Here is a 72089-nt window from a genome sequence, read left to right as displayed (position 1 = left end):
AATTTAAATTAAAATGATTCTATTAAATGTATCATTTATTGGGTCAGATGAAAAAAAATGTTATTTAAATGATACCATTACATGATACTCCCTCCGGTCCTATTTATATGAGAAAGTTTGGTCAACAAAAGTTAATGTATATGGTTAAAAATTTAGTCCAAATCCATCAACTTTTATTGACCCAACTTTTTCTTATAAATAGGACCGGAAGGAGTATCATGTTTTAAATCACTATTTTTTCTATCAATACTAATAATTGCATTCCTAATCAAGGTTGCCTCGGCTAATAGTGAGTTGACTCAACCTCAAGGGTGTGGATTCAATCCCCATTATTAGCGTGATGATCTCTTTGTTAGGGAGTAACTTGGTATGTGTTCATTGAGTCATGAGACATATCTTGATCTTGATGTGTCCTCCAGAGTCTAACTCGCCTAAATTTTTTATAATAAAAAAAACAAATTTTTGTAAAATTGTAAATTGTAGATTATGATAGTAGTCTTTGAAAAGCTTCAATTTATTTTATGAAAAATTAAGGGTGTGTTTGTTTCAAGGCAAGAAATTACATTTCTTGAAACGACATTTTTACCTAATTGTTTGGTAACAATTTAGATTTCCTGGAATATTTTAGAAATTAATTAATTAAAAAACTAAAAATGGAAATAAATGTTAATGGTAGTGAGAATTTATGGCAAGTTCAGATTTATTACCATGGAAATTTTAGATTCTCATCTTTAAGCATGAGAATAACAATAGAATAAAACTAAATAACATTCCTCTTAATATAATATTCATGGGAACAAATTTTCAAAACTTGAAACAAACATGAGAATGTTGCATATTTCTAATCTCACGTTCCTAAGAATCATATTACAAACCTTGAAATAAACATACCCTAAGGCCTAAAGTCTCTTTGACATATTCTAAAGGAACTTTTTTTTAAAGAAATAATAATAACAAACACAATTTAAAAGGAAATTTGAATGATATCCAAAATGAAATGTTAGCAATAACTCAGTGATTTTGTTAATTTCAATTTTACGAATTTTCAACAATTTTTTTATACAATTTATTTAGGGGTCCCTCACAAAATTGAAGAGAGATAGGGTGCTTCTATAGCCACCCTTCTCTACAAGCACCTTATTTATTTGCTCCACAATGGGGGTGTGATAAGTGCTCAAAAGTAATATATTTCATGTGTTAAAAGAGGCATTTTTAGTGACTTGTTATGCAAGTTATCTACGGAAAAGCAACCAATTGTTGTAATTATACCATTTATGCTTTATATGCCTAATTCTACCCAATTTATGCAGGAAATGACAAGCAAGGACCAAAACTCAAGTTGTGTGAACCAAGCAAATCTCGCTTAAGCGAGATTCCTCCAGGGAGAAGCTCAACCTTCGCTTGCATCTCGCTTCCAGGGTCGCTTGTGGATTTTGGCATCTCGCTTACGCGAGATCATCTCGCTTACGCGAGATTTCTCCAGGGAACAATTGTAAATCTCGCTCCCATCTCGCTTCCAAGTCGCTCAAGCAGGATTCCAAGGCGGTTTAAGTTTCAAGCAACCTCGCTTACGCGAGGTCTAACTCGCTTGAGCGAGATGCAACTTCATCAAGGAGCAGGGCTACGTGGCAGGATCTCATTGGCCATGGTTGGATATTTAGGATTCTCGCTTGAGCGAGATGTATCTCGCTTAAGCGAGATTACACGTTTTCAGCCCATTTAAATACAAGTTTTCCCTCTCTCTAGCACTATTCACTATTCCATTGAAACATTTTATACATTTCTAGAGAGAGGTTAGAGCTATTTCAAAGAGAGAAACACAAAGCAAGTGATTAAGGAGTAGATTCAACCCTAGATTCATTGAGACATCAAGGATCTTGGCATGGAATCTTCATCTTTCCTTCCTTCCTTGCATTAGTTTACATGTCTATATGTAACTATCACCTTCTATGTAGTATTGAGGTAACAATCAAGCTATTATGTAATCTTTTGATCTTTTAATATATAAGGTTCTAGCTTAATGATTCAATATTGTTGTTATTCTTGCTTTTAATGCTTTCAAAGAGATTCATGATGATTTGGGCACAAACCCTTGAATCTAGAACTAGAATAACAATCTATCTTATGTTATATCACTCTTGACAAGTTTGTAAACCTTTGATAATTACTTTTAATCAAGCTTTTAATGCTTTCGGATACTTAATCAGGCTGGACACGGTCGATTAAGTCATCCGATCGACTTTGTTATCGTTTAAGGAATTTGGACACGAATGTTTAAACGCTAACTTAGAAATAACGATGTCGCTTTGGACACGAAGGATGTTGTAGAAATGATTGTAATAATATTGGTTATAAAGCTAGAGTCTGTTAATCGATCGAGAGATTGCTGCTGTTATGCTTGTTCGTTATCTTATACCGCAAGCGAAATAGTTCAATCTCCTCTCGTTTTTACTTTTGTAATCTATGGATATAGTGTTACAAACAAACAAATTATATCCAAACCCTTAATGTGAACTATTGCGAAAATGCTTATAAATAAACGTAACTCCCTGTGGAAACGATCCTATATATACTCACGTGTACATAGTTATATGACATGTAGGAAAAATACTACATCAAAATGGCGCCGTTGCCGGGGAGTAACGGAAATTTTATTATAAGTATGGAAACAATTTTGTCATGTTAAGTCAATTTTGCACAAAATTCTTTCATGCATATACTTATACACATATATCATTCATTATTTTTTTTATGCTAACCACTTGGTATAGTCTTGGTGAACTTTGTTTATGCGAGGTACCGTTGCTCACGAAGACCTACAATTTGATCCAGAGATTGAGAAAACTGCTAGGTTACTTAGAAAGCAAGCAAAGGAAGCTAGGAGATTAGCCAGGCTGGCTCAGCCGGAATCTTTACTTTTTATTCCTTCTCCGTCAGGTTCGGTGCATACTATTTCACTTAGTGATTCTCCACATTCTTCACCACATTCATCTCCGAAGAGTGAACCAGAAGTAGTCATGGCTCAAGAAAATGATAATGATGCTCTACCTATGTGGATTAGTCCGAGGAGGCTAGCTAATCTTGGCAATCGTAATGCCAAATCAATTGAGCTGAAGTCGGGGTTGATAAACTTGATAACTCATAACCAGTTTACCGGTATGGATCATGAGGATCCATATAAACACCTTACCAACTTCTATGTTACCGCCGGTACACTTGGTATGAAGGAAGATGAGGAAGAGGGTGTGTTTGTGCAATTGTTTCCTCATTCTTTGATCGGGAAGGCTAAGGAGTGGTATCTTGATCAACCAACTTCTTTGATGGAAAATTGGGGTGAGCTAGAGAAAGCATTTCAAGAAAGGTTCTTTCCGGAGGATAGGCATCTTGAGGCTAAAACTTCAATTACAACTTTTGCTCAAGGCCAAAGTGAGACTCTTTGTGAAGCTTGGGAGCGTTATAAATCATTGCTAAGGAATTGTCCAAAGCATGGTTTTGATAGCCAAATGCAACTATATCTTTTTCGTCAAGGGCTTCAAGACATGTCCAAGACGATGCTAGATGCAAGTGCTGGAGGTTCTATTGCTTTGAAAAACCCAGCTGAAGCTGTCAAAATCATTAATCAAATGGCTCTCAACACAAGAAAATCCTCTCACAACCGGAATCCTAATCAAAGGAAAGTCGGTATTCTGAAACTAGAAGCAAATGATGCGGTCTTAGCTCAAAATAAGCTCCTCACTCAACAAATAGAAGCTATGCAAAAGGAGATGAGAGCTATGCCTAAACAAATTCTTGAATCTCTCAAGCAAGAAGGAGGAACCGCTCAAGTCAATACTTGTGGACTTTGTACGGGGGATCATCCAACCGGCTATTGTCCCGAACCCGGTTCTTTTGAAGAGGAAGAGGTCAACTATGTGGGAAACCAACAAAGGCCTAACCAACCACAACAAGCCGGAACCTCACAACAAAATCCGGGTACTTCCAACTTCCAAGGAAGGTATCCGGCCAACCAAAACCAACAAAGACCGTGGAGAGCACCTTACAACAATAACTACCAATATCCTCAATCAAATTTCTACCAACAACCTTTCCCCCAATTCCAACAACCCTTCAATAATCAATACCAATTCCCACCACCAAATAACCCCCAACAACCTAACAATTCCCAAAGCACCGAGGAGGTCTTGAAACAATTCATGCAAGTGTCCATGGCTAACCAGAAAAACACCGACGCGTCGATCAAAGGCCTTGAGACACAAGTTGGTCAGTTAGCACAACAAATGGCTCAAGGTCCTCCGCAATTGGGAGCTTTCACCACTAACACTCAACCAAATCCTAAGGAGCACCACAAGGCATAGCAGTCAAAAGCTATAGCTACAAGGAGTGGGAGAGTAGTAGGTAAAGGGGTAGGTGATGATATTGTTGTTGAAGAGAAGGATGATGAAGTTGTTAACGTGGAGGAAAAAGAGGAGTTCGAGGAGGATAGTGTAGAGATAGAGGAGGAAGTGTATATAAAGAATAAAGAAGCATTAGTTGAAAAAGAAAAAAATCAAAAAAGAGATCTTGAGGTTCAAGTGGAGATGGAGAGGAAGAATAAAGATGTGGGGAAAGATAAAGGGAAGAAACAAGTGGTTGAGAAGCAAGTGGTGGCTCAACACTTACCATACCCACATGCTCCATCGAAGAAAGACAAAGAGCGGCAATACGCAAGGTTTCTTGAACTCTTCAAGAAGTTGCAAATTGATATACCATTCTCAGAAGCCTTGGAGCAAATGCCGGTCTATGCGAAGTTCATGAAAGATATCCTTTCCAAGAAAAGAAGAATCAATGATGAAGAGACGATCCAAATCGATGCCAATTGTAGTGCTATTATTCAAAGAACAATGCCAAAGAAAGAGCAAGATCCGGGAAGAGTCACTCTACCGGTAGCTATTGGCACAACACATGTAGGTAAAGCACTACTTGATCTTGGATCAAGCATCAATCTCATGCCTTTGTCCGTTGCCAAAAGAGTTGGTGACCTTTGTATAAAGCGGACTAGGATGATGTTGCAATTGGCCGACAAATCCTTTGCAAAACCATTAGGTATGGCCGAAGATGTTCTTGTAAAAGTGGACAAATTTATTTTTCCGGCTGATTTTGTGGTTATGGATGTCGAAGAAGATGAGGATGTGCCTATCTTAATGGGAAGGAATTTCATGCAAACGGCTCGGATGATGATTGATCTTGATGATAATATCATGAAGGTCAAGGTAAATGATGAAGAGGTTACTTTCAACATCCGAGAAGCTTTGAAGTACTCGAAAGACAAGGGTGCATGTTTCAAAATGGATGCAACCGAAGAAGTCATCTTGACTACTCGGAAGCAAGTGCACAATAGAACACCCCTTGAGAGTGCTTTGGTGGACGCACTCAATGCTACTGATGAAGACGAAGCAAGTGCCATTGAAGAGTGTTTGAAGGAGCTAGATTCCTTGAAGGAGGTTCTTCCTAATCAAGCCATTCTTGAAGATTTGAAAGAAGAATCCAAGGAAGAAGCGAAAGTTGATGACACCAAGGTAGAATTAAATGTTTTACCATCTAATTTGAAGTATGTTTTTCTTGAGAAAGATGGTACAAAACCGGTGATCATTAGTAGCTCCTTGTCCATCAATGATGAAACCAAGTTGGTAGAGGTTCTCAAGGCCAACAAAGAAGCAATAGGGTGGAAGTTATCCGACTTGAAAGGGATAAGTCCATCTTATTGTATGCACAAGATTATGATGGAAGAAAACTTCAAGCCGGTAGCACAACCGCAACGCCGCTTAAATCCAAATATGAAAGAGGTGGTGCGAAAGGAAGTAGTGAAGTTGCTTGAAGCCGGCATGATCTATCCTATCTCGGATAGTGCTTGGGTAAGCCCGGTTCAAGTAGTTCCTAAGAAAGGAGGAATGACGGTGATCACTAATGATAAAGATGAGTTGATCCCAACTAGAACCGTCACCGGATGGAGGATGTGTATAGATTATAGAAGACTCAATCAAGCAACAAGGAAGGATCACTTTCCCTTGCCCTTCATGGATCAAATGCTTGAAAGACTCTCCGGTCAATCCTTTTATTGCTTCCTAGATGGTTACTCCGGTTACAATCAAATCGCCATGAATCCAGATGATCACGAGAAGACGGCTTTCACTTGCCCCTTTGGTATTTTTGCTTATCGAAGAATGCCATTTGGCTTGTGTAATGCACCCGCAACTTTTCAACGGTGTGTTCAAGCAATCTTCTCCAAACTTATTGGAAAATGCATGGAGGTGTTCATGGATGATTTCTCAGTTTTCGGTTCGTCATTTGATACGTGTTTGAATAGCTTGGATACCGTGCTGAAGCGGTGTATTGAAACTAGCTTGGTGCTCAATTGGGAGAAATGTCACTTCATGGTTACCGAGGGTATTGTCCTTGGTCATAAGATTTCTGCTAAGGGTATTGAGGTAGACCAAGCAAAGGTCGATGTCATAGGAAAGCTTCCTCCACCAGTAAATGTCAAAGGTGTGCGGAGTTTTCTTGGTCATGCCGGTTTCTACCGGAGATTCATCAAAGACTTCTCAAAGATTGGAAAGCCTATGAGCAACTTGCTCAACAAAGATAAGTCTTTTGTTTTTGATAATGAATGTCTTGATGCATTTGAATCTTTAAAAGAAAAGTTGACCACCGCACCAATAATCATTGCTCCTAATTGGGATTTAAATTTTGAATTAATGTGTGATGCAAGTGATTATGTTGTTGGTGCGGTCTTGGGTCAACGTAAGGATAAAATTTTTCATGCTATTCACTATGCAAGTAAGGTTTTGAATGAGGCACAAATCAATTATGCCACAACTGAAAAAGAGTTACTTGCAATAGTTTATGCAATGGAGAAATTTCGTTCTTACTTTGTAGGTTCCAAAATTGTTGTTTACACTGACCATGCAGCTATCAAGTATCTCCTTACTAAGTCCGACTCAAAGCCAAGGCTCATCCGTTGGATGTTGTTGCTTCAAGAGTTTGACTTAGAGATCAAGGATAAGAAAGGCACGGAGAATCTTGTAGCTGATCACCTTTCAAGGTTGACAAACAATGAGGTAACCAAGAATGAACCGGAGGTTCGTGAAGAATTTCCAGATGAACGGTTGCTAGCAATCAATGTGAGACCGTGGTTTGCTGACATGGTGAACTACAAAGCAACCGGGTTCATTCCGGAAGATTTTGAATGGCAACAACGCAAGAAGTTCCTTCATGATGCTAACCACTTTGTGTGGGATGAGCCTTATTTGTTCAAAATTGGAGCGGACAATCTCTTGCGTAGGTGTGTGGATGATGAAGAGGCAAAGAAGATCCTATGGCAATGTCATAATTCGCCCTATGGAGGTCACTTCAACGGGGAGAGAACAGCCGCAAAGGTACTTCAATCCGGGTTCTATTGGCCAACTTTATTCAAAGATGCCAATTTACATTGCAAGTATTGTGATGAATGCCAAAGAACCGGATCAATGTCAAAAAGAAATGAGATGCCTCTACAACTCATCCTTGAAGTGGAAGTGTTTGATTGTTGGGGTATAGATTTTGTTGGCCCTTTTCCTTCATCATATTCAAATGAGTACATCTTGGTAGCTGTTGATTATGTTTCAAAGTGGGTGGAAGCCGTAGCATCGCCTAAAGCCGATAGCAAGACGGTAGTGAAGTTCCTAAAAAAGAATATTTTCACCCGGTTTGGTACACCAAGAGTTCTCATTAGTGATGGAGGGTCACACTTTTGCAACACACAACTTGCCAAAGCCCTAGATCATTATGGAGTCAAGCACAAAGTAGCATCACCGTATCATCCGCAAACGAATGGACAAGCCGAAGTTTCTAACCGGGAGGTCAAACGCATACTTGAGAAGACGGTCTCTACATCTCGGAAGGATTGGTCGGCTAAACTTGATGAAGCTTTGTGGGCATATAGGACTGCATACAAGTCTCCTATAGGCCTCACTCCTTTCCAAATGGTTTATGGCAAATCTTGTCACTTACCGGTCGAGCTCGAACATAAAGCATTTTGGGCATTGAAGTTCCTCAACTTTGATCAAGAGAAAGCCGGTGAAAGAAGAAAAGTTCAAATGCATGAGCTTGAAGAATTGAGAAATCAAGCTTATGAATCTTCAAAGCTCTACAAAGAAAGGACCAAGAAGTATCATGACAAGAGGATCATTCTGAGACAATTCATGCCGGGGCAAATGGTATTACTTTTTAATTCAAGACTGAGATTGTTTCCGGGCAAATTGAAGTCTAAGTGGTCCGGACCTTTCATGGTTAAAGAGGTCAAACCGTATGGAGCTGTTGAACTTGAGGACCCAGTCACCAAAGCCAACTGGACTGTTAATGGGCAAAGGCTTAAGCCCTACTTCGGTGGTGAAATTGATCGGTGTTTGACGACGATTTCACTAATCGAGCCATGATTTCTTCAAAATGCGTCAAGCTAAGGACGTAAAACAAGCTCTTGCTGGGAGTCACACCCAGTTTTATGGCACCCAAAAATCAACCAACCAAGAAACGAAAAACCACTGCTTCCTCATCCGGTGTTGTAGACCGTCCTGCACCCTTACCCAGAAACCCGGACCGTACCATTTACACGTCAAACAAAACCTATGCCAAGTTTCTCGAGCTGAAAAAAGAGAAAACTTGGCATGACAAAATTTTCCGGATTAACCCTGAGGGTGAGTATGCGGACATTGCCGCTGTGTTCACTGAGAGAAAGTGGGAGAAACTCATTAACCCCTACCCAAAAATCAACCTGGACCTTTTAAGGGAGTTCTATGCAAATTCTTTACCAGATTGTGATGCTAAGGAAATGCATGCTGCGTTTTCTTACACCACCATGGTTAGAGGAAAGACCATCCGCTTCGATAGGGATGCCATTAATGAATACTTAGGCAACCCTTACACCTTACCTGAGTCTGATGACCCTGACACACCTGCCTTGTGTCCTTATGGGGAAAGAGAGAGTGCTGCTGATTGGAACCTTGGTAAGATTGAGAGGGAGATTTTGCTACCGGGTAGGACATATATGGAGTCCAAAGCGGGTAACCGAAATTTGGCGGCCTTTACTGATATGAGGCCAAAAGCTGGGATTCTGTTTAAGTTCTTAGTTCATAATGTCTGGCCGAAGAGTCATGTCACCACAACTCCCAAGAAAATAATGCCTCCTCTGATTTGGCATATTTGCAAAGGAAGGCCGGTGGATCTGGCTTCGATTATTTCAAGAGAGCTGAAGCATGTAGCTCTCGGTGGTGTAGCGGGACCAGAGACTAGACTTGCTTTCCCCGGTTTTATTATGGGATTGCTGAAGCATCATGAGGTGCCAGTCACCGAACCTTTTTTAGAAGAGCTGGTTTCTCCTATTGATGATCGATACATTAGGGGCTACATCAAGAAAGCCGCCATTAAGCCATTACCCTCCTCCTCTACTGTTCCTCCACCTATACCTCCACCTGAGGATGATCCTCACCAGGACGATCCAGAGCAGGATGATCCTTATCAGAGCATGCCACAACAGGATGCACCTCAGCAGTTTGGTACTTTTGATTTTTCATCTTTTCAGGCATATATGGCTCAGTATGAGCAGCGAGCAGTTGAGAGAGCTCAGGCACAGCAGCAGCAAGCCTTTCAGTTAGCTCAAGCACAGGAGCAGAGAGATATGCACATGATGAGCCAGATGGCAGCTGTTTTTCGCAGCAACCAGGGGATCTACTCGCATCTCTACGATGCTCATATGGACCCGAGATGTTTTGCATTCACACCTACACAGTTCACTGACTCTTGCATGTGGCCTGGGGACAGACCAATTTATCCAGGAGGGGGCAGTGGAGCAGGTGCTGATCATGGTGTTGATGATGATACAGAGAGGACAGCCACTTTCCATCCATCTGATGACATGGGTGATGATGATGCGGCACACTGACCGCATCTTTTGGATTTTTAGAGATGTTTAGTTTGCTTTGACTCTTGTTTTGACTCTTTAGATTATGTTTTTATTTTTATGTTGGAACAATTTATTGCTTTTGAACTTTTACTTTTTGAGCACGGTTTTGGGTGTTCAATACTTTGGTTTAATTTTAATTTCGTTTTGGGTTAAATAGCTTAGCTTGTTGTTTGGTTCTTAACTTATTGCTTTGGATGAAATTTTTGATTAATCTTGCTTGTGTTTAGTCAAAAGAAAAATTGCTCATGAACATCAAAGTTTAAAGTGCTCTAAGGAGCCAATTATTGAGCAAAAGCAGGTGAGTGATAATGATATGAATTGTGAGAAAGCGCAATGCCAAGGTATTGGTTTCCTGTTATTCTAGGTGTTACTATGAATTTGAAATTTGTACTGTGCACAAAATATATATCATTTAAGTCTTTTCATAAACATGAATATCTTTGAACCACTTAGTACTTAACCTAAATGTGAGGTAGCTTCAATCTGTTGTATATATGCTGGAGACCGATAATCATCGTCTAACTTGTTTTAGTTATGTTAAATCTGATAATTATTTTGAACTGTTTGAAAGCATGGAAAGGATCAAGGCACTTTTTGAATCGAGAGTAACCTACTTGACCACATAAAGCCTACCTGTGAGAAGAGTGAGTATCTGATATCCCAATCTGAGCCAAATGAATCAAGTCCTCAAACATGAACTGTCAATATTCATAAGCACAATGCTTGTTGAATTTGCCTGAAATTTTTCAAAAATCCAGTTCATGGTTGAATCTTATAGGACTTTGATAATTTTACTTTGTTGAACCCCTAACCTCTTTGTACTTTGTCCCTTGCCTTAGGATAGGGGAACATTCAATTAGAGTTTTGTTGTATTCAAGTTGGGGAGGAAAAGGAGGCATTATAGGTTAAGTTATGGTGAAGTTGTAAAATAACCTGACAACATTGAATCAAAGAAAAAAAAAATTGTACATTTGAAAAAGAAAAGAAAAGAAAAAGAAAGAGAAAAAAAAAATAGAATAAGTTGTCAAGGTTATAAGTTTGATTGTTAATCACCAAAGGTTTTAATTCTTGGTAGGGAAGTATATGGATTTCAAGTTGTGATACAAAAAAATGTTCCTCTTTGATAGGCTTTCTGATCAATTGCCCCACATATGACATTTCTTTTGTAGCCCGGCCAAGTTATAACCCTTGCAAGACCTTTTGATCCATGCTTTTATGCTTTTTGAGACGATATTTGGATGGACACCTAACTTAAATAGGATGTTAGCATGATTGTTGGATGTGTGTTCATTACCTCAGTCATTGTTATCATTATATTGCATTTACTTTCAAAGAAGTGTGTTAGGTGTGGATCATAGATAGATATGTTTATACTTTGAAGTTTATGATGTGTATTTTGTGCTTAGGACTTGTTTCACATTTATAGCTGTGCTAGGAATAATGGAGAACTTCATGCTTGCTGGTGCTTTCACATTTGAATCACCACTTGAAAATTTTTATTTGATTTGAATTGTTTGGTATTGTGCTAGAAAGCTTGTCCAAAGCCTTGTTAGTTTCCTTTTGATTCTTTTGTTTGAGGACAAACAAAAAGCTAAGTTGGGGAGAGTTTGATAAGTGCTCAAAAGTAATATATTTCATGTGTTAAAAGAGGCATTTTTAGTGACTTGTTATGCAAGTTATCTACGGAAAAGCAACCAATTGTTGTAATTATACCATTTATGCTTTATATGCCTAATTCTACCCAATTTATGCAGGAAATGACAAGCAAGGACCAAAACTCAAGTTGTGTGAACCAAGCAAATCTCGCTTAAGCGAGATTCCTCCAGGGAGAAGCTCAACCTTCGCTTGCATCTCGCTTCCAGGGTCGCTTGTGGATTTTGGCATCTCGCTTACGCGAGATCATCTCGCTTACGCGAGATTTCTCCAGGGAACAATTGTAAATCTCGCTCCCATCTCGCTTCCAAGTCGCTCAAGCAGGATTCCAAGGCGGTTTAAGTTTCAAGCAACCTCGCTTACGCGAGGTCTAACTCGCTTGAGCGAGATGCAACTTCATCAAGGAGCAGGGCTACGTGGCAGGATCTCATTGGCCATGGTTGGATATTTAGGATTCTCGCTTGAGCGAGATGTATCTCGCTTAAGCGAGATTACACGTTTTCAGCCCATTTAAATACAAGTTTTCCCTCTCTCTAGCACTATTCACTATTCCATTGAAACATTTTATACATTTCTAGAGAGAGGTTAGAGCTATTTCAAAGAGAGAAACACAAAGCAAGTGATTAAGGAGTAGATTCAACCCTAGATTCATTGAGACATCAAGGATCTTGGCATGGAATCTTCATCTTTCCTTCCTTCCTTGCATTAGTTTACATGTCTATATGTAACTATCACCTTCTATGTAGTATTGAGGTAACAATCAAGCTATTATGTAATCTTTTGATCTTTTAATATATAAGGTTCTAGCTTAATGATTCAATATTGTTGTTATTCTTGCTTTTAATGCTTTCAAAGAGATTCATGATGATTTGGACACAAACCCTTGAATCTAGAACTAGAATAACAATCTATCTTTATGTTATATCACTCTTGACAAGTTTGTAAACCTTTGATAATTACTTTTAATCAAGCTTTTAATGCTTTCGGATACTTAATCAGGCTGGACACGGTCGATTAAGTCATCCGATCGACTTTGTTATCGTTTAAGGAATTTGGACACGAATGTTTAAACGCTAACTTAGAAATAACGATGTCGCTTTGGACACGAAGGATGTTGTAGAAATGATTGTAATAATATTGGTTATAAAGCTAGAGTCTGTTAATCGATCGAGAGATTGCTGCTGTTATGCTTGTTCGTTATCTTATACCGCAAGCGAAATAGTTCAATCTCCTCTCGTTTTTACTTTTGTAATCTATGGATATAGTGTTACAAACAAACAAATTATATCCAAACCCTTAATGTGAACTATTGCGAAAATGCTTATAAATAAACGTAACTCCCTGTGGAAACGATCCTATATATACTCACGTGTACATAGTTATATGACATGTAGGAAAAATACTACATCAGGGTGCTTATTTATTGTGGTGCTGAATAGGTGAAGCACTCACCATTGTGGATAGCCTTAGAGATAAAAGAGCACTCACAAATATTTTTATGTTTAATTATCTCCAAGGATACTAGCTGAGTTTGAAACTCAAAATCTCGAAATTCAAAGTTTGTCCTTCTACTACTAGATTAAACCCTTAAGTTGGAAAATTGCATTGAACAAGAAAATGAATTTTTTTTTTCAAATTTTTTTTTGTGGATTTTTTAAAAATTTTGAAAAAATGCCACCACAAAATGAACCAAAACCTTAAGTCATCATGTATATTGGTCATCTAACTTATATGTAACATCTACTTTAGCATCCAATATTATAGAACTTTAACTCACACTTGACACATTCGTCTCTCCGTTAAGTTTGAGACTCTTTGTGACTGGGATATAGAGACATAATAAAATAAAGTTAGACGGATGCGCAACATGCTAAAAAAGGTGGGTTGGTGGTGGCTTTATACAAAGAGTTTTTATCCCTTTCTTTCATGATAAATAAAGAATTAAGCAAATGAAATCCAAAATAGAAGAAAACAGTTGATCATAATGCTAGGACTTTCGTGGGAGCGTAAACTGGGTTGGATAATCACATTAGACTAAGAGCAATTACTCAATTGAGATTAACATCACATCTTCATCCAAATCCTAAAGACATTGGATTTAGGGGTCATCTCACTTATATGTTTGTCATTGTATTCTCTTGCATCCAATCTGAAACTTTAACTCATATAAGACATGTTGACATCTCTCCCATTAAGTGTGAGACAGACATATGTCATTTGGTAACAAAGCCAAATAAAATTAGATGAAGACATATCATGGTAAAAAATTTAAGTTGGTGATGATCTCATGGAGGGAGGTTTATGTTCCTTTCTTTCATGAGAAGTTACGAAATAAATTAGAAAAGGATGGAAAATAAAAAAAAATTGAACATGAGAGAAATGATAAGGAAAAAAAAAGGAGCATGTGCTTTTATGGGAGCATATAAGGAATAGAGTGATAATTTTACTGGTTTGATGCAGGAGTTGGACATTTTTTAGTAAATATTTAACCAAAATATTAGACTAATTAAAAAAACGCCATGTTGTTCTAAAATTTCTTATAAGTATTGTCAAATTTCACCAAAGAATAAAAGTGAAGGAGTTTGAAGTAGTTGAGGTTGAATAACAAAAAAAAATAGTATGAAAGAGAATGACATCCAATAACTAAAGTTTAAGATAAAAAAAATAAAAAATAAACAATTGACAACTGAAAACTAACAATATAAATTATCATAATGTTGGGATTTTCGGGTGATCTTCACCGGGTTGGATGATTGTATTACGTCACTATCAACCATACAAGTGAGATTGACACCACATCTTTACATAAAACCTTAAGACATTATGTATTTTGGTCATCTCACTTATATGTTGTTCAAAATCTATTTTTCCATCCAATGTATAATGTTAACTCACATTTGACACATTAACATATCCTAATCAATAATGTGATTGTCTGTGTCCATAATTATGTAACGTAGTCAAATAAGTCAAAATTAGGCACAACATGTTCAAAAAGGTTGATTGGTGGTGATTTCATGAAGGGAGGTTTATATTCCTTCCATCCATGAGAATAGATAAAGGAAACTAGATAGAAAAATAAAATAAATATGAAGATGAAAAAAATTGAACATGGGAGAAACATTAAGGTGAAAAATATGCAGTGTGTGTTTTGTCCGCGAGAGTATAAAAAATAGATTGAATTATCGGTAATTATGTGGTTTTGTTGAAGGAGTTGAAGATTTTTGGGTAATTATTACAAAAAAAAAAAAAATAGACTTAATTATAAAAACGTTGTATCATTTTAAAATGTCTAAATAAACATGTATTTTGTAAATTCATCATGACACATGTACATTTTCCATTGTCACATCCCATCATAGATCATATGCGAAGGAGTTTGAAAAAATAGAGTTTGAATAAGAAAATAGAATGAAAGTGAATGACATCCAAAAACTAATTAAGTAAATGTTTCCCATAATATTAAGATTTTTTCCAGTCCCTTGATTTTTTTTTGTATATCCGGATTTTTTGCAAAACATTTCATATCTTGGATTTTTTTTAAGAGCGGGGGATACTTTCTCCCACATTGGACACAGTTGAGCACGTAAACGAATTCCTTCTATCATTGGTTCCAGGAGACGAAAAGGAATATATCAGTTCTGATTCGGTTTGCAAATCAGACGAGAATAATGAGGTACAAAGCGTCAAGTTGTAGATTTGATAAAGAGATCGACAAAACTACTATGTTCAAAATTAATAATATGGGATGAGGCATCGATAATGCATCATTATTGTTTTGATGCATTTAACTGAACCATGCGCGATATAATGTCTTATGATGGTGTTGATAATACACACAAACCTTAGGGGGTGTTTCTGTGGTTTTGGGCGGTGATTTCAGACAAATTTTTCCAGTGATAAGAAAAGGATACAAACAAGACATATTTGCTTCATCCATCAACTCATCAAAGTTGTGGAGTCACCGTAAGGTTTTCACCCTTACAACAAATATGTGTTTACGTGCTTCAATCGTACGTGCCGAGCAAGATGAGATAAGAAAGTTTGTTGATTGGATACTTTCAATTGGAGATGGAATAGGATCCGCCAACGTGAGTGGAGAAATTAACGTACTCATTCATGATGAGTTGCTGATAAAGAATTCCTCTAATCCGTTGCGTTCTTTGGTTGATTTTGTATATCCGGATTTTTTGCAAAACATGAAATTGGATTTTTTCCAAGAGCGGGGGATACTTGCTCCCACACTGGACGCAATTAAGCACATAAACAAATTCTTCCTATCATTGGTTCCAGGAGACGAAAAGTTTTGATTTGGTTTGCAAATCAGACGAGAATAGTGAGGTATAAAACGAATGGTTTACCACCGAATTCTTAAACAATATCAAGTTTTCTGATATTCTAAACCACAAGTTTAGATTTAAAGTTGGATGTCCAGTTATGTTGATTAGGAACATTAACCAAGCAACTGGATTGTGAAATGGGACTAGGTTGATTGTAGACAATCTTTGGAAGAGCTTTATCGGTGCAACTGTGATTACCCAAAAAAATACTGGTGAAAAAGTAATTATTCCAGGAATGAACTTAGTTCTGAGTGATCCTAAACTGCCTTTCAAATTTACTACTATATAGTTCCTGTTGGCTTTGTGTTTTGCAATGACAATAAATAAAAGTCAGTGTCAGTCGTTGTCTCATGTTGGAATCTATCTTTCCGAACCGGTTTTTACTCATGGACAGTTGTATGTCGCTGTGTCGAGAGTCACTTCCAAAAAGGGTTTGAAAATGCTTATACTGGATGAAGAAAATCGAGTGTGTACTGAGACCACTAATGTTGTGTACCGTGATGTTTTTCAGAATGTTTAACCAGTCGTTCTTGATGACGCAGATGAGTATGAGTTTTTTTCTCTTTTAAACATCGTTGTAATATATATTTTATTTGGATATGAATTGGTTGTTTCTACTTGCAACCATTCTAATAGTTGTGTAAAGAAAGAGTAATGGATTGGTCATGTAGATAAACTACAATTCTGCAACTAACAATTAAGATCACACTTCTTATTTCATTGTATAAAATCCAATGACATTTATTGTTGTGCAAAGAACAGGCTAAGTGATAAATTTGTTATAGGGACTAATATGTTATGTGGAGTAATATTTTTGATCCCTTTTTTACAATATTTTTGGTCTCATGCACCTTCAGGTGCTGGTTTTGTGCTTCAGGTGACATGATATCATTCAGTTGTACACAGGCTGATGTTAATGGAATTTCTATGGCATTGAAATATCATTGACTAATTGCAATAGGTGGAATGTCTTCTCTTCGGCTCCGAAATAACACTATCTGATACATTAATGTGTTTATCTACCCAAACTTCGGTTTTTCTATTATATGATAGAGCAACTCCAATATTCTCATACTCAGTTTAATTTTATTTATAATGTCAGTATCCTTCTGATCTTTCTCATTTTTCCTAATGTAAGCCGTACTCTTTCAGTGACCATATTATCAACTATATATGTTCTGCTTTCATTTTTTTAATACAATCAGCTATATATCCGTCTTTTTTTTTTCTTTGTTCTTTGGAGCACCTATGTCTATGTGCATGCACAAGACAATTTTGTAGTCCCTTTTTCAAGCCTTTTTTGTTGTGTTTTTGTTGATGGGTTATTTTATAATATGCTTAGTTAAAAAATGTGATAGATAGTTGATGTCTTTGTCGTTGTTTGTTATACTTATTTGCTACACGATTGAATAATTACAAATTAGTGTTGGATGTTAAGATGAATCAAGTGTATGCACGATATTAACTTTGTATATGTAAGAATATCTGCTTAGAAATCATGGAATTTGAAAGAAACTATATATAAGGGCATCTGGTATAGACGATTCGTTGGGTAGGGACAATTAATTGTATATGCAGTGGTAGGCCTCGAGACTCCAACACCCCCAGTTATATGCAAGACATCAAAAAAAAAAAAAAAACTCACGTCTCCGTGATTAATTTTAGTCATCCGTGTAAAATATTCCGGCATCAAATCTTAATCTTTCGACGTTACATCTGTTAAATCATTCTTGTGTAATGATACGAAAATCCAAATAAATATATACACGTGCAATCGAAAATACAATAACGATGCGTTTTATTAATATATTGTGTATAATGAATTTACCGTTTAATTAGATTTTATATAAAAATAATAATAATAGTTGTAATTCTAACCCGTGCTTGGCACGGGTTTCCAAGCTAGTACTACATATACCGAGTTTCCATGTGCATTATACATAAATTCAATTTACATACAAAGGATATGTAAACTCGATTTACGTACTTAACACAATATTAGAGCGTTAAGTGATTTTGCATAAAATTAAAAAGGGTTATGCTATATATAGTGAAAGAAATGCCCACGATAAAAAAGGATCAAATAAGGACTAATTTGAAACTAAAAAATTGAAAATGACTAATTAGATACAAACGTTAAACTAAAAGGCTTCAAGATGCATTTGACTTTTTTTATAGGCAATCAAACTATGGCTTTATATTTATTAGATGGAAAAATATGAATAAATTAATTAATATCCCTCAAAAAAAGAATAAATTAATTATAATATATTAAAAAATGTTTTAGTTTTAAAAAAAAAGTAAAACTAAAACATAACACAATAGCATTCTCTCAACGATTTCAAATTAGGAAATTATAAATGTAGATTAAACTTTTATTGACCTAACTAAAATTCAAAGTTCAAACACACAACATGAACACAAGAACCTAAGCTCGTGCAAAAATGAGCTAACTTGTGCATTTGAGAATAGATTCTCCGAAGTGAAACTCTAAATATTTTTTAATGGTCACATCTAAACCATTATACATGAGAGAATAAAATATATAAAGAAAATATGATATTGTGTTTCTAGTTGAGATGTAACAATTAATAAAAATTGAGACAATTTCAATAGAGAGAATCCATTTTCATGCATTTGATATTTTCTTTAAGGGTAAGTTTTTATGTATTTTGAAGTTTGGTTGGATTATGTAGATAAAATTTGTTTAGTATTTTATTTATAAATAAAATAATATAAAAATATGACATGATTGAACGAAGGGTACATATAACCAAACTCTATGAGTATCACTGTGTTCACCTTTCTTTAAATGTGTCTATTAATATATGGAAAAATAATAATTTTAAAGGCCTTTTTAATTAGGTCAAATTTTGGAGGTCTAAAATAAAGGTTTGAGTTGTCTTATATTTGGGGCGTCGATGCTCAAAATGAAGAAAACATTTGTCAAAAAGATATTATTTTTTGAAGGAGTAAAAATACTTTTGAATATAATTAAAGGACACATGTAAAGTCCCCATGAGCTTAGCTCATTTGGTAAGGGATAATGCACAATTTGTGCAGGGGCCGGGGTTCGAACCCCGGACACCCTACTTATTCATCTTAAAGGTGAATTTCTCTAGCCACTAGGCTACTTGACCAAAAACTACATTTAAATCAGAAATCACACTCTACAAGCTAAAATGTAACCATTCTCTCTCTAAACTTCCGTCCTCTACCTTCTCTCTATCTCTAACAACAGCTCCCACCACCGTCCGTTTCCTTGCTCTCCCAAATCCAAATCCCGTCCTTCCCGATGTAGAATCTCGTCGACGGTGAGGCGATGAGAATCCTTTTTCTCCGCTTCACCTCTCAGCCCCTTCAGGGGTCGTTTTTTGCTTCTTCTTCCTCCGACGTCCTGCGTTCTTTCCGCTCATGTTTTGTGGCTGTTCTTCTGTGTCCAGATCGGGGTGATTCCGGTGGTTTGGACTTTGGATCTGTTTCGGTTTGCAAGATTGGTTGCGTTTGTGTTCTGCAGGTTTCTGTTGGTGGTTGTGGTGTTTTTGCTAGCCGACACCATTCTTTTGTGCGTGTGGGCAGTGTGGTGGTGGTTGTGGTGTAGTTGGTTTGCAGCTTTGGTGGTGATGTTTTTGGTTGTTCCGGCGGTGTGTGTTTGAGTGGTTCATGATGGTGTGGTGGTGGATCTGTCACAGATCCGATTAGGCTGTGGTGGTGGTGGCAAGGTGGTGATGCGTGGTGGAGGTTGTGACGGGTGGTGTTGTGCTGGTGATGATGTTCTGGTTCGAGTGGTCGAGTTCGTCCTGTTTCGAAGTTGTTGTGTTTTCATCCTTCAACTTTGAAATGGGATTCGAACTGTGTTGCTCCTAAAGGGCTATGGCGTCGCAAGTGGTGGAGGAGGAATAGTCGCACGTGGTGGGTGGGTGTGGTGTTTTGCGAGGTTTAAGTGGTGGTTTATTTGGTGTGTGGTAGCGGGGTTTTTGGTGGTGGTGAAGGTGGTGGTTTTTGGTGGTTACGGGTGGTTGAGAGTTTTGTTAAGGAGGTGTTGGTGGTGGTTTCAGTTAGAGTGTAGGTGGTGACGGACGCGTGGCGTGAAGGGGGTGATGTGTGGTGCTGAATTGAGTGGATCGATTATGGCGGCTACAGGTGTGGCGGCAGCGCTTCCATCCACGATTAATCCTCCTTCAATGAACTTTCGGATCGTTTGTTGTCGTAAGGATCGTGGTGGTTGAGGTTGTTCACGTCGGTGGTCGTGTAGACTATGATTCTGCTTGATTTGGTGGCAGACACCCTTCGGTTTATTTGTGTTTCTGTCATTGAGGTGGTGGAGGTGGGTGCTTGTTGGGGTGGTTATTCTTGGAGGCAGCCTTTGTTACATAGGTCCATGTTAGTCGTCTCTAGCTCCTTTTATGTTTTTTGGGTGGTTTAGGTGTCTAGGGTGTTTGGAGGGTGCGTGTCCCATTTTGTTGAGCATTCGTTCCTTTTGATTTGTTTGTTGTTTTAACTTCGCATGCCATGTCTCTCGTCTTTCATATTGTATGCTGGTTTTCGGTGGGCTGGTTCATTTGGCTTCTAGATCGGGAGTCGGGGTCTAGCTGCAATCTTTGCTTGACTTGGTTTGGTTTTTCTCTGGTGCACCGGGGGCGAGGGGTGCCCTGCTAACTTAGTTCTTTAGTCTGGTGGGCCGATCACTTTTGATTCGAGATCGGGAGTCGGTTCTTTGACTTTGTTGGTTTTTGGGCTTTGTGTTGTGCTCTTTCGATGAATCGGAGGTCGCGAGGTTTGTGATAGCAACATGATCCTTCGGTTAGGTGCTCTTCGAATTGTGGCTCGGCTTGGGAGTTGGGATCTGGAAGTTTTTGTTGAGGGTGATCTCTGTGGGTGAGTAGTGACGATGGGCGGTGGTGGATCCCGTGTTTACAATGTTTGTTGTTTCCTTGGAGTCTGTTTTAGGTGGTGGTGTGTTTGGTGGGTTTATTTTCAGGGGTGTTTTTAGGTGGTTATGGTGTTCCGTCTATATGCGGCACCATTTGTATCTTGCTTTCGTCAATTCCTTGCGTCTTGCAGGGATGATGTTTAATATTATTTGCCGTTTCAAAAAAAAAGAAAGGCTACTTGACCAAAAAAAAAAAGGGACACATGTAAAGAAGGCTTAAGTATTTTCCGCTCCTTCGAAGACAAATATCTTTTTGACAAATTCACAATAAAGATTTCCCACTCCTTCGAAAACACATGGATAAGAAACATTGAAAACACAATAAATATTACTATAGCAATCAATAATATAAATGGTCAATGGTTTGTAAATGATTGTGATGCCACACTTTCAAACTTTTTTAGATAAATTTATTTCTTACCACCATGAGGCAATTTATGGATTGCGCCAATATTAATAAAACTCTATTGTGCATTTTCGTGTGTCTTGGTTCTTCATGCTATAACAAGAAGAAAGAAAAATTTAAAAATATTAACAGAACCTTAATAGGTAGAAAGTAACTGAACTTCAATGTAATGAATAAATGGAAATTATCTTTTTATTTACAATGTAATGAAATGAGTTCGATTCCTTGGTGGAACAATTTTTGATAAAGCTTTACTTACCTTCCGAACTAAGGATTACTAAGACCCATTTCTCCTGAGAATCAGAGGGTTAACACCAAACAAAGTAAGATCAAGTCATTTCATTAATAATAATAATATGATGGATACATGTTGGAATGTCAACAAGTAATTGAAGTTAAACTAAATATGAGCCGCCTCTAAATGATGAGCCACTTCATTGGCTTGTCTGAGAAATAATAGCGTCGAAAACCGACACATCAACATGAGAGTTTTTGAAAACCAACACTTCAAGATAATAGAGTAAAACATTTGAGACATCCTCCTTAGACTCGAAGTCCACACACACATTTCCTTCATCAACTTGACAAATCGATAGCAGATATCAAGGCCACACACATTCCCTTCATCAACTTGACAAATCGAGGATACCTACTCCGTCTTAGCCAAGACAAAACTACCAAACTCTTCGTGAATGCACATCTCAAGTCCAACCTAGTTGTGATGAGGAGAGAACGACGAGTCAATATTACATTTATACTGATTTGAATATCATCCAAGATTCCAATCTCAGTAGGGCAGAGGATACTTAAAGCAAACATTTCACAAAGAGGCCATGAAATAGCAAGGGAGGCAAAGATTCCACAAAGAGGCCATGGAGCCAAATGTTCAGGAAACATAAAGAGTACATTCCCTAGTGGGAATGAAAAAAATCTTCAACATGTAAAAATAGAAACAAAACATTAAAATCAGACCTGAAAAACTGCTTTAATCATTTTCAGTTTTAATTCTTGTTCTTCAATATCTTCATTGGTTAAAAAAAATAGTATTCCAATCTCATGGAGTACATTTCTTTTACATGGAAGTTGGTATTCCAAAATGGAATCATAAAATAAGCAACATGTATGGATAAACTCATGATAGAGACGTTAACTGTGATCGTTGCAAACCGGAGATCGAAAATAGGACAATCTGATAGTGAAAAGGCGAATAATTTTAAAAAAATATAAGATTTCTGCATTAACTTGTATGTAAGACTTCTGCAGCTTACTGTCCTCAACGTTAAGTTGTAAGAATGTAAGGACCTATCGATGAAGCATAGATACGAACATGGACATTGGACACGACACGGACACTGATTCCCCGACACCGCTAATGATTTGAGAAAATCACATTATTCAATGTAATTATATGTGTCGGTGTCGGACACAACATGTGTCCGACACCGGGCACGTCTAATCTGAGGCATGTTTGTGCTTCATAACGACCTAGGCATCTGAAGTTAATGGTATTTGCCTTGCTCATTATATTTTGAAATGTAATTGACTCGTATTTGAGTCTTCAGATCAGCAAAAACAACTGTTTTCCTATTTTTTTTTAGTATTTTGTCACAAATTTGAGGTTTTCGCTTTTGTTTAGAACCTGACAAATTCAAACCTCAAATCAAGATCCCTTTTATTAAAACCTTATTCACAAATGACATTGCTTTGGCCATGTCTCAATTAATTTATATGAGCTTAGTTATCTATCAAACATATTCAAGCCACTGAAGGGGGAAAAACCTCACTAACATATGTTTGGATATCAAAGTCTTACAATTGAAATTGTGCATTAACTGATTTTGAAGTGTAATCCAAGGAAGTCAAATCAACTACAAAATCATTTCTAGTTCCAACCAAAATTGATAGCATTACCTAAGTACACTACCAAACCAACAAAAAGTCAAAAACAGATAGCATTTGTCTGCAATACTGCAACTACCAAACCAACAAAAATAGAAAGAATTTTTCAACCATCACAGTCACAACATATCAAATGTAACTTCTTGGTAAAAAGTGCTTTTTCCAAACTTTCTTTCTGCTTTGTGCAGATGGATTTTCAGTGCACATCCACAAGTTAAACATAGCATTGAAGTGAGTGAAAAAAGTGTAGCTGAGTCAGACATCAGATAAAAATAGAGTAAACCATCAAATTGATCCCTCTTTTCATAAATTACTCTTAAATTAGTCCCCGACTATATTAATATTTCAAACTAGTCTTTGTCAAAAGTTTCTCAATTAGGTCCATCATCATGTGACAAAAACATAACGACAGAGATCTAATTGAGAAACTTTTGACAAAGACAGAGACTAGTTTGAAATATTAATCGAGTCAGAGACTAATTTGAGAATGGCTTACAATGACAGGGACCAATTTAGTGGTTTACTCGATAAAACTAATATTGACATTTGACAATACCCAAATACAAACATTTGATAAAAAACAGAACATATGATATTTAATTAGGATGAGAAACAAAAGGTGGTAGTAGGTTCCAACGGTCTAATAATTCTTAAAATGGCTGCATTTACTTAGTTTTCAAGTATCCTACACCATTGGTTATTGGTACTTAACTTTAATCCTCTTTTCACTATTTCAGTCCACAATCAACGGTAACCTTTTTATACACATTCAGACCAAATATCAAGAACACTTTTTCCTCATTTTGAGCCTAATTTACCCAAAATAGCTCAAATCACATTAAATAAATGAATTAATAAATGAAATAACACTTCTCATAGCATAACAGAAACAAACACCATTAAAAAAAACAGTGCCAACTTAAGAATTAATTAAACTACTAATAAGTGATTAAAGTAATAAGCTACATATCTTGATTACATAATCTGATCAGAAAACGAAGGAAGTCTCCGAAAGAAGTTCACGAAAACAGATGGCATGTCACCGCGAAACCTCGGATGCCTCAGATAATAAAACCCAGCCAAAAGCACAAACCCTTTAAACGGCACAGCATAGAAAACCAACGACATTACCAAACAGAACACAGCGAACATCGCTGTAGCACGTGGGTCTCTCCAACTAAACAAAGCTTCCAATCTCTCGCCCTGAGCTGCAACGTCGCCAATCAAACTTTGTGCCCTCCCCGCAAGAGCACGCACCCTATCGTACCTGATTCGAACCACTTCCACAGACCTCATTGTTGGAAACCCATCAAACTCTTCATCAAGTTCATCCAAACTTACCATGTCCACGTAGGACATCCTCGGATCCATGTTCTTTGGCACCCTCATTCTGTTCCTAAACCTCAAAATCAAAATCAAGAAAGCATACATGAACACTGTTGGTAGAATCAAATAAGGACAGAACACAATCGCTATGAGAAGCGCATGAACTAAAACCGTCGTTGCAGGATTCACCCACGTGCGAATTCCATCTAACCAATAAAACACAGTCGTCGAACGTGACAAAAATCCAACTAATCTAAACCAATTCGCTTTACTTTTCCTCATGCTCCACACATGAGTATCCGAATCAAGCATGAACTGAACCACTTCTGAACCCAAAGCCGGTTCAGACCGAGCTAAACGAGCCGTTACTATCTTCATAGCAGTTTGTCTCAAAACGTCTTGTTGACCCGGACCGAATGGTTTAACATAATGCATTCTTGGTAGAATTGGACTTGTATAAGCCTGCATTAAACTCAACCATGAAGAACATGAAAATCTAACTGCGATTTCAATCTCACCCATTCTCCTCGCACCACCTGGCAGTAAAACAATCAACGAATAAGAATTCACGTAGACACGGTTAGTGTCTAGTGTAGACAACCGCACACGAATTTTCCCCATTCTAACATCTCTAGCATCTTTCTGAAACCTTCCATTATCGAAAACACCAATTGTGAGAACCGTGCAAGGATCATAAACATCCCATGTGTATTGCTCATTCCATCTCGGGTTAAACCGGTCTACAATAGTCCTAGTTCGAACCCATTTTGGACCATATTTCGCCACCACATAAGCATCAGTTGTTCCACGTGTCCCGTCTTTGGTTTTCACCGGAAGAAGATTCGTTGCTCCACGAATCCCAACTTCAAGTAAACCAATTGGAGGCTTCGTTAACTGCTTCGCAGAAGCACGAACATCGCTAGTCACATGAGCTGCTTCATCTATCACATGATATCCACCTTCTAAACAAGCACGAATATGTATCCTACCTGTGCAGAGACAAATCCAAAATGTCAATTAGTGGGAGCAGGATCATATACAATTAAGTTAATGACATAATCATTGAACATCTCATGCAGATAACTAAGTTCATGACATAAGAGACGCTAAATGAGTTCTAAATTATAAACTAACATAACACAATAATTTACTATTTTCTCCGTCTCTAAATATAAGCTCATTTTCAAATTACTAGATACATTTGTTGATTCTTTTCTAAATAAACTCCTAATTAATATCACTAAGTACGTTGCTATATGAAAAATCAAAATCAACTATATACGTATATAAAATGAACGCATTAGCTACACTATCAACCGTAAAATATGCAATATATTTGGACAAAGAGTAACATTTACCTGTGTAAGAAAGATTTTCCTCTGAACCACAAAGATTAAACCATCTCGACTTCACATCCGTCCGATCATCTAATCTCCTCTCGATCGACGCCACATGGATCTTCGTTTTCCCAATTGATCTTGAATTCGAAACATCTTCTAATGTAATGACTAGAAACGGTTCAAACGGCTCAGAAGCTACAAAAACCAGATCTTCATTCCACGTCGGATTACCCGAGTTGACTAAACCAATCCGACCGGTTTTAAAAACCTGTGCACCAAGCTGAGCCTTAACATAAAGTTCAGGACTCCGAACCTTAGGTTCGGAGCCCAAACCACTCAAACCCAGCTGTAAATCTTGGGTTTGGATAACCGTTAGTCTCAAATACCACAGCTTCGGAGAAAGATAAACTTTCGCTCGTGTCTCCGGTATCAATCCACCGGAATCCGACTGCCACGACTCCTGAAAAGCTTCATCGGCTTGCGTCCCAATCCATACCGCAATCATAACGTCATTTCCCGGTGAATTTTCCGATTCAAGCGTATACCATTGCGGTGCTAATGGACTGTCCGGTGGAACTCTCTTCGGAACTTCTTGCAAATCAAACGACACCGTTCCGAGTGAAATCTCCGTTATTTGTTTCTCTTTGTTTTCTGATTCTGATGATTCTGATTCTGATTCTAACCAAACGGAAACTTCTAAAGAAGTTGAATTAAGTCCTTCTTTATCAAAAGCAAAAACCTGATCCCAATCTTTACCTTCATTTTCACTCTTTGTTCTCACACTATGAGTTCCAATCACAAGCTTTGAAAAAAGCTTCACAGATTCAGCTTTTGATTCACACCGCTTCGCTTTAACAACGCGAACATATAGAAATGGCATACGATCAACTAGATCGTATGCCGCGCTTCTGCTTCGATCTCTGCTCAGAGATCGAAGCTCGTGATCACTCACATTGATCAGATCACCTCGTTTCTGAACAATTTCATATTGTTTCTCTTTGATTTTCACATCCTTCGTTTCAGCTACCGGTGGATTAACTACCTCCGGTGCAGGCGGAGTTGCCGGTGGATTCGCCGGTGGATTTTCCGGTGCCGGAGTTTTCTCTGCTGGAGTTTCTTCTTTTGGTTTTTCCTCTTCTTTTGTATTTTCTTCTTTTTTCGTCTCATCACCGGCTGGTTCGGTAACCGGTGGATTTTCATCTTTTTTCTCGCTCTCACCGGCTGATTCGGTTACCGGTGACTTCTCTTCAGCTTTCTCTTCTTTCTTGTCATCACCGGCTGAATCGGTAACAGGTAAAATTTCATCCACGTAAGAAATTTTCAAACCAAGTTCACCTTTAATCTGAGAGAAAACGCTCCTTTTCTCTAACGGATAGTAAACAATCACTTCTTCACCGCTTTTCACAAACGTGCTTCCAGAGATTTTAACTTTTCCTAAAAAAGTACTTCTCTTCCCAGTTGTTTTTTTGTCGTTGTAAAGATTGATCTCCATCGTCTCAGAGGTCATTGACTCTTGGTCAAGGACTAAAAACTCGAGTTTCTCGTCCCATTGAGGATTCAAATCTCTTGATTTTGTCTTTGTTCGCTTTCTTTGACCGTCGAAATCAACGATCGCGTAAGCGCTCGCTGTTCCTTGACCGTCTTTCGGCATTAGATTCTTTGCATTGATGACTTCGACGATTAGTTTCCTTACAGAAACTACTTCCGTCGTAGTCATTGATGAATTGTTTGATTGAGCTCTGAGGTGTTTTTAATAATAGAGAAAACAGAACAGCAACGGTTTCTTTTGAGGTTTTTGTTGAATTGAATGAAAGAATTAGTAACAGTTTGTGTTATGTTCTGTTAGAAGTGAAAGAATGAATGAATGAATGTGAATGTTATGTTTATGAGAGAGAATGAGTTATGAGGTTTATTTATAAGAAGAGAGAGAAAGGAAGGAGCGTGACACGTGAGAGAGTGAGTCAGCTTTCTGTTTTCTCTATGTGTTAACAAAATTGAAGAAATTGGATTCTCTGATATGTGGTGCTGTATGTTAATCTTTTCTTCTACTTTGTTTGAAGGATCTTTTCTCTTCTTCTACTTGTTCAATACAAATTAAAATAATGAGATTATTTGAATGATGGCAGCTAAGTTATCGTGGACAACGTTGAATTGATATCAATCAAAATTATTTGACGGAAAAAGATAAATATGTGATTTTGATTGGTGTTTATAAAGCATGGTTACAGATAAAGACATCAAAAACGACACTGATACCGACACGTCAACAATTCTATGTGTCGGTGTCAAATATGATGCATGTTCGACACTGAGACACGCCTAACCTGATAAATGTCTGTGCATTATGGATTGGTGTCAACTCAGCATGAGTAACTTTGTTCACTTTCATTGATAGATAAATAAGAATTTGTCATTTAAAATCATACTTGAGATTTGAGATTATTAATGATTGGTTTTAATTTAACTACTATGTGATCTAGCATGAACATTGAATTCATATTCTAAATTGACTATATTGGTATCTTTTTTAAATCTTTAAACAATGTAGTAAAAACTTTGGACCTCCTTAATTTTAATGTGTCTTAACTCTTAATAACTCACCAACTATGTTACTAATAGTTGTTATTTTGTCTGCATTAGAGCTTGGTGTTTGGGAGAAATAACAAAATTGAAATTTTGTGATCATTGTATGTACCATGTGAAAGCTGAAGTTTCATAGTAAATTTTTGTTTTTAATGTAATGGATAAAATAAAGAAGCTTTTTCTTTTGTTCATGATAAAAGCGTTGGAGATGCATAGGGCACTGCATTTGGTGGAAAAGAAACTTTTACTGCAGCAGGCTCTCACATTTCATCTTTTCCTTTTGCTTACTTTCCTTCTTCTCTTTTTAATTATATTTTTAAGACAAAATACTTCTTTCTATTTTTTAAGTTTGGCAAAAATTCCGGAGTAATCAATTAAGTTTGTTAAATTTCAAATAAATATTTTAAGTTTTTAATAGGTCCTTTAAAATTTTTAAGTTTTAAAAAGGTTCTTTAAAATATTAATTTAATGCATTTATTTAAAGATTTTTTAAGTTTTAAATAGATCCTTAAAAGGGTAATAAGGACCTATTTAAAATTTAAAAATCTCAAAGAATTAATATAATATATTTTTGTCAAACTTAAAGGATCAGAATAGATATTTGACCAATTTTTAATTATATATAAAATTGTGGTTGTTTCACTATGATTCTGATCACAATCCACTCTGATATATAAAAAAAAACACTAAACTAATAATGTTGTGGATAAATATTAAGGATTATTTACACCACCAAAAAAAATATTAAGGATTATTTTGAATTAAGAACAAGTATTTTTTTTTTCACTTAGTCTGATTTTTATTTATTTATTCGTTAGTGCCTGCTATGAGTGCACCACTTATATATATATATATATATATATATATATATATATATATATATATATATATATATATATATATATATGGTTCAAATTAAATTCAAAGGCTGCTACCACAGTCATTACATTACACTGTACCATTGCAGTTAAATTACATAAGAAAAAAAGACCCAACATGTGTGCAGTTTTTTAAAATCACAGTACCATGTGTTTGTTTAATTTACATACACGTAGTTTTGGTTAATCTGATTCACTAAAACTTGGATTTTTTTTTTTTTTAATCACACTACCATGTGTTAGTTTAATACATATGTGAGTCAGCACAAATCAAACTCAAGATATTGTCTTCAATCAATAAATAAAATAATCTAGACATAGATTCTCATGAAATTCAGTTCCTACAGAATTATTAACTTCTTTATTGTCCTATTATCTAATCCAATTTTTTGTTTTCTTTATATGTGCATGTTGTCTTTGTCCAATTGAAGAAAAAAAATCCCACTTGTAGTATCAATCTGCAAATATGAACGTTGCTTTGTTTCTGTGTTCATTCATTCATGATAACAATTTCTTGATCAGATAATAAGTTTAGAATATGATATTAAAGAATGAATTTATGAAGACTTCAATGTGGCAATGTGTTATGTTGGCAAATAACCGCTATATGTACGGTTCTGACAAGATGCATGCTGCTAGTATTTAATACTATATACCATGGTACTTTAAATTCATAAAAAATATATACTATAGTACTTTTTTTAACAATATTTTGGTAACGAATTTTAAATGGAGTTGCATGTTGGAGAATTTTTTTTTTCTGCCCCTATCACAAAAAAAAATGATATATCTGCCCCTAGTTGAAAATTATTGTTGTAAATGCCCTTGTTCTTCATTTGAAATGGCGAGCATCACATTTTTTCAACCCTCCTCTGCAAGCTTGCAGGCTTTCTCAGAACAACTCTGTGTATTCCTAATTTCATTTGGCGAGCATGAATATTTAAGGTATTTTTCTTGTTCTTTCTTTCAAATGGCGAGCATGGTAAATTTTTTTTTCCATGTTCCACATATGAAATGGCGAGCATGCCATTGTTGGTTTTTTTTTTTCAATTTTTGGTTTTTTTTTTCAATTTTTTTTATGCTTGCCCTTTGAAATGGCGAGCAAACAAAGGAAATCAAAGGTGAGGAGCATTATACTGGTTTACGAAATTTCATGTTAGATTAAAATTTGATGTATGCTCTTGAGGATATGATACATAGTAACAAGCTTGTTTGACCTTTCTTATTCAAATAAAAAAAAATAGTCCGAATAAACTATTTTACTTCAAAAGCTAATAATTATCCGCTAACATCGTTACTCTCCTTTTGATCAGGAACTATATATGGAAGCTTAGAATTCCATGTTCGCATTTTTTTTTTAAAAATGGCCTTTGTTTGCTCGCCATTTCAAAGGGCAAGCATAAAAAAAATTGAAAAAAAACCAACAATGGCATGCTCGCCATTTCATATGTGGAACATGGAAAAAAAAATTTACCATGCTCGCCATTTGAAAGAAAGAACAAGAAAAATACCTTAAATATTCATGCTCGCCAAATGAAATTAGGAACACACAGAGTTGTTCTGAGAAAGCCTGCAGGCTTGCAGAGGAGGGTTGAAAAAATGTGATGCTCGCCATTTCAAATGAAGAACAAGGGCATTTACAACAATAATTTTCAACCAGGGGCAGATATATCATTTTTTTTGTGATAGGGGCAGAAAAAAAAAAATTCTTGCATGTTGAATCGGTTGATGCTCATGCTTTTCAAGTTTTTTTGTTGTTGATAACTTCATGCTTTTCAAGTTGAGTTTGATTTAGTGAGTAGGTGTACATTAAAAAGGAGATGGAAAGGTTAGTTAAATATAATATTAGACAAAAAAAAATAAAACATAAAAAGTGTTAAGATTTGAAAGGGTATAAATGTCAAAAATTAAAAACATCTAAATATAACGGCACTACCAACCCAACAACTAAAAATCAAAATTAAAGAGTCACGCCCAAGCATCTAAACGGTTGAGTATTCTATTGATAGAAATCGTAAGAGAAAAACTCTTAGCTAAGTTAATTTTAGTTTTAATCCAAGACCAAACTAAAAGCTTAATCAAATCAATAAGAGGACTTTAAACTTTTAGGTCGTCTTAAAACAACTTGATTACATCGTTTTAAATAATTAATAAGCAAACCAATCATACTGAATGAAGGCACTATTTCCCTTTTTTTTACATGGGAAACCAAATTTATAAATTGGGTAATGCGAGTAGATTGTTATTGACAAAGAACAAATAATGTCCAACTAAGATAAAACATATGATCATAACTTTCAAGATACATATGACAATCAAAAAACAAAAGTTTAAATGTTTCATTTACGATACATCCTTTCACACATAAAGATGATACTTCATTATGGACACCCTTATGAATCATATTATCAATAGTTGGAAAATGATCATTTAACAATCTTTAAACAAAGAGCGACGCATTTGATGGAACCAAATATTCCAAGAAATCGCGTGCAACGTAGAATCTGATATTAAATTAAATTTAAAGATCAACTCACAAGCTTCTTTGATTCTAGCACGTTTTGTGAGTTTTTATGATTTTGTTATGATTCTCCAATAATCATGTTCTTATGATTCTCCAATAACTATAACCATCAAACTCTTATGATTCTCCAATAATCATGCCACATTTTGTGAGTTTTTAGAGTTTGATTGATATTTACTCCCCCGGTCACATTTATAAGCAAAAAACACTTTTTAGGTTTATTGAATACATAATGTATTTGGTCTATATATTGACCAAATACATTAAGTATTGAATGAATCTTAAAAGTGCTTTTTTGCTTATAAATGCGACCGGAGGAAGTAGATTCTAGTAGGTTTCATTGATACTGAGTCTATTTTGTCATGTTCTTGTTGCAGCTAGTTAGTTGTTGTGTCAGTACCTATGAAGCATGGACACTCTTTGGATTAGAAGTGTCCCGGAGTTGGACACCTGTCGTATCCGACACCGACACAACACTTGTAATTACATTGAATTATGTGATTTTTTCAAATTATTAGATGTTTCGACGTGTCAGTGTCTGTGTCGTGTCCGTATCCGTGTTTCATATGTCTGCACTAAAACGGATTTTGCTTGTTTGCACTTATGCTGGTTTTACTTGTTGCTACTGATATTTTTGATTTGTAACATTATAGTAGGTACTATGAATTGTATCAATTGGTCAACATTAGACCCTTAACATTAGTTTAATAAGAATTGATAATAATGTGTCAAACACTTTATTAACTTATTCCATCCAAATTTGATAATGCAATATGCTTAAATTTAGTTTATATTTGATCTAATATTTTTAATGTGATTCATTTGTGAAACATTTTTCTTTCTTTCCTTGGCAGACATACACAATTGAATTAGAAGCAGAATTGAATCAGTTAAGATAATTCTTGACTGAATCAGGATATGGTAAATTTCATTTTACATAGAGAAATGATATTTAAACAACCATTTTGTGACAATTTTTATAACAAATTGCCTTCGACAATCCTTGGTTCAGTGAAAAACATCCAGTGTCGTCTTGACCGAGCTATAGCCTCTGATGGTTTTATCAACATGTTCTCTCCTATTAAGGTAAAATATCTTCAGCACTTTGGTTCAGAACATTCGGCAATCAAGATTTCCCTTGAAGAATTTGCTAATGATAACCACAAGAAAAAAATCCATCTATTTAGATTCGAAGAATGCTGGTCAAAAGAGGCTAATTGTGAACAGTTAGTTAGAGACATTTGGAGGAGAATCAGGGGTAACTGTGGTGGTAAACTAGTTGTTATCCAATCTCTAGATGAAGAATTTAAGCAGCTTAGAACATATGAAGTGAAGAAGGATATTCTGAAAATTGAAGCTTTCCTTAATAATGATACCATGTGGGATGGTTCTGTGGAAGATATCCAACGTTACAATGGTTGTTTGATTTCTGTTTATAGAAGTAACTTTTTTATGTTTAGAAGTAAAACAAAATTAACTTGTGGTAATATTTGTTCTATCCAACACGTAATGTAATAGGAAAATTGTTGTTCACACATTCCATATGGCTGGGACACACATGTAAAATACCCTTTTACCCCCTCGGCAGTTAACTGCCGAGGAATTTGAAATCCGGCTGCATTTAACTGCCGAGGATTTCCTCGGTAGTTAACTGCCGAGTATTATGTTTCGTCAGATGAAACAGGAAACCTGCTCCCCTACACACTATTTTCATCAACTTCCATATCAAACTCATCCATTCCCCCCAAATCCAATAATTTTTTTCTATCAAATCTTCCCCCAAATGATTCAAACATCAAGCCTAGGATGATTCAACACACTTTTGACGTAAAAAAATAGGTATTGTGCATTTTATTCGGTTTATTTTTTGTATATGTTACACTGTCATGTTGGTTTACAACGTCAGTCACGTAAGACTGTCATGGGGAATCTCGGTAGCTTACTGCCGAGGAAAACCTCGGTAGCTTACTGCCGAGGGAAACCTCGGTAGTTAAGTACCGAGGAACACTTAGGAAAATTTTGAAGGACGAAAAAATGGCAGCTACTGCCATTTTTTCAAAAAAAAATTTTCTTTGTTTTTTTTTGTTTTTTTTTGTTTTAGTTCATTATGGCATTGATGTTTATGCATTAGTTAGTTGTTAATTCATATTTATGTGTTGTTTAATTATAGTAATGACCGAGAACGCGGAAGATGTTTCGGGAGAGACAAAACGTAATTTTGTCCAAATTTCCGGAGATGTCAAGCCGCCTAAGGTTGAAGTCAAACCAAACATTGAACAAGCTTCTAAATATGTTAGCCCTGGTGTCGTCCCACTTCAAGCCCACGAAGTGGACACGGCTAGGTTTTTTTTCTGACGACATTAAGTTTCAAGATAGAGAAGAATTGCTTGGGTGGGTACGTTGTCAAGCAAATAAGGCGGGATTTACAATTGCTACACAAAGATCAAGCTTGATCCATCCAATATTGCGCCTAGTGTGTGAAAGGAGTGGAGCTCACAAAGTGCCTAAAAAAAACCAAAGCATGCGACAACGGGCTCAAGAAAATGCGGGTGCTTGTTCATGATTAGTGGATATCAAAGTACGCAAACAAAGGAATGGGGATTGAACATTCTTAATGGAGTTCACAACCATGCGATGGAGCCGGCTTTAGAAGGACACATTCTTGCCGGTAGATTAAAGGAGGATGACAAGAAGATTGTACATGACTTGACCAAGAGCAAGATGCTTCCAAGAAATATTTTGATACACTTGAAGAACAAAAGACCACATTGCATGACAAATGTGAAGCAAGTGTACAATGAACGTCAAAAAATATGGAAGGCAAATAGAGGTGACAAGAAGCCGTTGCAATATCTAATCTCGAAGTTGGAGGAGCACAACTATACTTATTACTCAAGAACACATGGTGAAAGTAATACAATCGAAGATATCTTTTGGGCTCATCCAACATCCGTTAAGTTGTTTAACAATTTTCCAACGGTTTTGGTTATGGACTCCACCTACAAAACCAACTTGTATAAGATGCCAATGTTTGAGGTAGTTGGGGTAACTTCGACCGATTTGACATATTCGGTTGGGTTTGGATTCTTGATGCATGAGAAAGAGGAAAACTTTGTTTGAGTTTTAAAAATGTTGCGTAAACTTCTTACTTCAAAGATGAATATGCCTAAGGTGATTGTTACCGACAGAGATGGGTCTTTGATGAAAGCGGTTGGAATTGTTTTCCCGGAAAGTTATGGTATGAATTGTTACTTTCATGTGCAAGCAAATGTTAAACAAAGGTGCGTCTTAGATTGTAAATATCCTATGGGAAAAAAGGATGGGAAAGAGGTGAGTAATCGCGATGTTGTCAAGAAGATCATGAGGGCATGGAAAGATATGGTTGAATCGTCCACTCAAAAGTTATATGCAAATGCATTAGTGGAGTTCCAAGATGCTTGTAGTGATTTCCCACCTTTCCTAGCCTATACCATGACCACCTTGAATGAAGTGAAGGAGAAAATAGTGAGGGTATGGACAGACCGTGTGTTGCATCTTGGTTGTAGATCCACCAATAGGGTAGAATCGGCTCATGCTTTGGTGAAGAAATATTTGGACAATAGTGTGGGTGATTTGGGTACTTGTTGGGAGAAAATACATAACATGTTGTTGCTTCAACACACTGCGATACAAACAGCCTTTGGTCAGAGCGTTACCGTGTTGGAACATAGATTCAAAGATGTCATTTTGTACTCCGGCTTAGGTGGTCATGTGTCTAGATATGCCTTGGACAACATTGCTATGGAAGAGTCACGTTGTAGGGAAACGTTGTGCATGAACAAAGAAATTTGTGGTTGTGTTCAAAGGACATCTTACGGCTTACCATGTGCATGCGAAATTGCAACTAAACTCCTTGAAGAAAAGCCAATTTTATTGGATGAGATACACCACCATTGGCAAAGGTTACGCATGGGAGAAGAAAGTAATGAACTTGGTTTTTCGGTGGATGATGAGTTGAAGGGTATTGTAGAACGTCTCAAGAAACTCCCTTTCCAAATGAAGCTTGAAGTCAAGGAGGCTTTGCGGCAATTGGCATTTCCTGAAACCACCATGATGTCTCCACCACCACAAAAAGCAACAACCAAGGGAGCCAAGAAAAAAGTGGACATTGCGAGGTCTAAAGGAAGAATTACATCCACTAGCCGGATCCCTTCTTCTTGGGAGGTTGTTGATTCCCAAAATCCGGATAGTCAACCGTCACCATCACCAACAACATCATCATATAAAAGGAAAAAAGGTGTTCGTCTTGGTAAAGCACCAATTTCCCCACTTCCACCACCTTCTCGGTATCCAAAGCCTAAGGTTATCCCGGTTATGAGGCCTATTGATTATATGCCACGCTTCATGCTTCCATTTATTGAAAAAGTGGTGGATGTTATTGGCGATGGACATTGTGGATTCCGGGCTATAGCCGAGTTCATGGGCTTAACCGAACAAAATCATCTCATGATTCGTACACATCTTATTCAAGAATTGAAAGATCATAGAGATGATTATGTTGAAGTATTTGCGGGTGAGGATCGTTATAACTACATTTTAAATGGCTTACATCCTCCCGCAAATACAAAAAATTGTGCACATCTTGTTGATAAGTGGTTGACTTTTCCGGACATGGGGCACATTGTTGCCAATTATTACAAAAGGTGTGTGGTTGTGTTGACAAATCTTGAAGTTGGTAACTCGGAATCTTTTTTTCCACTAAGAGGGCCACCACCGCCGGGTAAGGAAAAAACTCCCATCATGTGCCTTGGGGTAATTCCTAATCACTTTGTGCTTATTTACTTGAGGAATGGTTGTCCACTACCTCCATCATCTACGAAGTGGCACAATCACAAGAAACAAGATGCGGTGACTTGGGAAGATGAGTATTTGGATCAACATGAGTTATTCCGAAAGCTCATGGCTATTGAAAGTGGAAACAAACCGCCAAAACCACAAAAGGAATCAAACAAAGCGGCGCCTATTTTGTTGGACACTCCCGAAAAACCAAAGCAACAATTTGAAGTTATTGCGGAAGATGAGGAAGATTTTATGTCACTTGATCTTCTCCAATCACTTGCCCTTTAACAAGGGATTTTTTTGTCGGTGTTAGTCCTTTTTTTTGGTAGAAATTACACCGACGTATATTTTGGGGTCAAAATTGTAATGCCAATTTTTTGTGGCCAATATATAAGTAACATTATGTAATTGATATTGATATATATGATAATATGACTTTTATTGACTTGAAACTAGTGCAATACTTATTTATAGCTTATTAATGTTTACGCATTTGATTTATTCGTTATTACATTCCATTTAATTTTGTTCTAATCTATGATTATTTTGTTAAAGCTTTTGTCAAGTGAAACATGTCAGAGGTTGCAAGAATTGAAGGTCGTGTTAGGTATTGCGCGTTTAAAAAGACGGTTAAGGTTATGATAACACCGACAGACTCTATTGATGATTTGAAGACACAACTTAACACTTATTTTGAGCATCTTGGTGAAAATAAATATACACGTCACTTGTCTGCTCTAATGCCAATGATAGACCTAGGAGAAGATAGAGATGAATTCGCATGGAAAACGGCAAGCTATATGCCTTGGATTATTAAAGACGATAGCGACGTCGGATTTATGTTTAGGAATATGGTGGAAAATAATGTATTATATATATATATGTTCGTTCCATATGCAATTGTAATGAATGTAAGTAGGGATTTAATTTAATGATGTGTAATGAGTTGTAATGTGTTGTTTGATTATGGACACTATGTTCCGTTTTGATGAATTTCAAACATTTGTGTGGTTTGAACCAAATGTCGGTTTGATTTAATTATGGAAATATGTAAAAGATATTGTATTTTTCTTGTTTATGACCGAATTTCATTGTTGTATAATTTGAATTGCCTATGGAAATGCACTGGTGAAATTACAGGTCAAAACTGGCCTAAAAACGACTTGGTAAGGGTTAGCATTAATGCAGGACCTGCTGTCTGCATAAATGCTTTCCTCGGCAGTTAACTACCGAGGAATTCCTCGGCAGTTAACTGCAGCCGGATTTCAAATTCCTCGGTAGTTAACTGCCGAGGGGGCAAAAGCGTATTTTACATGTGTGTCCCAGCCTTCTCTAATGTGTGAACAGCAATTTTCATGTAATAGCAGAACAACCTGAAGAGACATAAAAGAGGCCAACAAGGCTCCATATAACAGCTCGTTTTTTGCTATAATTATTTTATTCATTTATTATGTGTGTTTATTTATGCATGTACAGTATGTGATTATTTGTCTTTGTGTGTATTTTATTTGGGATTAGTGGATTTTTGATCTAGAAGGGTATTTTAGTCATTTTAGACTAATGAGTATTTTTGTCATTTGGCAAGTAAGGGTAAATTAGTCATTTTTGTTAAGAAGGTTATTTTTGGTAATTTGGTGAGAATGGTTATTTTACTAAGTTACTAGTGAGTTGGGGTAATTATTTAGAGATGATAATTATTCGGTATTTTAACGGTTTAAATGAGTAGTAACTTTTGAGAATTAGTTGGTAAGAATGTTGAGCTTATTATGACAATTAAAAACATAGCTCAATTAGAAGGTGATATATAAATTGTGAGAAATGAGGTTAAGCTTTTCATTATTTCATTTTACAAAAACATAAGAGGTAGAGAGAGAAAGTAAATCACAAGAGGAAAGAAGAGGAGCTAGAGAGAGAGCTTGGGGGTTGAAGAGGTAAGAGCTAAATTGAAGTCATAGATAGGACCTTTGAAGCTGGAGGTAAGGGGGATAGTTCATTTTCATCAATTAAGCCATAACTTCTTATTTTCAATTATGGGTTTAAGTGTTTTTGTGTTAATTGTGACTTTTGTAATTTTGATGATGAATTTCGTGCTATAATTCATGTGAATTTGTGGGTAAGATAAACTGCATTAAATTGATATGTTATGTGCTTAAAATTCATAATTGTTATTGTTGATAAGTTGTTTTGATGATTTTTGCTTATTTGAGTATAAATCATGAATTGATGAGTGATTATTGTTGAAACATGTTTAAATTCACTTCATAAATGTTTATACATGTTTGTCTGTTCATGGGGTTTGAATTGGTGTGGTTGTTTGTGAAGTTTGAAGTTTTGGTGAAAAATGAACACAATGACGATTTTTTTATGAGAATTGATGTTATGATTCCATGTTTGTTGTTGTTTTGAATGTCTTTTGATGTATGTTAACTAATGAACAAGTTTGGGGGACGAATTTGGGTCAAAGGGGATCAAAAACAGAATTTGGGGGTGAAAAATGGTGAGTTCCTGAGAGGAAACCCAAGAACAGGGTTCCCTGTTCTAGTACAACTCGCCAGACGAGCATGTGGTGAGCTTCCTAGTTCAGCACCCTTGTTTTGGGTCGTTCCGGGTACTTGGGACCGATCCGGATTTTTCAAAATGATTTTTTTGATGTATTTAATTGTTGTCATGCTTTCTAAACCTTTGGAAACATCAAATGAATTGGATTGCACTTGGTTTTGTGAATCGAATCAAAACTGTTTGAAATATGTTCAAGAACACGAATCTTCTGAAAACTCGTTTTTTTCGAAGAAAAGGGTAGGTTTAAGGTTGTTTACTGTAATGGTGAATTTTAAAAATGGTTATGGATGGCTTACATGAACTTTAGCTTGGTTTTGCTTTGAAAATGGAATTCTTTTGAAAAGTGATAAAATGAGACGAACTTAGGTGAATTTTTGAATTAATCGGAATTGGCCTATGATGCATATATGCATATACTACTGTTATCATATGTGAGTAATGTATATGCTTTGTTGATGTGTTTGAACATGTATACCTTGTTTTGTTGAATTACTTAGAAAATGTATAAAGTGGTGAAAATAAACGAACTTTGTTAAAATGTGGTTCCATGACCGGATAACTTGCATTTGGCTTTATGTTCATGATGATATCATAGAATAAGAATGAATCAATGATGATTGGGTGTTTAATTTGATGAATGTCATAATATGGATAGTTGTCCGTCTTTAGGTGAAAGGTGACTTGAAACTTTATTGTTTTCTTTGAGGTGATTGTTGTTGATGACGATTATGTTGATGATTTTAATGTTGACGATTTATTTATGGTGGTGAATTCTTACATGCAAATTGTTGATGATACGGGTGATGAATGCATGTATAAAAAATGAAGACGAAAATGACGACGATTTGTTTGTTGAACTTATGCATTGTCAAGTCATATGTTCACGCATTTGTAACTGTTGAGTCGGTTGTTTATATCCATATTGGCGACGACCAAATACTTTGTATTCATATTGGCGACGACCGAATACTATGTATTCATATTGGCGACAATTAATGATACATATGTATCTTGAGGTGACGACCTTGGTGACGACTGGTATCACGTGCATATAGAGTCGTGTCTAGGCGCATGACATACATTTGATAATTGGTTAAATGTGTCATACTTGCTTATATGCTTGGTGAATACTTGCATTGGTGAAACTTGGTGACTTATATACTTTGTGAATTGTGTACTTGATGATGTTTTGTTATTTTTTGTGATACTTATACACTTGGTGATGTTTATTTTGCTAAAAAGTAATGAAGTGTGAATTATATGTATGTGATTTGATGATCTCTTAGGTGACAATGATTTCCTTGCTTATACTTTTGAAATGATGAATTGTATTGGTTAAGTTGATTAGGCTAAAATGAGGAATAAGATGAGTAATTCTTATATTGATAGATGTTATAAATGATGAGTTTTTGATGATGAATTAGAGCATGAATATACTCGATGTATTATGATAGAGGTAGGATGATATGTTTTGCATTGAATTGAAGATAATATTCATGCGGAGTTAGTATTCTATGAATGTTGAGTATGTGATGACAAGTCTACTTACGTTATTCTTGGCATGTTTTTCAGTTATTTTCTATAGGATTTAGCAGCAAAAAGGAGAAGTATTAGAGCAATTGTCTATGATTTCGGGACTTTTGTAATGTTTTCTATATTTGAGTTTGTAATTATAGTTTTCCTGAAATATAGCAATTTTAGGGGGTTTTTGAAGTAATTCACGGAGAAATCATGCAAATTGGCAAATCAAGAACATCTGAAGAATTGTAACGACTTAGGAAAACCAAGAATGAAGATTTAAGACGCCTCAGAAGACTTACAAATGGGAGGAATTTCGTTCCCAAAGTTCTGAGACAAGTTATTTGAAGACGAAGACCGAAAATGACAGAAAATCAGATTTTGGGCCCATGAAATAGACCCCATGCACCTAGGGCATTTACCACACGCCTAAGGCATGCAAATTGCCATACTCACATGCACCTAGAGCATTTGGCATGCACCGCGTGCATGCAAAAATGCGGGGTGCAACTGTCTTTTCCTGCTTCCGTGTTGGGTAAAGCCTGCACTTTTAGCCCAAACCCAGGTAGAAACTCTCACTATAAATATCAGCCTTCCTCATTCAAAAATTCTCGTTCAGAACTGTGGTTGTTCAAGAGGAAGGCTACTTTGGAGCTTCGGGAGAGTTTATATTTTCTCGTTGAATTTCTAAGGTATGTTTTTATCTTTAGTAATTTGTTTTTTGTTACCGTGTGTAACTAAATCTTTTTAGATTAGAGTTCTAAGATGAACCTCCGTTTATTTTTGTTAATGTCGTTTATATTTTATTTATTTTTTGTTTGCTATTAAGTTTTATTAGGAAATTCCTTAGTTTATTTTGTGATAGGTACTTAGGTTGTGACAGGGTCTAATATTGCTATCATTATCTGGATGCTCATATCTTGATATTTATATCTTTTTACTCGTAACTATCTGTCTAGGAAGTAAGTGATTAGTAACTAGCGAAAGATACTGAAAGAGAGTTGACCCTAGTAGTAAGTACTTATGAGGTGACATTAATAAGACTGAGTAGTAACTCTGCTGAACCTAGGATGTAACTGGTTAGTAATTAGGGAAACAAGTGCCTAGCTAAAGGAAATAAGTCGTATCCTAATAGAATCATTCTCTTTGAACCCTTAGTAAGGTAGACGTCGATTAGGGTTGCCCATTTGTAGAACTACTAAGAGCGTAGAGAGGGTGTACTATGAGTGTCCTAAGATTCATAGATGGGCCGACCTAAGGGAATCTTGACCTTCATTGCCTTGGGAAACACTTAAACGCCAACTTAAGTTTATGTTTCAATTACCTTTGAATTAGTAAGACCCCACGCGTAAGGATCACCGTGCGATCAACAGGTGCAGTTAGCCATCGGAGGGATATACCAAATTAGGTTAGTAACGTCCCAACGACCTCATCACTTGTATAGTTTACCTAAGATAAATAAACGTGACATTACGGTTACTTAATATCCAACAATATAAATAGGGGGATTCGAAGAATCCTAACCGCTGCTTACTTTTCTACAACCAAAACAGGTAAACTTGTTCTGTTGCAAACAGATAAAAATTGCAACCTTTCTGACCCTTTTATCTTTTATATCGTCAACTTACAAAAATAAGTAACGCGAGTTGTTTGGATGAAACGACAATCCATGTGGATACAATACTCTACTTATCACTTTATTACTAGGTAAACGATTTGGTACACTTGTCATATTCGACCATTTGTCATAGGTCTCTGACGAGCGGTCTGGACGATTCCCACCCCTACCTAGTTGGAATAGTGTCTCTTAGGATGCTTCTAAGCTAAGAGACACACGATGGTACTGAACTTACATCAGAATAAGATGGGTCTTGAAGTTGTGGCAACTATTGGACTAAAGGATAAATTATACAAATTGATTTGTACAACCTATACTAACACTGTACATTTTTTTCTATCGATAGTCTAAATCATAAGAACTCCATAGCTAAGCGTGTTCAACTTGAAGTAATCTTGGATATATGACTTTTTGGGAAGTTTTTTGAAAAACATGCGAGTAAGGACAAAACACGTTGAAAAAATTTGTATTAGTTTGTGGGGTCTGTCGACTATACTTAAAATCGTACAAGGTATTACAAGATTCTAGAAATAAAACTAAAAAAAAATTATTGCATATACATCATTCCTTTTTAGTATGATTTTGCTAAATTTTCGCATGGACTTTTATTTTCCATCTTTTTTATTTTATATTTTATACATTTTAATCTTGATATAATAATTATGACACAAGATAATTAATAACGTCAACGTTGATTCAGAGTAAAAAATGTAATAAAAACAAACCTTAAACATTGTACCTAAGTTATACACTGTTTTATTCAAAGAATATTATGACGGTGTAAAATGGTAAAATATGATTTGACTTATATATAATTTTTTATACATTGTTTTGACCAACTCTCGTTACGTGTATCAAGTCATTCTCGTATTACCTTCCTTGTATACCTAATTTAAAGCATTATAAATAAAGAGTTCATGACTATGAAATTTTTATCATATAGCTAACTAGTCTCTTCTGAATTTTCTCGAGCTTACTTTAGAGTATTATTTTTCATAGCCATGGTGAATAATTTTTGGGCTTTGCCTAGAGAAATAACTCAAAACAATGGCTCTGACCGTCATGTTCAGCCTGGTAGTCAAACTCGCAATAACCATCAATTAACAAATGGCTACCCCACAACACCACAAACTATGCCACAAAGACCCCAAAATTATAATCTAATGAGTGTCAACAATTTCAATCAAGGTACCATTCTTGTTATGTTTTTTTTTTTGAAATGTCATATCTTAAAAATAAGATTTTGCGTCAAAGGAATAATCCACTATATATTGTTGTTGTTGTTGTTGTTGTTGTTGTTATTATTATTATTATTTTGGTCCGTTTGCAAGCGAATTTTCAAGCATCAAATCTAAAATTCATATGAAAACATGAGTGAAGGACAATAGATTTGAACAGTAAGAGTTCTTATCCATATAAAATTGAATCTTAATTTTATATGCAAATTGATCAAAACGACGAAAATAACTTTAAAAAATAAAGAACGAAATCGTTAATTGAAACCAAGTTAAGAGACGATGAGAGTAATTTTGTATTATTATTATTATTATTATTACGACCTAGGTTAATATTTGTTTCACATGTCAAATGCAGAGCGGTACCACAGGAATAACAATGTTGATGCTGCAACTCTGTCAATGAGGAATTTTCCCTTTTCTGCCAATGATACTAGATCATTCATAACTGCAACTTGTTATGGTCGAGCACTGCCCTTAGGCTCAAGTGTAACAAGTAGCCCACAACAACATGTGAGCTCACCCAACACTACTCTTCTTTCTTATTACCATTTAAACTTGGCTCGAAATTCCTCATTCAATGGTGTTGCTTCCCATTCTGCCAATGATACTACATCATTCATAGCTGCAGCTCGTTATGGTCGAGCACTACCCTTAGGCTCAAGTGTAACAAGTAGCCCACAACAACATATGAGCTCACCCAACACTACTCTTCTTTCATCTTACCAAACAAACTTGGCTCGAAATTCCTCATCAAATGTTGTTGGTTCCCATTCTGCCCATGATACTACACCATTCATAACTGCAGCTCGTTATGGTCAAACACTACCCTTAGGCTCAAGTGTAACAAGTATCCCACAACAACATATGAGCTCACCCAACACTACTATTCTTTCTTCTTACCATGCAAACTTGGCTCGAAATTCCTCATCCAATGTTGTTGGTTCCCAAGGTTATGCAAATTGGTCTCGAAATGCTTCAAGACCAATTTTTCAGAATCAAAGGAACTCTCGATATCTTCCATATAGAGAGGGTTCAAATCGTAGGAATAATTCTTTTTTATTCAACGATTTCAACCTTCGTCCAAGTGGTAATACAAATAGATTTCACAGCTTGAATGATGGTTCTATACCAAGTGCAACTCCTCCTCCATTTTATCCTATTAACAATAATAATTTGAACATGTTTCTTTCTTCTGGCAATGCTAATCAGGATTCAACTCGTGATACATCAACGAGTCATCGTGTGTTCCTCATTCGAGACAGTGAAGCTAGGAATAGATCAACTGCTCCCCCTGAGAATGGGTTTGAAGCACTACAAATTGAAAAGAAAGAGCTACTTCTTTTCAAGGATGACAAGAATACAATTCCTACAAACCCAGTGACTGAAGGTGATGATGCGAATAAAAACGGTGATGATGCAAATAAAAACGATGATGAGCATTTGGATCTTTTGCTCCACCTTTGAATGATGAATGATATTTTATGTCCTTTTGGTTTAATGAATTGTTACTTTTTTTCCTCATAATAAAATTTAGATATGTTGCAACTCTCATTTGGCATGGCTCTCATTGTCGTATTTGTTATTTTGTCCACCATACAATATAATGAATTACTTTATGATTACAAAAGAAATACCCGCGGCTTATTAGTATACGAAAATATACTTTTCTTTCAGTGCTATACAAAGCTTTGTTTTAAATAGGGATTTTGCAAAAACGATGTGATTGAACCTCTCAAATTAATCGGTCATTGAAGCAGATACCGAGTTTTAAAAAAACATACTTTCAAGCAAACATAATTTTAATGAAAACAAAAGTTTGTGTATGAAGTGACAAAAATGATGTTGTCTCAAAATAGTTGAATTAATAATATATGGATTTGTATGGTGTGACAACAAAATTTGGTAGTATTCTTAGAAAAAGAAAAAAAATTGGTAGTCATATTTTTAAAATGAAATTAAGCGGATGAATTTAAAAGATAATTTTCGCACTCTAATGACTTTTTTAACATTTCCCTCAAAAATTCAGTGTTTTAACATATTAACATGAATGTCTTTTAAAAAAATTAAATTAAATTATATATAGTTCATAATTCTTAATAATATCCATATATAAATAAAATTTCATAAACAACTTATTAAGTTAAAATTTAATTATTGTTTGAAAATAAAATGGTATAATTTTATTTGTTAAAAAAAGCAATTTCTTTTTATTTCTTTTGTTTAATATTAAAAAAGTGATTTCTAGAATCCCAAAATCAACATAATAACATTGTTATAGAAAAACATTTTGTACAAATAAAAAAAATGCTGTATTAATTATATAAAAAATAATTAGCAAAAGTCCAAGTCTAGAAATGTTATTGTGTAAAGATGACATTAAAGTTAAATTCCAAGTCATTTTTTTTATAATAGCTTAAATTAAATATATGTGAAATATAAATATTATTCAGCCATATTTAATAGTAATCTAAAACTAATTACCTTAATTTTAAATAGGCTTAATAGCAGTTTTCGTCCCTTAACTTTAAAACCGCCCCCTAAGTTTTGGCCCTTAATAGAAATCTAAAAATATTCAGCCAGTTTTGGCCCTTAAAAAAACTACAAAACCACCCCCTAAGTTTTGCAACTGTAGCAGTTTTGGTCCCCCAAGGCAAATTTTTTTTTTAAAAAAATAACACGTGACACGTCAGCGTAGACCGAGTCAAAATTGGCTTGGGGCCAAAACTGCCACAGGTGCAAAACTTAGAGGACGGTTTTGTAGTTTTTTTTCTTAGGGGGCTAAAACTGCTATTAAGCCTTTTAAGCAATACTATATGAGGAAGTCTGATATGTGGACACGGTTCAAAGGTGAATCTTACTAATTTTAGTAAATTTTAATAAAATATTGTATTTATTTTCTAATTTTTATTATTAAAAAATATATTTTTTTGTTAAAAATTGTAAGATTCCACATATGGAAATTTTTTAATGGTTCATATATATTAGTATGACTCATAATATAAATTGTTTATTTTTTATTTTGAATTTCTAATTTATACTTTAACTCTTTTTGTATAATTTTTTTTTCTTAGATTATAAAGTAAAGAGTTGAAAAAGACAAAAAAGATAATAAAGAATTCTTTTGTAGGAGAATTTAGTTGCATTGTGTGTGCAATTGAAGGCACCAAATACATTGTAATCATGACTCTTAAAGAATTACAAAGTTCTTTGGAGGCTTAAGAAATTACGTTGATTGAAATAAGTCTAGTGGATAAATATAATCATCAAGCATCACAAGCCCAAATAAGCAATAAATGAGGTGATTCAAAGAAAAAGGGGAACAAAGGTGTGTCGAGAAGATTAAAGAAAGGGGGTGATAGACCTGAATCCTCAACCAAAAAGGAAGGAGAACTTACCAAAGCCGAAGAAAGATCAAAAAACTTTGACAAGAAGAAAATATAGTGTTATAATTGTGAGAAACATGAACAATTTAGTCTGAAGACTCGAAATTTATGTGTTGGTTTTTCAAAGGCAAGAAAAGGAAGGAAGTTAGTGAAGAAGCAAATAATGTCCAATAGATTTAGTCTGAAGACTCGGATTTTGATGCACTTTTTTCATGATAGGAACCGACAATGAGGTCTGCTCAAAATCAAAATTATTGTTTCTTGACATTGATTATTCAAACCATATGACAAGTCACAATAAGTGATTTGTTGACTTGGATGCATCAAGGAAAATCAAGGTCATATTTGAAGATGATTGAACCTTGAAAGCTTAGGATATGCAAAACATGGTTATCATGCACATGATTGTAACATAGTGCACCAAAATTCTTCAAATGATTCAATGTTGGCTTTCTCCAAGTCCATTTTTATCCAGGAACAACTCTGATCAACCTCTGTGCATGACCTTTTTTCAAAATGTATATTTCATTAGAAACTTCATATACACAGGTATATCCAACAGTTGCGGCCTAAGAAGTCTTACCTCGGCTGCAACTGGATAACGCCACACATTTTCTAGAGGGTTTTAGAAACATGGTTGAACCTGAACTGAAGGTGGGGAAATTCCCCATGGCTTCTCCAGATCCAGGTCATCATTGTTTCTCCATTGAGTTATTGTAACTAATATAGTGTTATATTAATGAAGTGGATTTATGATCCATGATTATTCACTAACATAAATCAAAGATATCCTGGTGTCGTCAAACCCTCCGGGGTTGATATATATACATCAGATCATGTCAGGTATCTTACAGTATTCATCGATGTATGTGGATAACTTTTCCATAGCTACTACATCGGGTAATCATGAATTGAGCGTTGTAGTCCTGCTACTAGGATACAGATGTATCCTTTCAACATAAGGCATGTTACTCACTTGCATTGTACTACTACAAGGCAGAACTTGTGGTATGCCAAGCCGCCTTATTGCTTCAAGTAGTCTTGTTTAAAGTATCATTCACAAGCTGGTGCCCCAGGGTTGGTTGTGTCAAAAATATTAGGTTGGGATTAAGGAGTAGAAAGTTCCATTTGAATACAATGCAGTATTTTGTTGGCTTTGATTAACAAAACCATTCTAAATTTGGTTTTCTTGTACTTATTATGGAGTGTTTGTGATTGAATTATCACTAGAATTGGCTCGTATAACCTCCAAATTCTTGACTTGTTGAAATTCATTATCAACCACAGGTTTACCAATGTCGACAAGTTATTTGCAGATCTAATACATCATTTCATTGATCTCCATGTAAATTTGTTGTCTAGTGAAAGTCGTTGACATTACTACTGGTGTCTCAGGTCATGTGTTTCAATTGGTGTTGCCTCAAAAACGATGAGAGGAGCCACAAATGTTGGAATCCCCATGTTTTTGAAGGCTCGTTCAGTTGAGATTGGACTGACCTTATGGTTGTTGATGATGATGGTTGATTCATATTGTTGAGACTTTTTCCAAACCTCGGGTGCATACATTTTATTAATGGCGAAGATATTATATATATATATATATATATATATATTAGGGCTGACAATGAACCGAACCAACTCGACAATAGTTCGGAACTCGATTCGACAATTAACTCATTAAACTTGGTTCATGAACCAAATGAGCTGAACTTGAGCTAAAAATTAAGTTCGTTAAATAAATGAGCCGAACTTGAACTATATATAGTCCGACTCGGTTGGTTCATGATCTGACTCGATAATATATACACATATATATTTAATTAATTACAAGCTTCCTATGATACTAAAATTATATGTATACTAATTATAAGTAAAGAGATCCTTAAAAAAAAATAAGAAAAGCGAGAGAAAAAAAAGAAGCTAATAATAAACTAGTGCAAGCTTAGCCTTATAACCACACATATGTATACTATAATTTGTCCCACATCGGTAAGTTTACACAAACTAGTGAGGACGAGTAGTTATAAATAGAAGCACATTAGTATAGGTAGCACAACAGTAGTAACTATAAGGTGTGCATGCTCTTTTACTTCTGCGCATGCTCTTTTCCTTCATGGTAAATAGTTTAATACTATTTTGTTTTTATAAAAAAAAAAATTAAAAGGTTAAGATATACATTTTGACAAAAAAAAAACTTTTGAATTATGTTACTTGGGCAAGCGAGTTGAACCTAACGAGCCGAACCGAGTTGTTCGTGAACTTTAAACGAGCCGAACTCGAGCTAAAAAAATGGTTCGTATCGAACTCGAGCCGAGTTTCGAGCTGAGTCCATTCTTATCGAGTCGAGCTCAGACAAGTTCGACTCGACTCGACTCATTTCCAGCCCTAATATATATATATATATACATATATATATATATATATATATATATATATATATATATATATATATATATCTGTGTGTGTGTGTTTGGGTAAAAGGCGAAATAAAAAATTTAAATAGTACATACGTCACCTAAGGTGTATACGCTAAATGTAGTCTTGACGTGGGGAACTGAAATTTTAAGTGTTAAAGGTTGTATTGTCCTACTTGACATACCAAATTTGTTTATGGAGCAAAAATTTACCCAAGGTTTGGTTGAATGCTCTCAAGAGTTAATCCCTTTGTGTCAAGCGATTAGTGCCAAGGAAGGAACATTGTTCCCGTTGTGGATTCCTTAACTTCTCTAGTAGATCGTTAGGTACAATTGTTTTTTAGTTTTTTGAGCTATACTAAGAAATGCGTAAAATAGAGATAAAGACATAAAGGTAAAGGGATAAAAGAAAATGTTAAATAAGCCTGTTTGTTTGATTAGATGTGTTAATTAAGGTCTATGAACTAAGTGTTTATTGTAAAACTATTTCCTATTAGTCAAAGGATGTGGCCTAAAGTGCTAAACCTCTACTCGGCTAATTTTATAGGTTACACATGAGTTTTCCTCATTGAAGGTATTGTGGCACACCACATTAGTTATATGTCTCCTCCTTCATGGTATGATCCGTTGACGTAATCCTTGGTGCAACTCCACTAAGATCGCGTTTCATCCATAGTTGTCAAAACAGGTTTCGTCCAGAGTCTCATGGGTAGACTGACACTCGATTTGTACACCGAAGGAGGATTGAGGGTTGGGGGTGAGGAAGTTACGGGAGTTTAATTTATCTTTGGTAGGGAAGTGGTGTTGGAGGATGCTAGTAGATAAGGAGGGGTTATGGTATCAAGTCATAAAGGCTAGATATGGAGGAGAGGGGGCAGGTTGAAGGAAGGGGGGAGATATAATTCTTTGTGGTGGCAGATGATTTCAGGTATTCGCAGTGGTGTAGGGATGAGGGTGGGGAGTTGGTTTGAGGACAACATCTGTAGGATAGTAGGCGGCGGAAGTTGCACTTTTTTGGACGGATAATTGGGTGGGTGGAATTCCGCTTCAGGTTAGATTTCCTCGGCTGTTCTCTTTGGCCGAAAATAGGTGGGTGACGGTGGCGGTGATGGAGAGTAGATGTTGGGAGGATGGTGGTGGTGCCTGGGTGTGGAGGAGGCACCTTCTTGCTTGAGAGGAGGAGAGTGTTATAGAATGTTCGGTTTTGTTGCATAAATTGTTTTGCAGGATCATTTACCTGACAAGTGGAGGTGGTTTCTTGATCCTGTGACCGACTACTCGATTAAAGGAGCTTACCATTTTCTCACGACAGAATATGCACCTATAGAAAGGGGATTGTTTGACGATGTGTGGCATGAGCAAGCACCGTTAAAGGTCTCATTGTTTGCTTGGAGGCTACTTCAAAATCGACTTCCAACAAAAGACAACTTGGTTCGACGACGAGTACTTCAAAATGATGACAATGTTTGGCTGTGACACATTTAACAGTGTGTGGCTCTTGGTTCTTCAGTGGTTGGGCCTCTCTTGCGTCGCTTCCTAGTGTGGCTCATGATCATTTTCTTCAGTTCGGACATCTTGCGGGGTTACCGTGTTCTTCTGATTCGTTCCTCAGAATAATCTGGATAGCTTCTGCTTTACTTTTGGTTATTTGGAAAGAGCGGAATAATCGAGTTTTTAATAACATCGCTTTGGATGCACATAGCATAGCGGACAAGGTTAAACAGCTATCTTTCCTTTGGCTAAAGTCTAATATGCACATCTTTGCTTACAACTATCATGATTGGTGGCGGCACCCTTTAGCATGTATAAGTGTTAGGATGTAATTTTATTATTACTTCAGTTTTCATTGCGGTGTTTTTTCTCTTTACACTGGTGACTTAACTTTGTAAATTTTGATAGTGTTTACCTTTGCACGTCTTGTACGAGATGAATCACTCTTATTATTTTTATTTTCCATTTTAGCTTGTTCAAAAAAAAAAATTAATGAGTTAAATTATTTAAAAAAAGTAATGACTTAAATTATTGCCGAATTTGGTTGTCTTATTTTGATAAAATAAAATGAAATAAGTTATTTAAAATAAAAAACTAAATTAAAATAAAAACTTATTTCAAAATAAAAAAAATTATTTTAAATTATTTAGTTGTTCTCGCGAGTTTAGCTCAGTTAAAAAAAACTTAAAATACACCGGTCTAATCTTTAATCCAACGATCCCATATATAATGGGCAAAATTTTACTACATAGTACTCCCTCCGTTTCAAAATGAGTGTCGCTTTAGGCTTTGACACACAAATTAAGAAATGGAATGAAATAATCATTGTATATAACACTTTTACTAAACTGCCTTATAAGAAAAAGACAAAATTAAAGTTGCATTGAAAATTGTGTGAGAGAAAAGTTGGAGTATTTATTGAAGGTAAAGTTGGAAGAAAAAAATTAAAGTTGTATTGGAAATGTAAAGTGACATTCATTTTGAAATAAATTTTCTTAGCTAAATGACACTCATTTTGAAACGGAATGAATAAAAACTGATGTGTATACTTTTACAGCATAATAAATTTTGGTCCCACGTTCTACAATGTCAAAGTAATAACTGATCCGCACGCACGCACACCCACATGAACTGATGTCACACCTTTGACAGTTTATTCACGGCAGTTTTGCTACACTGCCGGTGTATAAATTCCTGCCAAACCCTAAACCCTAATCCTTCTTCTTCCTTCATCATTCTTTCAATTGTGATTCATCAGTTTCAAATTCAATCGGTATCACACTGATCCAAACATTGTTAATTAGTTATTTAATTGATTAATTAACATAAAAATGGTGCATTGTGATCATTGTTTGAGGAACGTTTCTGGAACTCGAATTGACGAGGGTCAATTGTAAGTTACCTCTTAATTTATTTATTTTTATTTCAATTTTTTGTTTTTTTATGAGTATTGGATTATTGATCATAGTTACTCATAATTTTTAGTTGAATTTGTGTTTTTGTTTGATTATTGGATTGGATTATTGATAATAGTTTATTTTAATTTTTTTTTTGTTTAATTATTGGATTGGATTATTGATAATGGTTCTCACAATTATTATTATTTTTATTTTATAAATTTTCTTTGAATTTTGTTTTTGTTTGAATATTGGTAATGATCACTCACAATTATTATTTTGTTTTAAAAATTTTCTTTGAATTTTGTTTTTGTTGGATTATCATTGATAATGGTTATTCACAAATATGATTTTTTATTTTATAAATTTGTTATGAATTTTTTTTTTTGTATGATTATTGGATTGGATTATGGATATCAGGTGTTGTGAGTATTGTGGGAAGGTGTTGGAAGAATGCTTTTTATCTAATGAGCCAACTTTTCAGAAAGGCGCTGCTGGACAGGTAATGGAATTAAGGTTTTGGATTGTGAAATAGTTCAATTTAGGGTTTTGTTTCGATATATGATAACCATGGAATGATAGAGATTACAATTATTTATTTTGTAGATTAAAATTGAGTTAGAATAGAATAGAATTGAATTGAATCGAGATTTTTGTCTTGTTTTGCGGTGTCAAAATTTGATTTTGAATGAATTGATTCTGTAAAGTTTATTTTGGCTAAAATTGAGTTGAAGGTAAAGTGATATATGTTATGATATATTCATGTAAAAGTGTGTTGAACAATAAATTTGAGTTTAAAAATCAATCCTAGAATCAAAAGCTCCAATTTCTATCTTCAAGTTAGACTGTCACAGTAAATAGTTTTTACACTCTCAATCAATCGTAACCGTTGGATCATTAGAAGCGTTTGACTTTTATCTTAAACATTTCTAAAGTCATACACATGAATTGTTATGATGTGTTGACGGTCTAAATTTTTTACACTGACTGTGCATGGGACTTGAACTCAGGATTGGATGGATTTTATTTTTATATTTTGTTAAATATAGGTTTTAGGGACTATTTTGGACTTATGGTAAGCAATGGAATGATATGAGATACCATTATTTGTAAGATTGAAGTTCAGATGGACTGGTATGGAATTGATTCGACTTCATCCCACTCTATACCTTTGAGTTTAAGGGGCATGCACCATCAATTTTAATTAGTTTTAAACTGACATTCAATATGATCTCACTATTTTTCTACTTCATACAATCAATCAATTTCAAAATACATTTGCAAGAGTGGGATGATGCGGAAAAACAATAGGTACCCATTGGATGTCAGTGTAAAATTTACACTCACAGTGCATGTCTTTTAAACTTGAGACGGAATGGAATAGAATTGGATGGACCTCATCCCACTCCATACCTTTTGCTATGAAATTTTGTAACACAATTCACAATTAGTTTTTAATGGTTAACAAATTCCCTCGCAAAAAGGAAGGGTTTGGAAATGAAAGTGTAAAAGCACACTGGCTTCTCTTTAGAGGATTTTTCAATTGTGGAGTCTTAAGGTTCTCTTGAGAGAAATACGAGTTTAGTGTTTTTAATGATCTATTTTGCTTTGCTGTGTCTATTTTTACACTTTCACTTTAGTTGATATCATTGCTTCCTCTTTTAATTTCCTTATTTGTTTGTTTTGTATAGAGCAAATTCTCAGGCAATTTGATAAGGGCGGTTAATGAAATGGCTGACTCACGTCAAAGGACTACAGAGAGAGGTACTACTTGTCATGCATCATCAGTACTTTACAATATGAATGTAGTAAATTTATTCTTTACAGAATGCTTTTTACTGCATATAAAATGTTCTTATTCGACATACGATTCCCTGTACATAACTATTGAATGAGTCATTATGGTAGTTTTAATATTTTAAATTATGATATTCATGTAACTATTTGTTTAAATATGAAGCACAGACATTCCTCGGATTAGTGGTGTCGGCGTGTCAGTGTTCGTGTCGTGTCCGGTGTCCGTGTCTGTATCCATGCTACATATTTAATCAACTTTAAAGTTTATATCGAGATAAGGAAAGTAAAATACATAAAGTTTATATCGAGATAAGGAAAGTAAAATACATTTTAAAAATGCACATTACTGTCATTGTTCGTATGAGCTAGTGATGAAATTTATCATGAAAACGTATGAGCTGGTGAAGAGAATGTTAAATAAGCTTGGATCTCATCCCAAAAGCTAGCTCAAAGGAGGAGGGAACTCAAGTATATTTATACACTCGACAGCCCGGGAACCTGAGCGATGTGGGACATACAACAAACTTCAACACCCACCCTCACGCGTAGCGTGGGACCTAGCGTGGGCCTGGGTCAAATTCCCACATCGCAATCCTTAACCCGGCTCTGATACCATGTTAAATAAGCTTGGATCTCATCCCAAAAGCTAGCTCAAAGGAGGAGGGAACTCAAGTATATTTATACACTCGACAGCCCGGGAACCTGAGCGATGTGGGACATACAACAAACTTCAACAGAGAATTATCGTGAAAACGTCTATAAAAGTACAAAAGTGAACTTTGAACTATTGTGTTACTAGTGCTTATACAAAATAAGAGATGAGAACATAATAATTGTCTTTTCACTGAAGATGAGAGACAGAAACCAGACATAGGGATATAAATTGATACTGTTTTTATGATTTTCAGTTTTTCATTAAAATTATTTTGTTTCAAGGTCCTATTTATACATGCCGTGACAACCAGATTAGAGTGACTTGTGGTGATGTAAATTACCTAACCTAACATGCTATGATGTCATCATTTCACAAATATAGCCTACAGGAATACAACATTCAGAGTACATATATGTTATACTATACTACGCCAATACCTTTAAATTTAATAATAAAATATAGTTTATACATAATATTTAATGGCATATATTCTGACGTGCCAATTTTCACTGGAATTGCAGCTACAGAAAATATTAGAAATCTATGTCGCAACCTTGGAATGGATGATTATAGTATAGCTGATGCAGCTGTGAAATTTTATATAGTATGTTAATTTTTGATCTTCATTGCTGTTAGACCTGGCTTCTTTTAGTATACAATCTACATACTTTCATTGGGAGACTTTTATTTACTTATTATATTGTTGTATGCCTAATGAAGATAGGACTAGAGAAAAACTTTACCAGGGGACGTAAATCTGAACTTGTACAAGCTGCTTGTCTCTATCTTGCATTCCGGTAAGTTATTTTTATATTTGTAGGTTTGCAATAAGAAGCACTTCTCCTTTTCAAAAAAATAAGAAGCACTTCTAAATTCATTCATTCGTTCATTCATTTTTCATTCGGTGGTTGCATATTTTTCATCCGTGCACTAAACTGGATTTTTTCTGACTCGCGAATAGAAAACTTGTTGTCCTCTCAATCTGTGCACAGGAAAAGGGTTGCATGCCCACACATAAATCGTAGACACTTAATAGAAATCATAGACAATTTCACCAAAATCCGATAGTGTGTGTACTCTTCATTGTTGAGGGCAAGCCTAAATGTTTTTTTTGTTTGACGAAGGACAAGCATAAATGTTGAATTGCTCATTTTTATGCACAAACACAATTTTTGTGACTGTGGGTCAAAACTCCAAATTCCAAATTTGTTTAATGGAACTTTTTTACCTTATGACGTTATCATTAAATGACTCTAATCTTGCAATATCTAAATTATTTGCATTTATTTTAACGCTAAAATTATCTTTCTTCTTGCAGGGATAACGATAAGCCATACCTTCTTATTGATTTTTCAAATGCTATAAGGACAAATGTGTGAGTATGCATTAATTCTATTTTTATCTTGGTCGATTTCAACTCATGTTTTTGAATTTTTTATTTGTTGTCATGCAGTTATGCGCTTGGCTCAGTTTTTTTGCAGCTTTTGAAAGTGTTAAGGCTCGAAGAACACCCGATTGTTCGAAAGCTTGTTGATCCCAGTCTTTTTATTTACAAATTTACGCATAGTGAGTACCATTTTAAGTCATATTCGTTTCACATACCACTGAAATATGATTGGTATAACGTTGTCAATAATGTGTGTAGAATTAGAGAATAGTATTTTTAATATTAATTTCAAAAGTGGTGAGAGTACAATGACTAAACTGTTAAATAGACTATCCTATACCTAATGGCCTGCATATACTTTTATATGCTAGCATGGCGGTAACATTATTAATCTGTTATCAATATGTGAATTTTACATAGATTTGTAACAAGTATCTTTTTAATTTTTATAAATAGTCTATCGTAAATATTTTCTTTCAAGTAAGGAAACATAAATAGATTGATTTTCATGTAGCTTTGTTAAAGCAAAGGAATGTGGCTGTCTCTGAATCTGCGTTAAATATTCTTTCTGACATGAAACGTAACTGGATGCAGGTAAGTTGATGTGGATCTGACATTTTTTTAGTTTCTATATTTTTGGGAAAGAATGATTTTCTTTTTATTATGGTGACATTTCCAATGTTCGAAAAACAGACAGGGAGGAAACCTAGCGGAGTATGCGGTGCTGCGTTATACATGGCTGCTCTTGCAAATGGTTTTCCATGCTCGAAATCAGATGTTGTAAGTTAAGGTTTCAGTTTCTGCATTAATTTTATTACCACTTGTTGCTAAAAGCCTCATGCCAAGAGAAAATGCTTGATTTGTTGTTATACATCAATAAAGAGGCTTTTCTCATTTGATCTCATTTCCTACGAAGGCTTTTACTTGAAAGTCATACAGTGAGTAAGTGAGGGAAAGGATAAAAAAAAAATGCAAGAATTATGTTGTGAGAATTACACGATAAACGTTGAAATTCTCAGTACAGCTGGCATACGCCACAGCAAACAACTTCACGTTTTAAATAGGCTTTCTTATTCTTCCTTTTTTCGCTTCTCTGAAGAGAATTTATATTTATAATCCTTGATTCTTTTGTTCAGAGTGTTCTGGTACTTTTATCTTTTTCTCCTCTAGTAATATTTATTGTTGCAATTTTGGTTTAATACAGCTCTCTTGTGTACTTCTCCCGTACACAATTTTTAATGTGTTTTTCTCCTGTGTAAAAAAAAATAACGTTTTCCTCCTAAGCTTATTATGGAAAGGATCTTGATTATGGTTTGTCTTTGGTATGCTCATGGGCATTTCAAGTTCAAGGGAATTTCCTATTCGACAGTGTTGTCAATTTTGGTATTCTTAATGTTGGGATTCATTGGTGGGATACCCTCCATGTTTTTATTAGGGAAGAGTTTAGCCATAATAGGATTAGTATTCCTAATTTTCATTTTTGTTGATTCTTCGAATGGGTTAAGTCCTTGTTCCCCCATTTCTCTGTAGTTATTTTCTTTATTAATGCATTGGAGCTGTCTCGCAAAGGATGAGTTGTGGCTGAGGTGCCAACCTAGTTGGGATATCAGTCGCTAGCTTGATGTGTTAAGGTGTCTGTCTGCTGTTTATAAGAAATATCCATTAGTGTTCTTTAATAACGGTGCCATAGCAATATAGCATAGCTTATTTTCATGAATCCACTATGAAAACTGCGACACTATCCTAGTTTTGCTATTAGGGCCACATTGGCCGCTATTCCAATTTATACTAACTAGCTGAAAAAGAAGTCTTTTAGTGTTTTAAAAAATATAATAAAACTAATAATTCCCAAAAAGGGTGAACTAGGCGGTCGAGACAGAAATTGGGATTGCTACATGGTTTCCAAAAATAGAAATATATTGGCAGACATTGGGTCATCATGAATTGGAGTTTCTATTCGTCAAGATCTAATACCATGTTGAAAAAGGAGGAAGAGGGTATATATATATAACCACACTATAACTACATATATTTACAAGAATCACAACAAAAACAAAACCGTGTCATACTATATTTTACTAAATACACTTACAACTACTCTATTTACATTATTTGTAATCCTCTACCTGTCTCGTGTAATGCTTCATTGGATTTGCTAATTTGCTATGCAGCTAAGAGTCGTCCATGTATGTGAAGCAACATTGACCAAGCGGCTGATAGAGTATGAGAACACAGAGTCTTCCAGCTTGACGGTATGTTTCTCGGTCCTTGTTATTCCTTTAATTGCTTGTTTTATGATGGTATGGTGCCAAATAATTTAGTTTGAAATAAGTTCTATGAATTGTTGTATGTTCTGTATTTTGCTCTGTTGTATCGTATATCTTATATACAATTTTCAGTCAGTTTCAAATATTGCTTCTAATTGATTTTACTGTACATACATAATATCCAGCCATAAATAATTTATTTACAAAAAATGATTGAGAAAAGGGAACATGCACACGGTCAGTGTAAACTAGTTTTGCACTAATGTCCTCTAAGAATCTACCATTCTGCAGTTATTTTTAAAATGTAGTTACACATTAATGCTTATGTGACCATATTATGAGTTCTCATTAGATTTTATTGTAAAACTAATTTACACCGACGATGGATCCCCATTAAACGTAAAATGATTTATTCTTTTAAATAGCTTACTGAAAAGTTGTACCTCACAATTGATATTTTTGCCACAAACCCTAAATATCCAAAGTTTGAATCTTTGTAAACCTTGATGAAAGTTCGGATTTTAATGCTCCAAGATTTGATTAGTGAACATGTACTGAGTATGTGTTAGCTGCTAGGCGTGAAGCTCAGAATTTCAAGTTAATGAAAAATTTCATTAATATCACATGGTTACAGATTGATGAGTTGAATGCAATGGCAAAAGAGCATGAAAACCGTCCAATTAAAATACCAAATGGCGAACTGAACAAATGCATTTCAGAGGAGGAGGAGGAGGAGGAGGAGGAGGAGGAGGAGGAAGAGGAGGGGGAGGAGGGGGACCCCCTAGAGAAGAAGAAGAAGAAGAAGAAGAAGAAGAAGGACCCCCTAAGGTGTGAACACAAGGGTATGGATCCTCCAATACCCCTCTTTGCACTTGGATTGTGCGAAACATGTTACAGATTTGTGAGTAATTTCTTCCTGATGCATTACTTTTTGCTTTTTATTTATAACTTATTTTTACCACTTATCGTTCTACCGATTATTGCAGTTTGATAAACTCTCTGGTGGACTTGGTGGTGGTTTGGATCCTCCTGCATTCCAGCGTGCTGAGAAGGATAGAATGGTAAAGTCACATTCTGAGGAGAATGCTAATAAATCAGATGATGTAAGTAGAACTTGGTTTTATAGAAGTATGCATTTACTTTTGTAAGCATTACAAAAGGCACAAACATTGACATATATCAAACTAGAATATCATGCTCCTAGCTTTTCAAGTACTAATAAGATTTGTAGGTATTATATTTTTAACTGAATGTTCAATTGATAAAATGAGTTCTAACTGCCCTGGATATCATGATCCATGTTGGACAATAAATGTCACATTCTTTGGAGCACCAACACTTTAGTTTGAAGGCGTGTTTGAGTGTTTGACATGTGTCGGTGTCCGACATTCATACGACACCGACACATGTGGTTACATTCAAGTTCAATCACGTGTATTTTCTCAAATTATTACCATTGTTTCCGTGTCAGTGTTGATGCTGCATCTTGTGTCCTTGTCTATGTCAGTACTTCATATCATATTACTTCAAGTGCAGTTTAACACCGACATGTTACTGCCAAGGAAATATGTAAACCTCTTGTCAACTCATCCTCTGCAAGAACACCCCCCAGAGTGAGAATAATGGACTTGAGAAAATTGTGATCAAACAGAAGCTTTTAGCATTTACTTACATGAACAAGAGTGTGTCAAACCACATATATGAGCATCTAACACCAATACAATCTTCAAAGAACCATCAATTAACAATTTAAAAAATCACTTTTTTTATTTGTTTGTTCTTTTGGTTAGTTGGCAAAGGATTCAAATGATGCATACGAGAGCCAAATAGAGTTACTTTCCTCTGAGCCTGAAAATATTGGTGGGTTCTTTTATTTCTCTTAACGATGGCTAGTTTAATTTCTCTGCCTACAGTTTGTAAATCTAGTTTGCTTAAAATGCTTTCAGGGGGAGAGTATGTGGCCACTAAAGATGGTGAGCATGATGAGTCACATATAGAAGATGAAATGAATGAAAAAACTCATGATGAATCAGAAAGTCTCTCTGATATTGATGATAAGGAGGTGATTAACAAATTCCATACTTCCTGCATTGGATTTTCTTAGCCATCGCGATATTGTTCATCATTGACTATTTTTTTCCAGGATTTTTTTTAGCATTGTTTTTTTGTTGTTGTTGTTGTTTATTATATTGCAAACTTTTTGTTGTTGTTGTTTATTATATTGCAAACAATTGATAGGAAAATCTATGTGAAATATGAATGTTCTCAAACATAGTCTAAATGGAACGAAGTTTTGTAAGTCTACATAAGAAATTAGATTATGCATTGGGCCTAACTCATCCTCACAAAACTGGATTATAAGGTGAGGGGTGCCTCTCTTTATAAACTCTTATCATGCCTTATATCTTTTCTATGTGGGACTTGGGTTTGTCCCAATACACCCCCTCACGCCCAACACTATTAGGCTTGGTGCGTATATATAAATAAATGGTGGGTGGCCTGATCGATAGGCTCCGATACCGCATTAGGTTTTTATGTTGAGCTCTAATAACTTGTGTAAGAATATTGTTATGATGTGTAAATAGTTCCGGGAATCTGATAATTATCATAGTGTTCCTTTTCCAAGTAGCTGGAAAATGCTTTGATAATTATCGTTTTATTCATTGTTATACCTTTCACTCTTTGTTTTTCATTAAGGTGGGTAATGATTCTTGTTAAGAATCAACATTAGTCAACTGTGTATTTACTAGTGTTTATTAGTTTTTAATATTGTAATTAATCATATTTAATACGTTACCAATTGTATACACAAGCATATGAATATAAATAAACATTCAGTGTGGTCATGTAAGACACACAACCATTATACAATCTCAATATGGTATCAGTAGTTTTAGGTTTCACGATCTGTTCTTATATGCCTCAGTAACCATACCATTACAAACGGCTACTGAGCAATCCTCATCTCTGCCACCGCGCATCTTCCCTCCGGTGTGCCACTACCAATAGGTTTGTCTCACTCCGACGACCTCTACAGCCCAGCCAACACTCATGGGTGATACCGGAGGTGCCGATTCTTTTACTTTCACCAAAGTTCCGCTCATTCCGTGTGAGAAGCTAACCGGAACAGCCAACTACAACATATGGGCTGGTGCCGTCAGACTCTGGTTTCACGGTCAAGGTCTTGAAGATCACTTGACCAAACAAGGCAAAGATATTGCCACTGTTCATCGCACAAAATGGAAGCAAGTCGATGCATCCCTATGCACCGTTCTATGGTTTTCAATAGCACCCCATCTCCAAGCACAGTACCAAGCTTTCACTACTTGCTATGAAGTGTGGGAAAAGGCTAAGAAAGTCTTCTCCAATGATGTTCACCGTCTCTACAGCGTTGTTCACAGCCTCAATTCTTTGAAATTGGAGAATATGGATGTTCAAGCTTATCTTAGTAAGCTTGATTCTTTAAAGGCTAATTTTCAAACTTTAATGCCTTTCACTAGTGATGCAACAACTCATGCTGAACAACGCAGTAAGTTTTTCATGGTCATGGCTCTTGTTGGACTGCCACCAGAACTTGATTCTGTGCGCAACCAAATTTTATCCGGATCTACTGTTCCCGATTATGAGACAGTTAGTGAACAATTGCTGCGATTGGCCACACCTCATGCTTTTGGTCATGTCTCCACTCCATCTCCTAATGATTCATCTGCTCTTGCCTCGCACTACAATGGCCGTGGTGGACGGAATGGAGGACGCAGTGGACGCGGTAGTCGTAATAGTGTTCGTTGCAACTATTGCAACCGCTACGGCCATATTGAAGCTGATTGTCGTACAAAAGTAAGAGAACAACAACAACAGCCTACAGTTGCTGCCGTTGCTCAACCTACTACCGTCGGAGATGTTACTATTCCGGCCGCTGATTACAATGAGTTCCTTCAGTTCAAAGCAGCCCATCAGCCATCATCTTCTACCGTTGTTGCACAGTCTAGTAATCCTGCAGCCTTTATCTCCACATCGTCCTCCCTTGGTCCTTGGGTACTTGACTCTGCTGCCTCTAATCATATGACCGGTAATAAATCTCTTTTATCTCATTTGTCTTACTTTGATTCTTTGCCTCCTGTCACTGTGGCGAATGGTTCCAAAGTCAAAGTTCAAGGCCTTGGTCAGGCTCACCCACTTCCAAACTTGTCCTTAGATTCTGTTCTCTATGCTCCCGGTTGTCCTTTCAACTTAATATCTGTTAACAAACTCACTCGTACTCGTAATTATTCGTTTCATTTTGTTGATAATTCTGTTTATGTCCAGGATCGACGTACAGGACGGACGATTGGAGCAGGGCATGAATCTGGAGGATTATATTATCTCTCACCGCCGGTGGCATGTGCTTCTGTTGCCTCTCAAAGCCTTACACATCAGCGTTTGGGTCATCCTAGCCTTAATAAAATGCGTCTTTTAGTTCCTAGTTTTTCCAAGCTTTCGTCATTTGAGTGTCAGTCATGTCAGTTAGGTAAACATACTCGTCACACCTACAGTCAACGAGTAAATAAAAGTGCTGCGTCACCTTTTGCTTTAGTTCATTCCGATGTTTGGGGTCCTAGTCGTGTCAAGTCAACTTTAGGTTACTCTTACTTTGTAACTTTTATTGATGATTTTTCACGATGTACTTGGTTATTTTTAATGAAAAATCGTTCAGAAGTTTTCCATATATTCAAAGAATTTTATGCAGAAGTGAAAAATCAATTTGATACTTCCATTAAAGTTTTACGCACTGATAATGCTCGTGAATATTTGTCATCCCAATTTCAAACCTTTTTAACTTCAGAGGGGATTATTCATCAATCATCATGTGCTCACACACCGCAACAAAACAGTGTCGCTGAACGTAAAAATCGTCATTTAGTTGAAACCGCAAGAACCCTTTTACTTCACCACAATGTTCCTTTCCGTTTTTGGGGTGATGCCCTTCTCACAGCCTGTCACCTAATTAACCGAATGCCCTCATCTGTCCTTCAAGATCAGATTCCATACTCTATCTTGAACCCACATCATGAACTCTACCCAATCCCTCTTCGTGTCTTTGGTTGCACATGCTTTGCTCATGACCTCACTCCAGGAAAAGACAAACTTTCAGCCAAATCTCTCAAATGTATTTTTCTAGGCTACTCACGTATACAAAAAGGTTATCGTTGTTTTTGTCCTCAACTTCAACGATACATTGTTTCCGCTGATGTCACGTTCTTTGAAACTTGTCCATTCTTCTCTGCTTCTGTGTCACCTGATGACAACTTTACTACAGATGTTCAAGATATCCCTTCTATTGTCCCGGCACCCATTGTAGCCCCTACCGCACCTCGCTTGCGTGTCTACCAGCGACGAAAACCTCCTCCACCAACAATCAGAGATGATATTGATCCTCCGGCATCATCTCCTGCTCCAACTGCTCCTTTCGTTACGTCACTTGCACATGAACTTCCAATAGCATTACGGAAAGGTACTCGGTCACGTAATCCTAATCCTATATATGCTTGTGTTTTAAACTATGATCGTCTATCCACTTCCTATGTTTCTTTTGTGTCTGCTTTGGATTCTGTGTCTATTCCTAAGTCTACAGGAGAAGCTATGACTGATGCTAATTGGCGCCAAGCAATGGTGGAAGAAATGGCTGCATTACATTCAAATAATACTTGGGACATTGTTCCATTGCCTCCAGACAAAACCACAGTGGGTTGTCGATGGGTTTATACAGTGAAAGTAGGGCCAGATGGTCAAATTGATCGTTTCAAAGCTCGTTTGGTAGCTAAAGGTTACACACAAATATTTGGTCTCGATTATGGTGACACATTTTCACCAGTGGCCAAAATCAGTTCTGTTCGCCTCTTTCTTGCGATGGCTGCCATTCATCATTGGCCCCTTCATCAGTTGGACATTAAAAATGCCTTTTTACACGGTGAATTGCAGGAGGAAGTTTATATGGATCAGCCTCCAGGTTTTACTGTTCCTGGTAATTCTAAACTCGTATGTCGGCTTCGCCGTTCTCTTTATGGACTGAAACAGTCCCCACGTGCGTGGTTTGGTCGCTTCAGCTCTGCCTTAATACAGTTTGGTATGACTAGATGTGAAGCGGATCACTCTGTTTTCTTCCTTCATTCCTCCACCGGTCGGTGCATATTTCTTGTTGTCTATGTTGATGACATTGTCATTACAGGAGATGACTCAGAAGGTATCCAGCAACTCAAAGCCCATCTTTTCAAAAACTTTCAGACAAAAGACTTAGGTCCTCTCAGATACTTCTTAGGCATTGAAGTCGCACAGTCCTCATCAGGCATTGCAATTAACCAACGCAAATATGCTCTAGATATTTTGACTGAAACTGGTATGCTTGATTGCCGTCCTATTGATACTCCTATGGATCCAAACGTCAAGCTTCTTCCGGGTCAGGGGGAGCCATTGAAAGACCCGGGAAGATATCGACGTCTTGTAGGCAGACTCAATTATCTTACAGTCACCAGACCTGATATTACCTTTGCTGTCAGCATTGCGAGTCAATTTCTGAACGCTCCTTGTGATAGTCATTGGGACGCAGTTATTCGCATTCTCAGATATATAAAGAATTCACCAGGAAGAGGACTATTATATGAAGACAATGGCGATGCTAAAATCACTTGTTATTCAGATGCTGACTGGGCCGGATCACCATCAGATAGGAGATCCACTTCTGGATATTGTGTTCTTATTGGAGGAAATATGATCTCATGGAGAAGCAAGAAACAGAACACAGTTGCATTATCTAGTGCAGAAGCTGAATATCGTGCTATGGCAGCAGCCTCAAAGGAGCTTGCATGGCTTAAGAATCTACTCTTAGAGCTTAGATTGGGAGACCTCCAAAACACAAAACTCATATGCGACAATCAGGCTGCACTCCATATTGCATCCAATCCGGTTTTCCATGAACGAACCAAGCACATAGAGATAGACTGTCACTATGTAAGAGACAAAGTTCTTTCTGGTGAAATCACCACAGATTTCGTCAAGTCTGAAGACCAATTGGCTGATATGTTTACTAAGTCTCTCAAGGGCTCTCGAGTGGATTATATTTGTAACAAGCTCGGCTCATATGATATATATGATCCGGCTTGAGGGGGAGTGTTAAGAATCAACATTAGTCAACTGTGTATTTACTAGTGTTTATTAGTTTTTAATATTGTAATTAATCATATTTAATACGTTACCAATTGTATACACAAGCATATGAATATAAATAAACATTCAGTGTGGTCATGTAAGACACACAACCATTATACAATCTCAATAATTCTCATGTCAACTTTTGCGAGGACCATTGTATATTTGATGTTTAGATCTTTTTTGATGTCTCTGCTGTCTTTCTCCCTTACATAAATCTTCAGTTTTAGTGGTGTTCAAAATTTTGTCTTGCTAGTTGAAAGTGTAAGGGATCTAAAAATAACCCATGCTTTTATGGTGGATATTTAACAGCAATAATTCCATTTCTTGTTCCTGCATTCATGCTCATCTTTCCAAATATTTATCATTATTTTTATTCTGTAGAAGATTTGAGATATTGAATCAACATTTAGATCCTATCATTCTTGCATCTTGATTTAAATCCCTAGGAAATTTTAATTTTTATTAAGTTATTAACAATTTTATGTTTTGTCAATTAATTTAATTATCTCATGTCACATTGTGTGACTTGCTATCGTGCTGACCATCCCTTGCTAAAATGTTGTATGCTGCATATAGGTTGATGGCTACCTTCACAACGAGGAGGAAACACGTTACAAGAAGCAGATATGGGAATTTAATAATCGAGAGTATCTTGAGGTACTGAAGATTTAATTCCTTTTTTGTTGATATTAGAGGTAAAGTTACCTGTTTATTTTTCTACATCCAACTCTGAAGTGGGAACATGCTTGTATTGTGTCTTACCCTGGTTTGCGATTTCAGATTTTATCTTGTGTGGAAGTTCAATGTGGACTATATCTCACTCTACCTTCAATTCTTGTACAGGAACAAGCTATCAAGGAAGCCGCTGCAGCAGCTGAAAGGAGAAGACTAGAGGAGGAATTAAAAAATTGTACCCCTGAAGAGCGTGCAGCAAGAGAACTTAGGGGAGCTGTTGCTGCAGATGTGGCAAAATCCAGAAAGGTAACTTTGGAATCAATTTTCGGGGGAGGTTCTTTGTGTGTGTGAAACAAAACAACTACAGTATTCTTGCTCAGTGTTTTACCCTTTACCGTGCGGCGTGCACTGTATCTGATTATTGGTATTCTGGTTTGTTACACAAACTGTACTGATAAGAATATGCAAACACATGGGGATGGAAAACCCTCTTGTAAAAGCTAGCTATCAAGGGAGAAGAACTAAAACAGTTAAATATACTACTCGATGTGGGACTTTGGCACCCCATAATATCAAAGTTCATATCATAGCAGCACCCGAGAGCCAACGTCCTGGCGGCTGCACTGTCTCTACCACACTTTACTCAGCCTTTCCGATCAGCCCTTCAGTCGGTAACTGTTCTTAGTTACTGGCAACCAGCTCTGATGTCAAATAACAGGACAACACGCACAGTAGAGTAACTACTGAGTTATATAATTAACACAGGGGAATCCTCTGAAGTTACAATACAACAGTCACTTACAAGCTACAAGTTATTTATTATTGTTACAAGTTATAATGGATGAAGGTATAACCTTTTAGAAATGATACAACTAATTTAGATAGAACTAATATTCCCAATGATTCGCAATTTCCCTTTTGAGATGTGAACTGTTTCTCATACTCAGCCTTTCCCTTTATTACCGGTAATAAAGGAGGCGTGTATCATGAATGTGTCCTCTTCCGTTTATTTTCTGCATGGTGTATTTATCCTGCACCGTAATCTCACATATGTCCTGTTAGATCCGCAGCTTCGTAAATGTTAGTAATGCATCTGGCAGATGGTTCTCCATCCCGGATTCATGTGCTGATTAACATATATTGTTGTCTTGCCTTCTAGTGGGAGGGCCTTTATCCAACATTTTCCAAGAACTTTAACAGAGATGATCACATGTCCCTTATCCATTCCAATCTTCCCCTTGTCTATGGGGCTGTTTGGCAGTTCACCCTTTCTGGCTTATCCACCGTGCAAAACTGCTTCGTCTGTTTGGACAAATATTAACCATATTTTGGCTTTCGTTTGTGCCTGTATGATCTTATTCCTATCAATGGTCACATAATGATTGATCATTTGTAGAAGTGCGTCTCAGTAGGTAAAGCGGTGAATTTTCTAGTATACGGGTTCTTATTTTTATTATCTTTCCTTCATAGTACAACTTTGCTGCATAAACTGTGACCTTGCGAAAAGGTTACAGAACTTTTTAATATTGTTACTCTGCATATTTGCAGGAAAAGAGGAAACAACGAGCTGAAGAGGAAAGAAGGTTGGGTCCTGCTCAATCTGCTGTTGAGGCAACCAGCCGAATGTTGAAAACAAAGGTATTTATTATGAAAATGCTGGCAAATTAAGATAATTTGTGTAAGGGAAATGTTAACCAGTGCCCCCGGGGCACTGGTTAAGGAATTATAAAAGGAAATTTTATCTTGGAAACTGTGAATTCTACTTTTTAAAAGTTAAAAAAGTGTTCTTTTCAATGCAAAACTTGATTTTTCTTTCTACTTTTGGTTCCTTAACTAGTGCCCCGGGGGCACTGGTTAACAAGACCCTTTGTTTATTAAGCTCATTATGATGCCTTCTCTTTTTTAGGAAAACTCAAGCCCTAAATTTTTTATTTGTAGGAAATGTGTTATCTATGTTACATATTTCATTTTGCATGTGCGGTTAAGTTGGCCAAATTTGAGCAGTAAATATGATTTGTTCATTGGGCTACCTAGAATTTTCTGAAAATGTATATATTATATTATTATTGATATTTTATTTTGCATCTACCATTTGCAGAGACTCAGCTCGAAAGTCAATTTGGATCGCTTGGATAAATTATTCGATAAACCGGTAATTCTCTCCCTTATCTTTTTTTTTTTTTTTTGCTTTCTGATGCATGTATCTAATTTTCAGTGTTGCACAAACATGAAGATTTCAATGATATTACTGAAATGCTACTATTCGAACTTGGAATCCTATTCTTTTATAACTGATAGATCTATAAACCTTCTAATTTCCACAGCTGTATCATTTCTTTTGTTTTAACTGTTTTTATATCAATCTCTTAGTAATAATATCTTGCTTTTTTGCAACCTTGCATGGCCTTTTCTACAAGCTTCTTCTTTTTAATTAGTTTAATTGATCGATAAAATTGGGAATTACATATATTCACTCTTTAGGGGCTGAAACTTGTTTTGACTAATGAAAAGTCTATGTTGGGTTAGGTAGCATACCTTTTCTAAATTACATAATTACTTGTAAGAAGATTTGTGTTTTTTATCTGCTTTTGCTATCTTAGTATTTATTTACTTGATAGTTTGGTACATATAATTATTAGCTATATAATAACTTCGCCGTTGTGTCTAAAATACCATTTTTCCTTACATACATGACCCAATTAATTATGTTTATGAAAATTGTCTTTTGAAGAGTAGAATAAATACATCGTTCTTAAAGGAAAAAAAAAAAATGAGATATACTCACTTTTTTTTTTTCTGTTGTTCAAATGCTTATAAACAGGCAGCTCCAGAGAATAACAAGAAAGTACGATTTGAAACAAAGGAGGATGAATTGGAACCAGTCAACGAATTTGTGGCTGATGAAGATATGTATGCAGAATATGATGATACTATGTATCCAGAAAATGACTATGAGACATATGACTACGAGGAAGCCGGTGGGGATATTGATGGTTTTTAGTAAAAGGGTTACCATCTGTGACATTTTTCGAATATAATCGAACATGGTTGGCAGCACCAGGGGAACCGAAGATTGTCAAAAGTTTTGGTATGTTGAGGTTCATCAAACAGGCTAGAATCATTTATCAGTGTTAGTTCTTTCCAAAACTGAGTCCATTCATTCTTTGAGAGCTTAGAAGTTATAATTACCTCTTTTTATGTGTTGGTATTTAACTAAACTAGTTATTTATCATGTTTTGTTTGACTTTTAAGGTATTGTTACAGCATTAATAAATGCAATACATATATTGAATTTCATAAAGAAGTGTATTTTGGTAAGTGTTTCTTTTTGGAAAGAGACAACAAATTTAAAAAATAAAATAAAATAGAAAAATTGCCACTGGCAGAATCGAACTGGGGAGTTCAGGAGAATATTGTCGTACCAAACCAATCCGCCATGTTCTGGAACTTGAATTTTTACTTACTTTACGCTATTATATAAGAAATGAAACGCAGAAAACTTTTGTCAACATAGAAAACTGGTGGATTCTAAGGTGAGGGAGCAATTAAGTCCCTCACCGGTGTACCATTTATATTTTACCATTAGATCTATTAAAAAAATTGAATGGTTGAGATTTGTTGAAAATAAAAAATTAACACCAATGTCTTCTCCCACACAATCCTCACTCTTTTTTAATTTTACAGTTTCTTTTACCATGTCTGTCATCTTCTTTCAAACGTGGATGAAACAAATTTCATGGAGGTTCTTAAACAGTATTGTTTTCTTTCTTTTAAATTTTTGAGACCCATGTTTTCTATGAAGGTTTCTTTTTTATTTTATTTTTTGGGTTTCTTCTCATGTTTGATGAATTTTACTTCTCGTTGATGACAAAAAACAGCAACAAAAACAAAAGCAAACGATAAAGAGAAAAAAATATGAACAAAAAAATTAGAAGCAATTTATCAATTGAAAAACACCAACGAAATAAAATCAATTTTGCTTGGAACGTCGCAGTTTCCAATCTGAGATTCTAGAGGTTGGTTTCCTTGAAGAATTGATGTGTTTGGTTTGTTACATAAAGGTGATTCAGTAGGGGAAATCGAAAATCATATTCTCTAGCAAAAACTGAATTGAATACCTGGAAATTTCTTCCAGCGTATTAATTTTCCATTCCAGAATTTCCAATCTGCTTTTTCATTTTCGAATGGATGTAGATGCTTTCTGCAATCATCTTCTACATTTACAGATTTCAGCGGAGTTTAAGAGGATGAAGAAATTTAACAGGGACAAGATTGTATGTTAAAATGTATAAATGTTCTCAATTTTATTTTTAATAAATCTCAACCATTAATTCAATCAAACGGTATTTTCTTCATGGTCCACTGGTGAGGGACTTAATTGACCCCTCACCCTAGAATCCACCTAGAAAACTGAATTCAATCTAATAAATGTTACAATTACGTTTGCCACATTTTTTTAAATAATAAAAAGTTTAGATGAGTTGGACTTTAGGAATTAATTAGGGTGAACGCTAATAAAATAGGTATTCATATATCATCCATCAAGAGATCCTCATGTTGAAAACAAGAGTTGAATCAATGATCTTGTAGGCAAGTAAACTCCTTACCAACTAACCCAATCTTCTTAGACTAAGTTGACTATATTTAGAATTTGAAGAATGAACTTGAGAAATTATGTTAATTTGTTTAACATTTTTTAGGTGTGTATTTTTAGAGATTGGGTCATACGGTTCAATCTGGTTTAATACTTAATATAATTTTGTTATAAAGACTAAGTTATGCGTCAGAGTCATTATATTTTATTTGATTCAATCGAGCGGTTCAACCATTGAACCATTGACCACATGACTTTGTTATATCGACGATCGGTTCGATTTTTGAAACACTAATTTTTTTTTTTTTTTTTTTTTATGATTTTCTTCATTTACTTCATACTTTTGTAAAAAAAATAAAAATATCATTTACTTCATACTAGCAAACTATTGTTACCCAAGTTTAGAGTATAATAGGAAGACATATTTGATGTTGTAAAAAGACGATCAAAATATGATATTGTTTTGTTAAAACATTGAACATCATAAGAATCTTAACCATGAAAGTTTTTAAATGAGAGATGAATTAATTATGAATTGTTTAAGAAAATCATGTATCGGAAATAAAAATTCATAATTAATTTGTCCCTCATTTAAAAAATCCAAAATTTTGTGGTGGAAGAGGTTCTTATGATGTTATAAAGAAGCTAGCAAAATTAGGGAACATAATTTAACATGTGAATGATTGCTTACTCATAACGAAATTTCAATTTTGCCGGTTAAGTTGAAGAAATAAAAATAAATTGAGGCATCTTCAAAATGCAATGTTTTTTTTACAGGGTCATTTGTCACAAAAATGTATATTAAAAAGTCAATTTGAACAATTAACCATATCTTATACTTTCCATTAATGTTATATATAAAGATAATACATGATTTTGGGGTGAGTTTTTCACTTCCAATTATACATTTAAATTAATTTACATATAAAAATGTTATATTGTTAGAGTCAATTAAAAAAGATTAGAATTTATATTACATTTGCCATACTGCTGACGTCATTGAAAAATATAAGTATGATATGTTACAATTTGAAAGCTCTGAAATATATATATACCTGTAATTGTTTGTAATTTATACGTATTGGCGCAATAAAATGAGCAAACAAACCAACACAGAATGTTTGTGTGAACACTAAAAACATACATATCAGTGTCTTTAAAACCATGCATTCGAAGTGTATTAATCATGATCATGTAATAAATTTTGCATGTTTGGTGTGCTAAAAAAAAAAGTTTTC

At 35.6% G+C, this 72089-nt stretch overlaps 3 protein-coding genes across 4 annotated transcripts; 2 read left to right on the top strand and 1 right to left on the bottom strand.

Moving 5' to 3' along the window:
• Positions 1–24017: 24017 nt before the first annotated feature.
• LOC146913572 (C2 calcium/lipid-binding plant phosphoribosyltransferase family protein) lies at positions 24018–27757 on the bottom strand. The gene is made up of 2 exons (XM_085716764.1): positions 25889–27757; positions 24018–25519 (listed from the first exon to the last, which is right to left on the bottom strand). Exons 1-2 carry the CDS (start codon positions 27585–27587, stop codon positions 24180–24182), a joined length of 3039 nt encoding a protein of 1012 aa, XP_085572890.1. The 5' UTR covers positions 27588–27757; the 3' UTR covers positions 24018–24179.
• Positions 27758–43369: 15612 nt separating this feature from the next.
• Positions 43370–45110, top strand: LOC146913571 (uncharacterized). The gene is made up of 2 exons (XM_085722124.1): positions 43370–43556; positions 43962–45110. The coding sequence occupies exons 1-2, from the start codon at positions 43370–43372 to the stop codon at positions 45068–45070; spliced, it is 1296 nt and encodes a 431-aa protein (XP_085578250.1). The 3' UTR covers positions 45071–45110.
• Positions 45111–52018: 6908 nt separating this feature from the next.
• Positions 52019–69558, top strand: LOC146913570 (uncharacterized). 2 transcript variants are annotated; one of them, XM_085716760.1, is made up of 19 exons: positions 52019–52287; positions 52712–52793; positions 53983–54055; positions 55265–55347; positions 55464–55540; positions 56062–56118; positions 56197–56309; positions 56645–56724; positions 56824–56910; positions 58302–58382; positions 59032–59298; positions 59384–59500; positions 60188–60257; positions 60344–60459; positions 66159–66239; positions 66426–66563; positions 67806–67895; positions 68356–68409; positions 69079–69558. In XM_085716760.1, the coding sequence occupies exons 1-19, from the start codon at positions 52226–52228 to the stop codon at positions 69256–69258; spliced, it is 1908 nt and encodes a 635-aa protein (XP_085572886.1). In that variant the 5' UTR covers positions 52019–52225; the 3' UTR covers positions 69259–69558. The 2 variants fall into 2 exon arrangements, with proteins under 2 accessions (XP_085572886.1, XP_085572887.1); XM_085716761.1 differs by lacking the exon at positions 55265–55347.
• The last annotated feature ends 2531 nt before the right edge of the window (positions 69559–72089 follow it).

This window comes from Medicago sativa, chromosome 6 (assembly GCF_051527215.1).
Source record: "Medicago sativa cultivar Bolivia chromosome 6, Bolivia_mono, whole genome shotgun sequence".
Taxonomy (NCBI): domain Eukaryota; kingdom Viridiplantae; phylum Streptophyta; class Magnoliopsida; order Fabales; family Fabaceae; genus Medicago; species Medicago sativa.
Note: the sequence above shows the minus strand (reverse complement) of the source record. Positions and strands in the feature narration are given on the sequence as shown.

Excerpts from the sequence above, each read along its gene's own strand:
- LOC146913572 (XM_085716764.1), bottom strand. The coding sequence starts at position 27,587 with ATGACTACGACGGAAGTAGTTTCTGTAAGGAAACTAATCGTCGAAGTC. Across the intron at positions 25,520-25,888 it reads GGAAAATCTTTCTTACACAG|GTAGGATACATATTCGTGCT; the intron begins GTAAATGTTACT and ends GTCTCTGCACAG.
- LOC146913571 (XM_085722124.1), top strand. The coding sequence starts at position 43,370 with ATGGTGAATAATTTTTGGGCTTTGCCTAGAGAAATAACTCAAAACAAT. Across the intron at positions 43,557-43,961 it reads TGTCAACAATTTCAATCAAG|AGCGGTACCACAGGAATAAC; the intron begins GTACCATTCTTG and ends TGTCAAATGCAG.
- LOC146913570 (XM_085716760.1), top strand. The coding sequence starts at position 52,226 with ATGGTGCATTGTGATCATTGTTTGAGGAACGTTTCTGGAACTCGAATT. Across the intron at positions 54,056-55,264 it reads TCAAAGGACTACAGAGAGAG|CTACAGAAAATATTAGAAAT; the intron begins GTACTACTTGTC and ends CTGGAATTGCAG. Across the intron at positions 56,725-56,823 it reads TGAAACGTAACTGGATGCAG|ACAGGGAGGAAACCTAGCGG; the intron begins GTAAGTTGATGT and ends TTCGAAAAACAG.